The sequence below is a fragment of the Quercus lobata genome, chromosome 9 (assembly GCF_001633185.2).
Source record: "Quercus lobata isolate SW786 chromosome 9, ValleyOak3.0 Primary Assembly, whole genome shotgun sequence".
NCBI lineage: Eukaryota > Viridiplantae > Streptophyta > Magnoliopsida > Fagales > Fagaceae > Quercus > Quercus lobata.
Genome location: NC_044912.1, coordinates 37378733 through 37440426, shown reverse-complemented (window position 1 = coordinate 37440426; position 61694 = coordinate 37378733). Strand labels below are relative to the sequence as shown.

At 35.3% G+C, this 61694-nt stretch overlaps 5 protein-coding genes across 9 annotated transcripts; 3 read left to right on the top strand and 2 right to left on the bottom strand.

Annotated features, from left to right (window-relative positions):
- Window positions 1-2351: 2351 nt before the first annotated feature.
- LOC115962284 lies at window positions 2352-6084 on the bottom strand. The gene is made up of 3 exons (XM_031081191.1): window positions 5549-6084; window positions 4048-4215; window positions 2352-2941 (listed from the first exon to the last, which is right to left on the bottom strand). Exons 1-3 carry the CDS (start codon window positions 5999-6001, stop codon window positions 2735-2737), a joined length of 828 nt encoding a protein of 275 aa, XP_030937051.1. The 5' UTR covers window positions 6002-6084; the 3' UTR covers window positions 2352-2734.
- A 2033-nt stretch (window positions 6085-8117) lies between these two features.
- LOC115959904 (peptidyl-prolyl cis-trans isomerase) lies at window positions 8118-11475 on the top strand. Its single transcript, XM_031078564.1, has 7 exons — window positions 8118-8354; window positions 9035-9256; window positions 9526-9667; window positions 9803-9891; window positions 9985-10039; window positions 10224-10309; window positions 11070-11475. The coding sequence occupies exons 1-7, from the start codon at window positions 8292-8294 to the stop codon at window positions 11223-11225; spliced, it is 813 nt and encodes a 270-aa protein (XP_030934424.1). The 5' UTR covers window positions 8118-8291; the 3' UTR covers window positions 11226-11475.
- On the bottom strand, window positions 11275-14565 carry LOC115959903 (suppressor of disruption of TFIIS). 5 transcript variants are annotated; one of them, XM_031078560.1, is made up of 8 exons: window positions 14340-14565; window positions 13545-13610; window positions 13220-13285; window positions 13018-13115; window positions 12782-12907; window positions 12394-12687; window positions 12207-12272; window positions 11275-11775 (listed from the first exon to the last, which is right to left on the bottom strand). In XM_031078560.1, the coding sequence occupies exons 2-8, from the start codon at window positions 13594-13596 to the stop codon at window positions 11623-11625; spliced, it is 855 nt and encodes a 284-aa protein (XP_030934420.1). In that variant the 5' UTR covers window positions 13597-13610; window positions 14340-14565; the 3' UTR covers window positions 11275-11622. The 5 variants fall into 5 exon arrangements, with proteins under 5 accessions (XP_030934420.1, XP_030934421.1, XP_030934419.1 ...); XM_031078561.1 differs by lacking the exon at window positions 14340-14565 and adding an exon at window positions 14132-14251; XM_031078559.1 differs by lacking the exon at window positions 14340-14565 and adding an exon at window positions 14019-14108 and having other exon boundaries at window positions 13253-13285.
- Window positions 14566-33500: 18935 nt separating this feature from the next.
- LOC115960277 (protein ABC transporter 1, mitochondrial) lies at window positions 33501-43647 on the top strand. Its single transcript, XM_031079074.1, has 8 exons — window positions 33501-34148; window positions 34511-34736; window positions 35218-35370; window positions 35579-35737; window positions 36674-36833; window positions 39372-39481; window positions 41262-41378; window positions 43003-43647. Exons 1-8 carry the CDS (start codon window positions 33622-33624, stop codon window positions 43399-43401), a joined length of 1851 nt encoding a protein of 616 aa, XP_030934934.1. The 5' UTR covers window positions 33501-33621; the 3' UTR covers window positions 43402-43647.
- A 5095-nt stretch (window positions 43648-48742) lies between these two features.
- LOC115961685 lies at window positions 48743-50926 on the top strand. Its single transcript, XM_031080622.1, has 2 exons — window positions 48743-49633; window positions 49853-50926. The coding sequence occupies exons 1-2, from the start codon at window positions 48743-48745 to the stop codon at window positions 50924-50926; spliced, it is 1965 nt and encodes a 654-aa protein (XP_030936482.1).
- Window positions 50927-61694: the final 10768 nt, after the last annotated feature.

Below are 61694 nucleotides of genomic sequence, written 5' to 3'. Positions count from 1 at the left end.
TCTCACCACAAGTCTCTCTCTTGAAAAGTTTCTGAGTTTTGGGTGTTTTGATTTACATTATGTTGTGTTTTGGTGTTAAGAGGTGTTTTTGTAACGGCTGGGCTTGAGGTGGGTTACGGAGATTGACGGAAACATACCACAGGTGGGTTAAGTGATACTTTTCAAACCACGGGTAGGCAAAGTGATTTTCGCCCTAACCACAGGTGGGTTATGTGTAATTATCCCAAAAAAAATGTATCTCAAAGCTTGGGATGACATATGTAGGCCTAAATGTGTAAGGACTAAGGAGGTCTAGGGTTGAGAACAATGCAATGCATGAATGTCGCCTTAACTGCTAAATTTAGTAATTTAGTATGGAACATACTAATAAAAGTAGATAAATTATGGGTAAAAATGTTATCTAGCAAGTACATGTAAGGGAAACAATTATGGCAAGTTCCCAAAGTTAAAAATGGCTCGTGGGTTTGGAACACCATTCTAGCATCAAGGGAATTGTTAGAAGAAAAAAAAGGTACTTGTTGGAAGATTGAAAATGAGATTGCCCTAAGTATATAGATGCTACATGGTACCACAGTTGGATGGATTTAAACCAAAACCAAGGATAATCTCCCCAAATAAATTAGCAATGTTTGTAAGAGATGCTTTGAATGTAATTCAAGTATTCAACCAATCCATAATGCCTTCACCTGTCCACATTGGGCCATAGAAAATAGTTGGGCTAGGACTAAAAAAAGGTTTGAAGTCCTTTATTGATTGGTTTGTAAATCATGCTTATAGGGAAGTTGTTTCTGCTGACATAATATTGTCAAAAATGGGCCTTTTGTGTAAATATTAGGGCACTTTTATGTGATTTTTCATAGAAGTTGTTTCATCTTGTTTGATGATCACCATAAGTACATTGAGTGAATTGATCTTCTTCTTCTTCTTCTTCTTCTTTTTTTTCCTTTTTTTTTTTAATACAAGATATAAATTCTACTTTAACCTAATTTAAGTGTATATGTGTGTGAAGCTTCCTTCTGGAGACTTGAATCCCGACTTTTGCCCCCCCACACCTCACATGCACTTATACTTGTAGAGTGACTACCACACCAAAGGTGCACGGTGATGATTGAATTGATCTTCATTATAGCTGTCTAGTGCTTATTAATAATGAATTTAGATTGAACGCTCTTTTTTTTAGAAGAGATTGGGTGCTCATTTTGAAATATTTATCATGAGTGAGATGTTTTCATTTATGATATTAAATGTCTATTTGTTTCACCTTGGGGCATTTTTTTCTTGTCTATTTTCATGAAAGCTTTTGCTTTTTATTATTTTCTTGAATTTTAGAAAACATATTAAAAAATATCATGATTAGTTAAAACTTTGTAGAATAGTGACAAAAAAAAAACCCCATGATTATGCACAAAGGGTTTTTTTATTAATTAATGGAGGTTTATTCTTTTTTTCTTTTTTTTTTTTTTAATTTCCCCTCCCTCGTTGTTGTACATTGTAACTATCAAATTTTAACAAACAAACCCATCCTTTTCAAAAAAAAAAAAACCCATGATTATGCTCAAAGGGTTTTTTATTACATAATGGAGGTTTATTCTTTTTAGTTTTATAATCTCCAATCAATTGTATCTTAGTACATGAAATGGATGGTAACTATTTATTTACTGTGTGTGTGTGTGTGTTTTTTTATTTTTTTTTATTTTTTATTTTTTATGATGGTTTAATTTCTTTTATCTAAATGCTACTTTAGAAGGCAAATAGACAATGTTTGACTAACCATATCACTAGTCCACAACCGAAAGGAAAATGGTAAGAAACCCATATGATAGATAACTAGTGCGATTATGGGAAATGTCTCTCTTTTCCAATTCCAAATAGTTTCCATTTTTCCCCTCCCCATTCTATTTAACAGTACTCCTAAACAAGCTAAGGGTGGGTCTTGGAACTTTGTTCCCTTTTAAGCATGTAAACTGCTTCTGAAGAGGGTACATAGTCCATAACTGAACTGTGGCCAACTGTTGGGTCCTCCAGCCCAGCTCATGAGATACTTCCCCCCTTGACCTGGCTGTGAGTATTTCTAGTTGATGAGATAAAAGACTTTTGCCTTCTTCCTTCATTTATCTCAACCCTTAGATTAACCGTTCAATTGGACTTAGATTGAGTTCCTGACTCTCTCCCCTTTGAGGTGCAGTACAGTTCCAGTTGCACTTGGTGTGCAGACAACATAATTTTTCTTGGTACCAATTTGGAGAAAAGTTCCCCCAATCCACCATTTTTTTTTTTTTTTTGAGAAGGCTCAATCCACCATGTGATTGTACAAACGAATAGTACTTTTAATCACACAATTTATTTAATAGTCCTGTGACCTTTTAAAGTGTCTCAATGAATCATAAAGAAACACATATAGATAGAATTATAAATTGCCATGCAGTATGTTGAAAGATAGCACTCCAACCTGAAAAAATTTTACCTATGTGCAGGCTTCTCCGACAATGGATGGAGCACACAAAAATGTACTTCTGCTCAGCAAATTTATTATCCTACCCACCAAAATGCTCATTTGTTTTTTGTAACAAGTTACCCCCACACCCCAATGGGCCTCCCCCTGCCACCACCTTATGTATACACATATGCTAACATTATACTTGAGAATGATTACAAGCAACTGACAATTTTTCGAGCTATAAAATACACTTGGAAGAGGACATACTTACATAAAACAAATCAGAGGTCAATAATATTATTGAACACGCAGAGTGTTGTGAACTGTTCTTTGTGCTTCTTCTCGGATGCATGCAAGGTTCATTTTAATCTCCATGCACAGTCTACCCTCAACAAACTGAACTGGCAACCACAGCTTTGGCTTTACATCAACTAAGTAAGAAAGAGTTGTATACATTTTTTGGCCTGCCAAGGAATCACTATCTTCATTTCTTCCTCCATTGGACTGCATAACCCATTGATTGAAACAGTAAGCTCTTTGAATATGATACACATAATTCTATGTGAATTTGTCAATTTTGAACCTACATTAGAGAATAGGGATACAAATTCCATATGTATAACGCCATATTCATCTTACTTTGGCCATATATCATTTAAAACCTAGATCAATACTTAAGTGCTGAAGACCCTATATCAGTCCAGCCCAAACATGAATCAACATATCTTTTTATCTTTAAAAAAAAATCAAATTGATCATGTATAAGCACAATTGACTGGGGATCACGCCTTATGAAGCGGTCACTAGTTTGAATCTCCTTTCCCCCTCCCTTTGAGGCAAAACTTATTAAAAAATAAAAAGGCCTTAGAAACATAAGAGAAATTCATATGTAAATGAAAAATTCCAGGACTTATTATGAAGGAAACTTTGAGCTTGTATTAGTTATGGGTTGAGAGCAGGAATTTAACTCTATGAGATATAATCTTTTGTTGTTCCTGTTTTTGGTGATCATAGCCCCCATACCTATATTTTCTTGATTCAAAATTCTAAGTTAGAATGTATTATTCACCTGCTAAAGGCCAGCTATGATCTTTGACGAAATTCTGGGATATAAAAACAATGAAACCATATATTTTACACTGATAAAAAGATGTCTGCAACCTAGCCAGTGAATTTTGTTGGAGTCGTGTGCAAGTTTCGAAGTTAGGATGCAATCTTTCTTTTCTTCTTTCTTTCTTTCTTTTTAAGTAAGTTTTGGCCCTAAGGTGAGGGAGAAGGAGAGATTCAAACTAGTGGCCTCCAGTTTTCATGAGGCGTGGTCCCCAACATAGATCATAGCTGGCCTTTAGAAACTGTATAATAATTAATACATTCTAGCTTAAACAGTGTCCAATCTTTAACTTCTATAAACATTAGCTTTAAACAGAATGTTGAGATGTTTAGAAACAATTGCAAAACTTAAATAGAGAACAAGTGCCATATAATTAGCAAGCTAAACCATATGAGCAGCTATACATGCATGCATACACATGCTCGAGAACAACTAAAGAGACAAATTAACACAACTGACATAGAAGATGCCCAACAACATTAAATCAACAAAATATTACCTGTTCGATAGACCATTTTCCTTCAAATAGTTGAAAGTCTCCTTCAATCATCTTAAACTCAATATCACGCTTTTGACCAAAAGGAAGGCTTTCAAGTTCTCTTTCATAACAATCAACAATTCCTTTCGCATTAAATTTCAGCCCAAATGCCAAGTTTTGCTGTCCAATCTGTTTTAAAGGTTGTAATTGCACAGTAAGTAGGATCAAAGGCAAAAGGTCAGAACTAAACTTAGTGGAAAACTTGTTTCAAGATGAGGTCTGCAGTCTATGTCACATAACAATATCAATGTGTGGTAAAACAAGAGGCATAGGGTGATTTAGGAAAAAACATCGAGTGCATTGCACTTGAAATAACCCATGCTGACACAAAGAGGTAAACAATGGAAAACTTGTTTCAAGATAAGGTCTTCAGTCTATGTCACATAACAATATCAATGTGTGGTAAAAAATGAGACAGAGGGTGAATTAGGAGAAAATAATGAGTGCATTGCACTCGAAATAACCCATGCGAACACAAGGAGCTAGCACGCCAATTTGTTTAACATTGACTTGAGAATGAGAGCTACAATCAAGGACCTCAATCCTGAAACTCCAAATTTCAAACTCTTGGTTGGATCTAAAATTGCATACAGCCCCAAACATTCTCATTCCTCAGTCATCAACCATATGTGTCATCACTCAATAGTATCATCTTGCATACATTTAAACATTCATTAGATGAACTTATTGAAACAATTACATAATAGGCATCTATGTATTAAACTTCCCCAATATCGGAGCCCGAACAAACTTTCATACTTGCTGACAACCTTATGGCCAATGGTCAAAGTGCTTTATGATGTAGATTGTTCCCCCAAACCTTCATGCGTTCCATTGAAGACTAGTACTTCAAAACCTAACTATATATGTGTAGGTACTGCAAAGATTCAAGAATCAGTGTAGGGACCTGTTGGTAAGGTTTTGTTTCCTAAAATTCAAACGATTAGATGTAATTATTACTTTAAAGATCGAATTGGTATTTATCAACAAAGCTTATTTTGCACTAGGAATATTACAATGAAATTTGTCAACATTAATTTGTAATTATTAGAATTATGATTAAATTCACAATTTCCTGAAACCTTAAGTTTATGGGACAATTGGTAATTTACAATAGAATTAGAGGAATTGATCCATGTCTCTACTCTACTTATCATTTAAAATGTTAAAATTCGTTCCACTCATCAAAGGGGAAGTCTGGGCCCACATGCCAGAGTGAGTGTTAGAATTTATGATGAAATGATCAATTACAAATTTACACCCTTTCCTAAAAGTTTGAAATTTTGGAACGGTTGGTATTTATCATCAAAAAGTGGTGTCCACACTACCAATCAGCAAATTAGAGAAAATTTTTAGTCATAGCCTTTATGGGTGTACATTAAATCTAATAATGCAGTGTATCTTCTACTGTGAAATACTAAAGTTGTGTCTTCTACTAAGAAAAAGAGAATTGAAAAGGGACCTGGAAAAGTCGGGCGAAGTTGTCAGACTTCAGTAGCAATTGACAGACAGCAAGACCAGGAATGAAATCAGCCAATCTCTCATAATCAGTGAGAATGTTCCACACAGTTTGGAGAGGTGCGTCAATGTCAATTCTAGATCGAATTCTGCGACTATTGCTTTCAAGCTTCTCGATCTCAATGCATACACCATCCCCATATTCTAACCCGTTCTCTTCTTCTTCTTCAGCATCAGAATTTTCGTTGCCACCCAAGTCGAGGTTTGAACTTGAACTAGAAGAAGAGCAATACAGATGAGGTAGTAGGAACAATCTAGGGAGACATAGACTTGGGATTGGAGCAGAAGCAGAGTTGGTTGCAAGAATTAGATTAAGATTTCTTGGGTTATGATGATTTAAGAAGAGATGTGGGGAACAGAGTGAAGAGTCTAACGTTGTGGTTGGAAAAGCGCGCATATTCTGGTTCTGTTCTGTCCTCCTTCAGCAGCCACACAACAACATTTGACATATAACAATCACTCCTTGCCCATCCCAAAATTCTAATCCAATTCATTATCAACCAAAGCCTTTTTAACTTCTGGCTCAACCCAACCCAAACAACCCTACCCCAAAATAGATTTCTTTTTGGGGTAAAACTTAGGCATATTAATTAACTAACTAATTATGGGTGTAATAAATTAGTTTCTTTAATTAAATTCAAATACCTAGTTGCATGAAATTTAATTATCCTTGTAAATAATAGTAGTGGTTGTATTTGGTTGGTCAATGCAACTAAGTGCTTAAATTTAATTGGGGAATCTAATGTATTGCACCTAAGGTATTATATCCACTACCACACACCCTTAGGGCGATAATCACTCCATAAGTATAAGTGTTTGTGAGGTGTGGAGGGCAAAGGTTGAGGTTTAAGTTTTCAAGAGAAAGATTCACACGCATATACACTTAGATTAAATTAAAGTAGAAATTCTATCTTGTATATAAATAAATAAAAAGGTGTTATACCCATCTTTCCATTCTTTTATAATGTTTTACCTTGGGCAAAACTTAGATATGGTGCGCATAAAAATAATAATATTAACTTTAAACACACGGTTGCATTTATGAATAAAAATAATAATATTATCTTTTCTAAAGCAATTAAATTCGATATACTAATATGTTTGAATGTATTTAAGGACGCTATTGCAACATGCATGCCTAAGTCTTACCCAAAATTTATGCCAACTAGAATAAAAAATCATTCCCTTGATAATGTCTTTAGAACATTAGCATTGAGGATGTAAAATCTCCCAAATTGCTAAAATAGCCACTGAACATCTAAAAAAGAACTCCATTCGGGGATGTATTCCTAAATTTTTTTACAACCTGTGAATAGTAAGTTCTAAATATTCATGAGTTTGTAAACTAAAATAATATATTTTATTCAATTTTTCTTTCTCTCTCTCTCACTTTGTCTCACTCACTTTATATTTATATTATTATTTTGGTGGGATGGTTTATATTATTTTAATGAGTTGTATGTAAAAATAGAAACTAAGATGTTAGATGAGTTATAAAATGAAATTGTAAAATAAATAAAGTGATATCTAAGAAGGTAAAATAAAGATTTTTTTGCATACTCAAAATGCAAGTACTCTTAGATACCGTACCAAAAACCTAGAACAATTTTTGAAGAGCCAATCCCCCCCCCCCCCCCCAAAAACTTTCCTCGGGAACTGGAAGTCTTAAAGGCATGCTTTATGAAGTTTGTGTTATTTAATATTTAGTTTTTGGATTTAATGAAAGTTCCATTAAGCAAAAAAAAAAAAAAAAAAAAGGAAGTTCACTTGAATAGACTTTACAATGTACAAAAAACTAATAATAACTTCAAGGCCAAAACCATCACCTACAGCCTTTCACTAAACTTTTTATATATTTTTTTTAAAGAAAATGTAGAAATTTTTTTTTAGATAACCAAATTTAGAGTACATTATTTGTCAAGACTCAAAACAACAGTAAAGAGGACAATTCATCAAATCAAACATCATTCATATAATCTTCTTTCAACATGAGCAGCCATAAATCGTGCCACTTGATTGCCTTGTCGATACATCAAGGAGGCCTTTCACTATGCTTGGACCATTTTACAATTACATTTTCCTTTATATAGAGTATGCAAAGTTTAAGTGAGCTTAGAAAAAAAAAAATTCAATGTATAATTAGCCTAAGAATAATTATATTTATTTTTGAATTAAAATTATTTCCCCAGGTAGAGTTTTACTGCAATGAGATCACGAGTTCAGGTCTAAGAATCGACTTCTTCAAAACAAATTAGAGTAACATTGTGTACCATGCCCTCGTAAAAAGAGAAAAATTTGTACATTGGGTACCTAATTATTTCCAATATTTACATGGAGGTGTGGTGTGGGCTGTGGACCTATTGCGAGGAATTTGATGACCCCTTCGGAGGAATCAATGTGGGTTGGGCCGTCATGATGCAAATCCAACCGCGAGCACAAGGTGATCGAGTAACACAAGGCCTCCACCACCAAAACAAAAAGACAAAAAGCCAAGGCCGACCAATCCTAATCTCCAAAGTCCCCAACACAACAACCCATCTTCCACTCTCTAGTCTGTGTCTGTCTATCCTATTATTATTCCTATCCAGATTTGAGATTTCTACTCTACTCTTTTCTGAGAGAACAAAGATAGTCTTTTTGAGGCATTTCTTTCTGTAACTTTTTTACTAAACTATCAGTCAGCCCTTATGGCCTCTACAGTCTCAATGCAACTGGTGCACTGTCATGCCACTCTTCCTTCTCTTTTTCAGGTTCAGAACTCTACTTTTTTTCATCTCCCTATATCTCAATCCCAACTGGGCTTTTAGATTTTCAGTCAAATTTATAGTTTAACTGGTTTATCCAATCAATCTTGCTTTATGTTGCGTAGAATTTTTTTTTTTTTTTTTTTTTTTTTTTTTGCTTTGATACGTATGGTTGTTGAAAATTTTAATTTGAAATTTGTTAAATTTACTATGAAATGCACTTGTAACAAGCAATTGGGTTATTGCCCACTAACAGTTACAATACTATTAACATTACCTCCAAGTACAAATTACTATTTAGGCAAAATTGAGGCACAACTGCTTATTAGGTTCCTCAATTGAATTCAAACACATGATTATATTGATTTTAATTGTCCTTGGGAAAGATGACACTATTTGTGCTGTATTGGTCAATGCAGCCATGTGTTTGAATTTACTTGGGGAATCTGAGGTACCTTAGTTTTGTCTTTGCTATTCTCTTTCATACCATGCTAAAGCTAATTCTTTTGCTCATATCACCTTCCTCAGAGATTCAGACAGTACATAAAAGCACAATTTTGTTAATATTGTTTTTATTGTGACTATTAGGTTGCTTGCAAGAAAATGCAGGTTAATGCTTAATATTCACCCTTCTTTGTTGTTACACTTGCTAGTTTCTAACGTGAGCATTCTTTTCTTTTTATCAGGGTAGTCATGGACCAAATGTGAATAATGTGCATATGCCACATGTTGTATGCGGCTCTACAAGTTTGCACTCAGGCTACTCCCAAGCTCCACGTCTATGCTACCCTGCAACTGCAAGAGCATTGACTTCAAAATCTCACTCTGCCTCTAGTGTTTCTGTCATACAACTTTCAAGAGCACCTTCAATTAAGTACAAAAGAATGGTGTGCTACTCAATGGCAACTGTAAGTGTATGATTTAATCACCGTGCTTTTGGTACTTGTTAATGAGAATCTCCTCATCGTGTCTAAAACATTGGAAGAAAGATTTCTGCCAATAGAAACCAAAAATCTCATGATAGTGATAAAATTACATGTTTGAGAAGAAAATTTGCATTATTGATACTTTCTCATTTTTAACTCCTTATACATTGTTGTTATATGCATAGAATAGTTCCTATAATCCTCATTGCATTCAAAAATTTGGTTATCTTATAAATGTTATGTTATTTTAGGAACTAGAGCTGCAAGCGAAAGTGACAACCAAGGTCTTCTTTGACGTAGACATTGGGGGTGAACCTGTAGGTAGAATTGTAATGGGCCTATTTGGAGACGTTGTTCCAAAAACTGTTGAGAATTTTCGAGCCTTGTGCACAGGCAAGCTTTGTTCACATTAGTCCTAATTCTTTAGAAACATCGTGACTGCTGCCGCTGTTGTTGTTGTTGTTGTTGTTCTGATATAAATTGTATAATGGCGCACTTTGAAGATTAAATTGAAATATCTATATGTAGGAGAGAAAGGCTATGGCTACAAAGGATGTTCCTTTCACCGTATTATTAAAGATTTCATGATCCAGGGAGGGGACTTCACTGAAGGAGATGTGAGTTCTCTGAGTGTGTGTGTGTGTGGGTGTGTACCCGAAAGGTAGGTGCTTTAAAACTAAGCCAAAATTTAAGGTGTTTAATGGCTGCAGGGAACTGGAGGAATCAGCATCTATGGTTCTAAATTTGAAGATGAGAGCTTTGCATGTATGTCTTACTAGCACCTCAATGATAGCATTTTGCTTCAATAATGAGGAGCACTTCAAAATCTTCCTCCTCTATTGTCTTTATCTTGCTTCATAATATAAGGAATTCAGTTAGAGTTCTTGGGAAAGTATTTGAATGACAGTGACTATGGTACTGACTACTGACATTCAGGCATTAATTGCAGTGAAGCATGTAGGGCCTGGAGTTTTGAGCATGGCTAATGCAGGACCTGATACCAATGGGAGCCAATTTTTCATTTGCACAGTCAAGGTGAGATAGCTGCTGTAATCCTTTTCAATCGGTTTGATAGTATTTCTCATTGCATTCTTTTCACTTTTAAAACCAGTCATCATATATCACATGTAGTATTAGAAAATGTTACTTCAGTAATCTTTGAAGAACAAAATTTATCTCTTGAATACCTGGAAATTTTCTTTACCCCTAATTGACATTCTTATGGCAATGCTATTGAGGTGGCATGGCTCTTCACTAAGTTGAGTAATAAATCATTTTCAAATAAGAATATACAGAATTATGAGGTGAATTATGAATATACAGATAACAATATTCTTCAGCAAGATTGAACAGTGACATTTCTCCTCAATACTTCTCTAGCCTTACCTACCTCAAGGCAAGCCTGGACGCATGATCCGTACTGGCCTGCCAAAACACCTCATGGAAGAAGCCAAGAGTCTTTGACTGGATGGCTTCAACTAATAACACATTTAAATAAGAAAGTAGAATGATTGGAAAGTTTCAGGAGTTTTATTTATTAAATTACAACTGTGTCATTTCTGGTTGAAGGGTATTAACTTTTTACTGGTCCCCTAGCCTTTTTTTGTAAACACAAGTTTACCATGGTGACCATGTCTAGTCCATGTACTTGAATGTTTACTTATCTCATACCACCACCTGATCCTTCTGTATCACAGGCAATTAAAGTAGTTATACACAAGTCTCTGTTAGGTTAAGTTGGATCTCCATGACTCTAAACTCTTTATAGATAATGTCCTTAATTTGCTTTATGTAGACTCCTTGGTTGGACAATCGCCATGTTGTGTTTGGAAATGTTATTGATGGACTGGATGTTGTGAGAAAACTGGAATCCCAGGAGACAAGCAGGTCAGATAGTCCTCGCTTGCCATGCAGAATCATCAATTGTGGAGAGCTACCTGTAGGTGCCTGATTTATCTGCTGATGCACGATGTCCTAATTATCACTTTTTGTGACTGTGCAATTGATTTAGCAAAAAATACTATGTGTGAGATATTATTAATGTTAGCTGAGGAAATTTCGGATGATTTTATATAAGCTAGCAGTAGAGGAGCGTGTATTATGAGTAGGGTGGATCCAAATTTCAAATGCAAGGATTTGGCATGTGTTGTGGTCAACTAAATTGTTTCACTTACATGAATTCATAGGCAGTTCACATACCATTCTGTGGTGGCAACTAGGAGAATAAGATTTTTGTATTCATTGTTTCATAGATGTTGTATAATAAGCTAAACTTGACATAGGAATTTATCAGTGTTTTTATTTTACATTGCACGAGAATTAAACATAAATGTGTCGCCGGGGGGAAATTATGCCAGGGCAACAGTTGCAACTGCACTGGACTGAATAACTTGCCCGATCTGCTCTCCTTCACCTTCCCATATTTCAGGTAGTGCTTCCTTTATATTGTGGATGCTACTCAAGGCATGGTCAGCACCAGGAACCAATATTGAGCTCCCCACCTGCCATCAAAAATCTCACTTTCATTAAATTTGACCAAAGTCTATGTTATTTATTCCCTTATGGTCGTAGAGAAAAGCAGTCATTCATGCTAATAATGCATTGTTGATGTGAATCTAATCCAAGGCACCATCTCCCATCCTAACATGATTGATTCAATTGCCCTGCAACACGGTAAAAAATGCTGATAATAATGAAATATGTTGCCATCTGGAACATGAGCATATGAAGAAATCCTCACCTGTGCTGAGTTTGTTTTTATATTTGTACTCTTTCTCTAAGTATTATTTTTGTTTTCTGGGTGGGGGTTAACTTTATTATTGGGTTCCAAGATATGATTTTTAACGTTTTCTAGTTTTGTTTGTTTGGATTATTTAGTTAGGTAAGCTGCAAACTTGCAGTACTTTATACTACAACGCCACTCAAAACTTACTATAACAGTATGAAGTCCGGCTGCTTTTCCACTTGCAATGTTTCGAACACTGTCATCAAAGAAGATCTGAGAAAGGAATAGAAAATTTTTGTTACTCATTTCGGCAATGTTTAAAGCAACAAATAATGGTTTTAAAGTTGAGATAAATTTATCCCAAAAATAAACTGAGATGTGCATTGAATTTTACTGTTTTCTTTGGGTCAATGTTTGCTATCTGAATAGCAGCTTCAATAGCTTCCACAGAGGGTTTGCAGAGGATTCGTGACTTGGAGTTGAAACTTCCACCCTCAGTTAAACCTATACTATAGGATTCTGGCTCTGGGGCATCTCCTGAGAGGACTGAATTATCAACTGGCACATCAATGCACCCAACTGGTTCTTGGGGAGGGTTAAGTGTTTCAAAGCAAATGATGCCTTCAAAACAATCTTCCAAACCCAACCTGCTTAGAACTTGAGATACATGTGCTTTGTCAGTGAAGATCTGAAAAAACCAGTTCAAACAGCTTAGAATTACCAACATATTGCTGTCTTGTTTGTGAACATGAATGTGAAAGAGTAGAACAGTATTGACATACTATTTTACGCTGTGGCATGGAAAGTAGAAGATTCCTTAAAACTGGATCTGGCTTGAGGGCATCGTAGGGTAGTCTTCCATGGACATAAGCATGAAACTCGTCGTCATCGAATTCATAACCAAGAGCCTGAAGGGAAAGACTAAAATTTGTGAACTCCCAAGTATAAACAGAATAGAATAATTCAGGAAATTATTAATATTGACAGATAATTTTCAAGAAATCCATCTTTATTTTACCTTTAGACCGGCCATTGTTGTCCCATATTCCTTATACAATTCCAAGCACATCCTTGGTACTTCACTTTCATCCATGTGCAAATGTTGCAACATGTACTCTACAACAAATTTAAAAAAAAAAAATTTATCAATCTCCCTGTCATTGTAACTGTATTACCACCGTTGACACCATCATCATTATCATAAGTGTCAACAATCATACGCATTATATTCTTGCGACAAGCCAAGTTGATACCGGAGCTCATGGGATACAGAGTATCATCCATATCTGCAGAACATGTTGGGAACCCAAAGATCAATAACATTTACATATATAATTTATCATCTATGCTAACGATGTTTTCTAACATTAAATCATGAAGACTACATTATTTTGTCAAATTTCCAGTCTCTATCTCTAACTGGTTGATCAAACACAAAAATTTGCTCAGTTGGGTTTTTTATAAAATAGGGGACAGTAACATTTCATTATTAAAGCAATGCAATAGAACATTAAACTAAGTAGATTAAGTTGCATTACGACATACCGAAGAGCAAGCAGTCATATTTGGCTCCACTGCACCTCCTAACAGCGTCCATCTTCAAGAATATCTCTGCAAGAAAGTTTTATTTCTTTATGATTGTAGAACACAAGTACTTAAGAGGAGTTTGCTCAGAACAAATCCTACTCTATAAAAGCTGCCTTCCCTTCACATAACAAAGAGGAAATTTTGGAGTCAAAAACCTTAAAGGGTGAGGGGGTAACAGTTCTTTATCAAATCATTCTCTTAAAATTCTTGCAGGGATGAGCATATGGCCATATAAACAATCATATTCACTGTTTTTTACATTTGATATCCTTGATTTTGAGAATCATCAACTAGAACTAGTACGATCAAACCCATTCAAGCAAACAAGTTATAACTATGAAAGAAAGGAGAAGATGGAAGAATTCACAGTAAAAACCATGCAGAGAAAACAAATCAAATTTTTAAAAAAGAATAGAAAAAGAAAAGAAAGACCTGATGAAGCTGTCGAGAAGTGCAACAAATTAAGAGCAAAGGTACTCAGCAAAAAAGAGATTAAGAGCTTAGATAAAAGGTTCAAAGCTTCCATTTTATTTTTGAGTATATACCTTATCCTCTCCCAGATTATATAGGACAAAGATATTAAGCAAATTTCATGGAACATATGATGAAATCAATGCAAACTCATCAAAATTAACCACAACCATGCGGAAATGATCTCAAAACTTGTATTTGTTGAAGAAAACAATGAACAGAAAGCAAAAAAGATATCTTTTTTCTATATAAAGAACATAGTACAACATAATAAACCAATACCTTCAAATAATACAATGACTATAATTGCTCTGTCGCTTGATTCAATAATGACTTACACACGGCATATATATACTACAAATATGTGAGGAAGGTGCTGAGAGAGGTGACACTTGCAAAGTCTGAGGTGGTGAGCACAATTTATCTTTCTTTTAGTATAATTCTAAAGTGTTAAATGTGTTTAGAGTCATGACTCGTGTTGCTTTCGGTTACCAGTCATTTTCAACATTTGTCTATGATCTCATAGTCTCATGTCTCATCACAACCCACCTACTAGAGTTATAGGCTTCATTTCTTAAAATTCCTCTTACAGTATGACCCAATAACAAAAGATGAGTGCTTAGTGCACCATGACCAATAATTATGCGGAGCAGGGCTATTGGGTTTTTTTTTTTTTTTTTCATGGAATTAGGAATAGTCTAGATTGGCCTGCTGGCATCATGGAATCAAAGGATATATGAATGAGATTATGGATTACCTACAGTGGGAAATAAAGATGAGGTTTATTCTTTTCAATTTCCAAAGGTATTCGGAATAAAAGCATATTTCATAGCTATTTTCTTATCTTAGCAACGACATTATCATATGGCAAAAACTTGTTGCACACACCTTTACACACTCGCAAAAAAACAACTGAAATTGTGAGTTGAGTCACGATTTCCAGATGGAAATTAATTTCAGTTGCTTTTTTGCGTGTGATAAGGTGCGTACATTAACATGTAGTGTAATAAACACTACTCTTATCACATTGACACTGATTATTGCACACTAGCTCCTTAGTGTATATTGTTCATACACATCACGTATTTCATGTGTCAAGTGTGGAAATATGCACTTAAAAAATGTGAATAGCGCATTTTTTTTCTTTTTACATTCCTGGATGATACGATTCTCTCCCTTATTGCATTACTCAAGAAGGGTATACACGCAAATATGCTGCCCCGTGGAATGGCCGTGAACAATACCTCGCTAGCTTCAATTACAAGTCATTGTCATCCCACATTGCAAACTGCATATTGGCAAATGTAAATGGAATTTGATGTTAGAGAACGACAAATTCGTTTTGCCGGAACAAGATGCTCTCATGCAATGTACAGGGTCGGAAACAGCGGATATTCGTTTTGCCGGAACAAGACTTTATCAGCATTTTACTTAGTTTTGGACAATACCCTGTAATTTTCATGGAACTTGAATTTCACAAAAGCTTCTTGTGAATTGTGATTCCATTTGCATCCTTAAACGGTTGCCTCCCTTAGCCAGTCATGCCAATGCCCTCTAAACGAATCTTTTTCACTCGTTTTGACCTTTAGAAGCAAACTATTCCATTATTCCAAAGTCTTATTTGTTTTCTTTGCACCCATAAATAAATATAAATAAAAGTGAAAGTTTTTTAACTTCTAAGAAATTATACATAAACTCCCTTTATAGGTTATATCAAACATTTGTGTTTGGTTTTGGTACCATCGAGAAAAGAAGGTTAGTTCCATGTCTTGTGAATACGCATTTGAGTTGCCTGTTTTGGCATGACCTGTGCAGCTGTGCCTCCCTCGGGATAATGCATGGGAGGTGCTACTCTCTCCATTGTAGTTTATTGAACGAAAAATTATAGAACCGTAACCAATCCCAAGCTAATTTTCATAACTATTAAATGTGGCTAATTGTAAGTGATGGAAAAAAAAAATGATAGATTTATATGAAAGTGACATGCAGTTGGTCACAGTTTATCATATGAAATGTTTTTTACTATTTTAGCATAAGAATTTACTTTTTTAATTTTATATACTCACTTTTCAAACCACCCCATATTTGATTATCTATTTTATACTACACGAAAAGTACCAACTAAACAACAAAACTCTTAAGTCTTAACAACTACATCTAAATTTAGCGTGAAAATATTACGATTAATTAAGAATCATGTGTACGCTAAAGAAAATATTAATTTAATAAAAATTAAATTAAAATAGATAATAAAGCTAAAGTAAAGTTTTTTTATTAAAAAAATCATATATAAGTCCAAAATTTAAAGTTTTTCTATTAAAAAATTTATATATAAGTCCAAAATTTAAAGTTTTTCTATTAAAAAATTCATATATAAGTCCAAAATTAATTGAATGGAAGATGGTAGATAATTATATAACTAATATAAAAGGAGTTGCCAAATTGAAAATAACTTCATTAGCATTTAGATATGCTGAAAATTAGAAGTGATACCTTGTGGTAAGGTTATGCATGCCCATATATATATATAGAAAAGTAGTCGAGTCTCCAACCTGCTAGGAAAAGGTTATAGAGTATAAACCATATATTAGGGCATCCGTACCCACCAATATGAATCAATATAAATCATAGCTAACATATGCTAAATTTGCAAGACATTAAAATTTAAGATTCGAAATATAATGGGAAAGTCCTTATAGACTTGCATGTTTTCATGATATTGGCAAAAGATAATATACGAAAAAAAAAGGCCTAATCACTTGATGCATACAAAGAATTTTAAAAAGTAAAATGTTCTCATATAATAGAAGTAGAAGTGTAGAACATATAATTTTTAATTAAATGTGAGATGTACGGATATATTAGCGATAAATATGTAAATCATGAAGAGTTTAATCTAAATAGTTCTATAGTTATTCATGTGAGGTCAACAGCAACAATCATTTAACAAAGTATCAAAATAATCATGTGATGTTGCAACAATTATTTAACAAAGTATTTAGAAATAATCAAGAAATTCATTTTTAGGAATATACTCTAATAAATTAATGTATTTCTATTGATAAGACATTCCTGTAGCATTAATACAATATTTCATCTAACCTGCAACTGCATATTTATCAAAAACTTTGATTAGAATACAATATTTACAAAAGCAAGCAACAAAAAGCTTTTAAACAAACCACAAAGATAGGATGTAATTGTGCAAATTGTCCAAATCAAAACATAATGGTAAGCCAAAAAAAAAGAAAAAAAAAAGAGTAAAACTTCAATCAACCATGTTTTCAAACAGTTTGAATTTTATAATTAAAAACCGCAAGAAGCTTGAGAGAAGAGAAATGCATACGCTATGTCCTGGGAATTCAAGGATTTATATATTGGCGTGAGTTTCTCTTCTCCAAAAAAAAAAAAAATACTCCATAGATGATATATCAGCTTAAAAGAAGTCTAATTAATGTAGGATTTCAAATTATATTGAAATTAAGATATTTAATTAATTTAAAAATAATAAAATAAAGAGAATGTATGTAAATAAAGAATTTGGAAGTGAAGAGGAACCTAAGGCTAGTAAAATACTAATGGAGTAAAAACATAGGTGTGTATAGTGTACTAATTAGAAAACAAAATAAAAAATTATTGAAAATAAATAAATAGAAAGCCGTGTATATAATGGGAGCAATATATAAACTTATTGATAATAAAAAAATGAAAACCCATGTATATAATAATATATAAACTTACTAAATGTAGTGTTCTAATAAGTATTATTATTTTCATATGTGTTCTAATAAGTATTATTGTTTACTCAAAAAAAAAAAATAGGGATGTTTATCCCAAATTGGTTGTGTTTGTCTAGTGTCCACTGTTTATAACTTCAGTCTACAACTACAAAGGTTAGGCCCTTTTGTAGTTGTACTCTGATTATGTAATTTATTATAAACCCGGTTTAAAATATTATTATTATTTTCGTATGTGTTCTAATAAGTATTACTGTTTACTCAAAAAAAATACTATATGTAGTGTTGGTGCCTTGGTGGATGGAAAAAGAAGTGAATTAATTGATAAGAAGAATTTTTATCAAAAAAGATATGACGAATTAAAGTAGTATGTATGGCAAATTGATAAGTACCCAGTTTTTTTTATCAATTAAGATTTTTTATCAACTTCTAAATTATATTAATAAAAGGATTAGATAAAGAATTTGGATTGTGATCAAATTAAGATTTTTATTAACTTAGAAATTATAGGAGAAGAAAAAAAAAATTTTTAAATCTAAAAATTTTAAAAATTTTATGTAATTTGATGAAGCCACTTGCCACAATCACAGCTTCTAAGCCCAACTTTTATTATATACTTGTATTATGCCCGTGCGATCTACAGCTTAATAAAAAATATTTTGATAATATAATTAAATTGAATAATAAATAAAATGAAAAAAAAAAAAAAAGTTACATGGAAGATGTATATTATGTAAGTTCAAGTTTGGTATTTTTTTTTTCAAAAACAATTATTATAAAATATTTTAAAAACTATGGCAAATTGTAAAAATAGTATAACAATTATTAAAAAATCTCTCTCTCTCTCTCTCTCTCTCTCTCTCTCTCTCTCTCTCTCTCTCTCTCTCTCTCTCTCTATGTGTGTGTGTGTAAGATAAAAACAAAAAAAATATCTATTTTTTTAAAATCTAAAAAATAATTGAATTTTGTGTATTTGTCCTTTAATATAATATATCTAATTACATTGATCTTAAAAAACTTTTATAATTTTTTTTAATAATTCCTATTAATTTATGAAGAGGGGATCATCCTAAAATAATTAATTCAAAATTTAAGATTAACAAATAAATTGTACTTGTACACCTAAAAGAAATTTAATTTTTATTTCTTATTTTAATATTTAAATCATTTGTTTTAGTGTTGATTTTATTCAAATGGTTATAAGTTATATCACCCACTTAACTATAAAACCAGCATATGTATCCATATGTAACATTCTAACTTAATAATAAATAAAAATATAATACCCTAACTTAATGTAACATTCTAACTTACAAATAAATAAATATAAGACCCTAACTTAAAGTAATGTTTGTAATTGTATTGTGCTTTAGCCTTTAAGAACACATATATTATTTTTTTCGCATAAAAAAACACAAATATTAATATTACACATGAAAAAATAATGAATTCAATAATTGAAACAGTTGAAAACAAAATTAAGCCAAAATCTCAATTCATTAATGAAAAAATAACCAAATTTCTGAACTTTAAAAAAATGAAAATGGAGTTAAGTAAAGATAGACTTGCATAGGAATTTGGACTAATGGATATAAGAACATTTTTAGATCATTCTTTTTCTCTCGTATCCAATTTCATGTTTAATAGCTAATTTTGCTTTTAATTAAAGAAGATAGATTACATGGAACAAAGCACCAAACAAAAACCATAACAAATTAAATCCACAATAAAATATTGATGTCAACAACAAACAATCATGTGATAAGAAAATAAAAAATACAAATATATTGCTTGCTATATTAACGTCTAAAAAAAAAATAAAAGGTGTAATCAAACATAGAATTTCAACCTATCTATAAAACTTGTTAATAAAAATCATATAATATATAATAAAAAGTAACAAATATACAAAATCTATTCAATTTGATGAAAAAAAAAATACCTGCAAGTTTGTAGGTAGGGTAGAAAGGAGAAGAGAAGAATATAGCAAATAATTATAAGGTAAGTAGTAGAAAGAATAATACACTAAAAAATTGTGTGTATATATAGAGAGAATTTTAGGCTATGAAGAAGATGATATGAACAAAAAGAAGAAGTTTAGGTGAAACTCAAATACTTTTTTTTTTTTATTAACTTTATTATTAGGAAAAAGATGATATAAGATGCAAATTTATCCACACACCAAAAAAAAAAGAAGTTAAAAAAAAAAACAAACAAACAAACAAAAACAAAACGTAGTTTCATAAACAGTATTTAAATTCTACTATCTTTTTTCTTTCATGTATTTTTTATCTCTCTTTTTTATTTAAATTATATCTTTTTTTATATATAGGTAATTCTATCCTATTGATTTTAGGCTTTGTTGATAACATTTTAGATAGACACAAATGTAGTTGTAGTTGTAAATCAAATACTACTTTCTTCTATTACTTGATTTTTAGGAAAAATATGACATAAAATGCATATTTGTCCAAAAAAAAAAAAAGAACTTAAAAAAATTAACAAAAACGAACGTATGTTGATACACAATAGTATTCAATTCTATCTTCTTCTTTCTTTCTTTTTTAATTCTATCTTATTTGCTTTATTTTATGTGTGGGGGCCAGTCAATCAACAGACCCATTAAGGTCAGGATCGTTGGGCCTGTGGCCCATCCGAGGATGCATATCCGTCCGAGGAGGCCAAGTCAGGTCATAAGGGTAATTACCGAGGGGGGGTGGTAGTCAATATCACGAAAGTAGAGTTCCGTATTCGTCCGAGGACGCCATACTCCTCGGCAATATGCGTCCGAGGACGATCAGGACGCGGTCTTGTTACAACTGGACCTCAGAATTATGTCACCACTGAAGATGGGATAACAGACCAAGGGTAAGAAAGAAAAGGCAAACAAATATCTATAACTACAGTTGCCTCCGTATTAATTACTTCTCAACCAACTCTCTGGCCGCATTAATGTAGAGGTGATACTTGAGCAGTAAGGAGACAGCCTTACAGTTGCCCATAGGAAGTTCCAGGAGGTGCTAGATGGGACAGAAAGAAATCCCCCGAACCCAACCTACACGTGTGTGGTGAGGATAGAACACAGAGGGTGGTATATAAACTGAAAGAAGAACATGCAAAAAGGGGATTGGAAGATAAAAGAGAAAAGAAAAGGAAAGACTGAAGAAGAAGAACGTGAAAAACAAAAGAACTGTATCGATTACAAGAGAAAAACCGATTGTTGTGCCAGTTCTGGGCCTTCAATATACATGAGGGTGAAACTTTTCATTCCATAAAAGTTAATCTAGTTCTTAATACCCACGCTCTACAAATTATATTGTTTGGGCCTGTTCACGTGCGAACCCAGTATCATTTTGGGTCGGTACAAATCGAGTCCTTACATTATGTATTTTTAATTTATTGAAATTATGTCCTTTACTTAAGGTAATTATATCCTATTGATTTTAGACTTTGTTGATAATATTTTAGATAGACCAACCAACTAAATTTATTCTCTTTTTGAAATTTTAGAAAACACTTATATAAGAAGTTAAGAACATATATAATGTTGTTTTTATATAAAAATTACTGCAATAAGAAAGTTGCTATTTTTTTTATAATACACAACATGCAAAAAAATAAGAATTAGTTGAATTAGATTAAGAATTTGGATTGTAATCAAATTAACATTTTTATCAACTTAGAAATTATAGGAGAAGAAAAATTGTATATATTTTTTCTTAAAAGATAAAAATATAAGAAAATTTCTGCAATATAGTGAAATCACTTGACGCAACCACGGCGTCTAAGCCTAATTTTTATCAACTTAGAAATTGTAGGAGAAGAAAAATTGTATATATTTTTTCTTAAAATCTAAAAATCTAAAAAAAAAAAATTTGTAATATGATAAAGTCACTTGGCGTAACCATGGCATTTAAGCCCAACTAATTGCGCCAAGCTCAATTTTTATCAACTTAGAAATTATAGAAGAAGAAAAATTGTATATATTTTTTCTTAAAAATCTAAAAATATTTCTGTAATATGGTGAAGTCACTTGATGCAACCACAGCGTTTAAACTCTAAACCCAACTTTTAGTATACAATAATATGATTTTGATTATCTGATTATCTGCTTCAACATTTTGAAGCCTTACGTCATTGCCTATGAGACTTCAGTATTAACTATTAACTATTTTCATGTCAAACATTTGTTAATATAAAAGTCAAAAGCAAATATTGGTCATTTTTTATATAAAAATAGTTAAAACTACTCTCCGATCTCATCGGCTCACCGCATGCGCCATATATGTCGTATGTGCATGGTTAGAGGCGCTTTTATTCTTTCTTTTTTATTTTTTGTCAATTTTATTTTGTCATTATTGTCAATGTAAGATAGTTTTTTAAGAGCATCAAATTAGAATATCATGTAAACGTTATGAAAGATATAAAATTTATATTAGATCATGCTTATAAAACTATTTTTAGAAACAAAAAAAAAAAATTACTCAACCAAAAACTACATCATAAATATGTTTACAATATTTGTAAAAAGAGTACATTCTACATTTTCAACTACTAAGAGCGCGTGAGTTCCAGTTAACTCAATTAGTAAAGTCTCTGATGGTTGTATAAGAGATCTGGGGTTCAATCTCCGCCTACACCAAAAACTGATTGGTGTCTTGGTCTGATGATAATAAGATATCATCAGGAGCGGACGCTATAAGTTGAAATTCTCTAAAAAACCTACTAAGAGCGCATAATTTTCATATTAGAACATCCATATTGGTGGAGTTATAATTTTAGCTATTTGGCACCACAAAAAGTTATTTTATCTATTTTATCTTATCGCTTTACACAACATCTAATATCAGTGGTTTTGTTTTAGCTTTTAACATAATAAAATAATATATTCATTACAATAAAGATAAAAAGAAAGAAAAGAAATCAGTAAAATAATTAAAATAGTGTGAACCTAGGAATATTTTTTTTTTTTTTTTTTTTTAACCTTTGAGCTACCGTGCATAGCCATCTTTGGCTGTGCATTGTAACAAAGAAGCCAAAAATTTTGGTATAGCTCCACCAATGGAGCCTTACTTTTGCATTTGGTGGTGCTAAAAATAGCAAAATAGCTTTTAGCACCACTAATACTAATGCTCTTATACGAGTCCAAATCTTCTGTCCCATTTTTCCTGCTCCACTCTATACTCCACCAATAAAATCTGGGCACGTGTTAACATAATTAATTAAATACTATCATTATTGACTTATTAATATTATCATTATTAATTAATGGTAGTATTTAATTAATTAGGTGAATACGTGGCAAGGTTTTATTGGTGGAATATAGAGTGGAGCAGGAAAAGTGGGATAGAAGATTTGGACTGACAGTTTGATGATTGGTGTAGCTTCATATCCCATTATTCCTAGAAATATCTACAAATTAATTAGTTAAAAAAAGAAAACAATAATATAAAAAGAAAAGTGTTACGTTCACAATATTTTCATAATAAATCATAATTGGTTAAGTTTTTAATAGTTTTAATTTGAATCCATTACTAAAATTACTTTTTTACCATCAATAACAGTCAATAACAACCTTCCATTTAAGATTTGTTGTGAAAGTACTATAAAAATATTATAGATATAACATTTCTACAGAAGTCTTTCTTGTTTGCAATGTGAACTACTTAGAGGCACAATGTTGATCTAATTTCCATGTTAAATATATATAAAACAGTAATAGTTGCATGTAAAAATTTATATGTTTTTCATGTTTGTTTGTTTTGAATATTAAAACTTTTAGAACATTAGTATTGGTGTAGGCATTTTTCTAAAATGCTAAATTTACCATCAAAATTTAGTAAAAGTGGGCTGCATCAGTGGAGGCAAAGCCAAATTTTTTGGCTTTTGAGCTAAGATGGTAAAAGAAATTTTAATATTTTATTAAAATATATATTATTTTATTGTGTTGGTGGTGGTGGTGGTGGTTGTTATTTATTGTAGTAGATATATTATTTTATTATATTGTTTATATTATTTTATTGTATTGACTACTAAAATAAAACCACTGATATTGGGTACTTTGTAAAATGAGGTGGTAATTAAATAGATAAAGTAACTTTTTGCAGTATCAAATTACTAAATTTTTGGCACCACCAATGCTGATGGTCTTAGTGGATAAAGATGAAAAATCCACTATAGGAAGTTTTAGGGGATCACATTGCAAAAGAGTATTGCGCTTTTTTGCTGCTGTGGTAAGCTGATTTAAAAAATTGAGGAATACCGTGCAATGGAGAGGGTTATTTTTTGCTGTGAAAACAATATTGAAGGCAACCAAGAGTTTTGACATTTTATGTCTTTTTTTTTTAGAAGGTTGACATTTTATGTCTTAATTGCTGGAAAAGAATAGTCAGGTAACGAATAAGTCACCATGAGCAGTGCTGATGGAATTGGCAAAAAACACAAATGGACCATTATAAGTAAACTGTGATGATGCCTCTTCTCTTGCCTTAGCTAAATGGGCACTATGTAATGGTTAATCTAGCTGTATTAATTTTAACTTTACTCAATTATTTTTTTATTTAATGTAAATTTTAACAAATCCATTATTGGATAACATTTTTTTTATTCTCTATACTTACAAAAATTTTGAAAAATCAAATACCGATAGCTATATCATTAATTAAATGTTTAAATTTTAAGTTTTAAGTTTTTGTAGTCTAAAATTATGCATAAAAAATAAGTTTATAGACCAAATAGTAAATAACATTTGATTGGCACAAAATTTGACGTACATGTTAAGAACATTAAAAACATGCAATTCGAGGGTTAGATTTTCAAAATGTGTCATCATGCTAAATTTTTTAATTGAAGTTGTAGCCGTTTGCTACAACCAAGTTTGTAAACAAAATTTGTTCTTAATTTTAATCTCCTCTATGACAGGGGGACATCCATATCTTGAAAGAAGATAGCAATATTAAATCAATGAGTGATGTAAAAACTATACAATTAATGCAATATATAGGAGCAACAACTTTACACTAACTATAGTTGTGGATTCCAATTAGTTCAATTGGTAAAGTCTTTCATATTGTCAAATAAAAAATTTGGAGTTCAAACCTTACCTACGCTAAAAACTAATTGGTGTTTTAACTTAATAATAAAAACAATTATCATGAAATAGATGCAATATATTTAAATTCTATTGTATCTATATATATACATACATATATATATATATATATATATATAAACCAACTAGAGTAAAGTTAGGTTCGTAGTTTGGTCTACTTGTAATGTAGATTACTTGTTTTACAAATGCATGCGTCTACAAGCATCCATCTCAAAGTTAAGGTGACAAATTTAAGAATTATCGATTCTCCTAAAACTTAAACTATTAGGAAGTGGTAAATTTAATCGTTTAATAGTAATTCTAACACCCTTTCTCATAATAAGTGAGGCCCAACACATAGATTTTTTAACATATTAAATGAGAGGTAGAGTAGAGATAGATATGGAACTCAGGATCTCCTGGTATAATACTATGATAAATTACCATTTGTCCCAAAATTTTAAATTATTATGAAATAGTAAATTTAATTATTTAATAATAATTCTAACAAAATTGACTATTAATAATATCAAGTTGACTATTAATAGAGATAAGATTGAATCTAAAAAGTCTATGAAGAAAATATCGAGGAAGAAAGTGAAATTCAAACCCATATGTTAAGAAACATTTACATTGAATTAATAAATATCATTATTGTAAATTTAAAATTTATAATAAATAAACAAATAAAAACCAATAATGTGATATAAAATAGTCAATTTGATATTGCTATCTAGAATGATAGAGCTCTATCAATGGAAGTGATTCAATGATAGAGCTCTAAAATGATATACACGATGTACATTACACCAGCCAGGGTATGGGAGGGTGCTAACGTGGTTAGATCTAGACCCTACACGTGGGCTAGCTGTGAGAGAAGGAGGGGAAATATTGGCTGAAGAAGAGAATCTTTGACTCATGCCTACGACGTGACCACCTTGAGGAAGAGTGAGATTTGTATCTGACATGGACACCTAGCACTTGCACAAAAGGAAGATAGCGACCCTCTATGGTCAGAAGCTATAAAACACCCTTTATTGGCTGCTTTTGTGCTGGACCACTGTCGAGGACACGTGCATCACTCCTAACTCCCCTGATGTCCATTTCCTTGTCTATGGCTTGCTCCCCACGTTGTAGCAGAGCTGTCTTCCATCCCACTACCCTAACATTGGCGTGTTTTCTCTCTCCTCCAACCTCAACATAGTACAATAGTTGTATTGAGATTCAAATGGAGGAATCACATTTTGACACATGCCCCTATGTACCTAACAACATTCATCGTACTATAATAGGAACATGTTGTTGGAAAATTATGGCAAGAACCTAGAGAAACCAAGAGAAAAGGCAGAAAGTTTGGGTAGGAAAGTGAGGTAAAGAGAAAAGACTTTCTTTGAGAAAGAATATCACCATTGTACAAAGACCTTCATTTTTACATAATAGAGAGCTCTAAAGAGTGAGGGACATTCTCCCCTTACTCACCCATGGTTTTTCATTTCTTCTGAAGGGTTTTCCATGTACTTCCATATGCCTTCTTTACTTTCCATGTTATGCTTTCCATTTCTCTCGACGTTGAAGTGTTAAAGTTTTCATTTTTATTGTTCTTAAACTTTTTCACTTAAATATATTGTTAGATGCATCACCCATCCTCTCACATAGATTTGATAATCTAACTTGCACGTACACACGATAAATCAATTTGAACCTATGACATACACTTCATAACAATTATTTTTTATCATCAAGCTAAAATATCAATTGATTTTTTATATATGTTATGATTAAAGGAAATGTTAACCAATGCCCTTAAGAACTATTTTTAGAAACATTTTATTGGGAGAATGATAAAACAATAGTTATTGTTGACAGTTTTTTATATTTCTTATGAAAATGGTGTCAAAATTTTCATATTATAATTTATTAACGGCATCCGTCCATTAACATGACCCTAAGATTAAATCAAGGTCCTTTGTTCAAGGGACAAATTACTTTGCTAATCAAGAATACTGAAAACCACCCTTTAGAACCTCACCAATAAGTGGCAGCTATTTAGAATAGTACAAATGATTACCAACTCGGACCGATAAATAATAAAAATTCCCACAAAATAGTAAATAATAAAAAGTATTCTACATAATTAAAAATAAAAATAAAAAAGCACTCAAATCAAGAGGGGGGAAAATAATGAAAGAATCCTATAAGAGCATTCTCATTGGGGATTGTAAATGGGAAATGTAGGGGAAATTTAGCATCAAGGCACAAAAAGAGCCCAGCAGTCGGACTTGTATCCTAAAATAATTTACAATAGTGCTACAGTACCGTCACAAATTGTGACGATACTGTAGCACAATTGTAAAAATAAAATATTCTTTTTTATTCAGTTTCTTTCTCTCTGACTCACTTGTCTCCCTCTCTCTTTACTCATCCTCTCTCTTCTCTATTTTCTCTCTGTCTCCCTCTTCTCTATCTGTTGGCGTGGGGGGTTGGCTGTTATAAGTGATGGATTTCTAGATCAGCGTAGCGGAGACTGGTGTGGAGATCGACATTAGAGACCGGCGTTTGGCTTTTTTTGGCTTTTCTGGCCCCACTCTCTATTCCAATAGTCACATTCCAATCAGTTTCTTTGAATTGACGTGGTGGCAAGGCTGGTGGCGAGGCTGAGATCGGCGTGGTGGCTGGAGGTCAACGCGGTGGAGATCGGCCTAGAGACTGGCGTTTGGTGGGTTTGGTGGTGTTGACATGTTGGCCGGTTTCTGGATTTGGTGATTTTGTCCTTTGATTCTCATCGTGGGTGTGACTGGTGTTTGGATTGGTTAATTGGGTTGCTATGGGTTTGCTAGGTTTTTATGGGTTTGCTGGGTTTTTAGTGGGTACTTGGTGGGTTTTATTTTGTTTTATTTATTTATTTATTTTTATGGGTTTGCTGGGTTTTTAGTGGGTACTTGGTGGGTTTTATTTTGTTTTCCGATGGGATTTTGTTGGGCAGAGGGTTGTGGTGGCGTGGTGGGCATGGTGGTGGTGTGGTCGTGATTCTTTGTTTAGTTGTGGCCAGTGCTAGAGGCTGAGGGAGAAAGAGAGGAAAAGGAAGAGAAAAAGAGAAATAGTAAAAAAATGAATAAAAAAGAATATTTAAATAAAATGGGAAAAAAATATAGTTTTGGGATGTTGGGTTTATTGTAAAATGGTATGGTATAATTGATAAAGTAGATTTTTGGAATTGTAAAATAGGATAGGATGGCATTTGCCATTGTGAATGCTCTAAGGCATACAAAAGAATCAAGCAAAAGAATCCACTGTCCAAAACCAATTAAATTAGGCACAGAATATTTAGTAGCCATGTAAATCTAGCGCAAAACTTGAAATTTTTTCTCAAAGACTCATAGTGCATGCCTGAACCTGAAATGGAAACATTTATAAGCATTAAAAAAAATTAAAATAAAACCCTTTAACCAGAACCAATTAAATTATCCTATCAAAAAAAAAGAAAAAGAAAAGAAGAAGAAGATCCAATTAAATTAGGCACAAAATATTTAGTAGCCATGTAAATCAAGCACAAAACTTGGAAAATTCTCTCATAGTGCATGCCTGAACCTGAAATGGAAACATTTATAAGCATTAAAAAAAATAGAAATAAAACTCTCTATAAACTAGGCTTGATTTGGGGCTAAAATAGTCAAGTACCACTATTTGGCAAAATATGTAGGGATTTACCATTGTTTGTGAAATAATTAGGAATTTACCACTTTTTTAAAACTCGAATTCCATGAAAAATAGCCACCAATTTTTTATGTAAAATAGCATGGCAAACTTGAAGGCTATTTTGCCAAATGGTGGTATTTGGCCATTTTGGCCTTGATTTGGAGCATATATACTACCTTATATACATTCATATATGATTATGGGGTACAAAAATTTAAAAAAAACACCTGTGCCACGTGTCATATCCATGGCCGAGGAGGCCACACGCTCGGACAGTAAGGCCACATCAGTGGCACATTGCCAGAGGAGGTCTTACTGCTGAGGGAAAGTTTTTGAGAGGGGTTGGCCCTGACATGATTGAAGGGGTGGTGGCTGCCCCTACATTTAATGTATCCCACCAAACCCCCAGCTGCATTTATGTGAAAAAGACCCCTAAACAGTACTGTCTTAGCCGCCGCAACTCACAGGGGACTTGCGAAGGTGTCTGATGGGACGAGCACTCACAGGGTCAAGATTGCCTGAAGGGAGCTATATAATGTGAGAGACCCTCCAAAGGATGAGGAGAGACAAAAGTTTGTAGTAAAAACACTGTAGTATTAAGAAAAGTGACTGTAATCAAAGCTGAGAGAAATATATTCAAGAACTACTCTCCTCGGACATTGCTAAGGAAGAATTTTTGTGTGTCACGTTTGTCTATTTATTGTTTTTCTTTGTTCTCTTACCATCCTTAGCCCATTAAGGGCGTCGTCCACTTCATTGAAGCCTAGCTTTTTCAACCCATTCTCTACAAATTTATTGTACTGGGCTCTTTGGGCCTTAGTTCATTCATCTTTTGGACCTAAGAGCTAAAGCCTGCCCCTACAATGATATACCTATTAAGGGAAAAAAAAATGTGTGTGTACGTGTTTTTTTTTTTTTTTTGAATTTTTTCTTAGTCAACAAATAGCTGTGGCGGTGGCGGTGGTGTAGCCAAAGGTCTCATCTATATATATATAACTGAAGCCTCTGAAACTCACACAAATTTCCACATCAGCAAATTATTAAAAATATATATAAACCAAAATAAAATAAAATGTAATAATAGTTTTCTAAAACCCGATGCTCTGCCCTTTCCTTTTCACGATGCTCTGCCTCCTGATGCTCTACCTTTCCCAACACAAACCAAAACAGTACATATGAGCACAAACCCAAACCCAAACCAAAATAATTCCCCATCTCCCTCTTTGTCATCTTCCTCCTCATCCCATAAATTTCTTCAAACACAATACACACCCAACACAAACCAAACCCATAAATCACCAAAACCGAAATAATCTCATCTCTCTCTTCATCATCTTCCTCTTCATTTCATAAATTTCTTATTTGTAAGGGGGGGGGGGGGGGAAAAAAGAAGAAGAAGACGACGCAGCAGAGGCTATGCCAAGTTGAAGCAGCCAGTTGCCAACACAAGTCACCGGTCATGGTGTCATGCCTTCATCTTCTACTGCTGTTTCTTCTTCTTTTTTTCTTCTTTTCCTCCTTCTTCTCTTTCTTTTGTTCGTCTCCAGTCATTGTTGTAGTTTCTCTCTTTTAGGGTCTATTTGATTGGGAGGATAGAAAAGTGAGAGGATAGAAAATAGAGAAAGGATGGAAAAGTGGGAAGTTTTTAGTTTTCCTTATTTGTATTTGGTTGAGAGGATGGAAAAGTGGAGGGACGGAAAAATTTTTGAGTTAGTTGAAAATAAATTTTGTATAAATTTACCATCATGTCTCTCTTAAATAAAACAAAAAGTAATACATTATACTTTAAAAAAAAAAAAATTTGTGTATAGATGAAAGTGGATATTTCAAAAAATAGTATAAGAAATCATCCAAAAGTGTTTTCTTAAAAAAATAATAAAAAAAATTTAAAAAAAAAAAAAAGAGAAGGAAAAGAGGAAGAACCCACCACCTGACAAAATCAAAGAAAGAAAAAAAAAAACAAAAAAACAAAAAGCCCAACGTTACAAAGGAAAAGTAAAAAAAAAGAAAAGTCAGAAACGTAAAAAACAAGTGTGGGCAATTTTGTCCAAATATTTTTTCCACTTTTCACTCCAATTTTCTCTCAAATTTGGAGAGATTGTATTTTGAAGGGGTAGGAGAGAAAACTTGTGGGCCCCACCACTTTTCTCTCCCCCTCCCCATCTCAACCAAACAATGAAAAATGTCATTTTCCACCCTATTTTCATCTCCTTATTTTCCATTCTCCCTGTTTTCACCCTAACCAAACATACCCTTAGTTTTTGTGCTCTTTTTTATGTTTCCAAAGCCTCCACGTGACTTGCATCAGGAAAGTAGAAAGCTTTTAATTTTTTAATAAAGATGGGCAAAATGTTTTAGCCATTAGTTTTTTTTTAGCTTTGAGCCCAACGTAATGTGAGATGTGTAGTGATGATATTAATTGATTGACATGCAACAAATATCTTAAGTACTTTTAATTCTTATATTATTATAATATAATTATCTATGTTTACTTATTTATATAAATAAATAAGTAATTTTTGGTTAATTAATATTTTCCATTTAGTAATTAAATGTTTAGTATTGACTATAGGATAGGGAATTTTGAGATTGTAATCCTAACGTGCACCTGCGGCATTAAAAAAATGTTTTTTGAATAAAAAAATGTTTATTTCGATCAAAGGTGTCAACATTTTTTAAAAATCAAATACACATACCAAACACATTTTTATATTTTTTGAACACTGAAACATGTTATTTAAACCATGATACCAAACACATTTTTTGTTTTATAAACACTAAAAATACGTTTTTCAACAACATTTTTTAAACCACGATTTTCATATCTTTTTAAACAATAGCTTTTGAACTCCATGACCAAACGGGCCCTAGTTCTTTTTTTTTTTTTTTTTTTTTTTTTGTGTTTTTGACTCCCATAATGGTTAATTTGATACATTAAATATATAATTTGATATATAATACCAACTAAATTAATGTTAATTTCATATAGAAAATTGAATATCATAGTTGAACTATAAATTTTAATAAAAATATATTATAATTAAAAAAGATACTTTATTCTGGACGTATGATGATGCATAATTAAGTAAAGTTGTAATATAATTTTTAATTTTATATATTGTTTGAGAGAGAGAGATAGAGAGATTTGGTGTGTGACTTTGTAGGATTTTGGTTTACAAAATTTAATGTATCATGTAAACTCATTTATGGTGATGTCATTAAATGGAAGATGTTTAGAAAAATAACATCATACCTATTATACAAAAAACATTATTATAAAATGCCATACAATGTCGATTTGTTTAAGCATTTTCCATTAACCTTCACACTCAACGTGATTATAGTTTGAATTGAAATTTATTGTGAACATATAGGATTTAATTTGAAACCACCTATAAATTATAAGCTTAAAGGTGTAAATTACTAAAAGGAACTAGAAAATGTTTAATCCTTTGTTTTTATTTATTTATGGGTAATCTCCCTTGTTTGACCTAAAACATTTAAAAAAAATTATACTTATAAAAAAAACATTTTTCAAAAACTATTTTTCTTGTATTAGGTGAGATTTTGGTTAGGCTGGTAAATGAGTCGAATTTTTTCAAGTATTGAATGTTCAAGCTCAGCTTGACAACAAATGTAAAATGTTCAAACTTGGCTTGAGTTTGAGCTTTTTTTTTTTTTTTTGGTAGAAAAGGAATTTCATTAAAACTAAGAAAATAACACAGAAGAAGATCAACGTCTTATAGAATACAATCCATTCAAATCATGACTAAAGCTACTCTCTAGCTCCACAGGGGGGTTATCATAGACCAGAAAATCATCAGTCTGCGTGGCACCTATCCTAGCAAGCCCATCAGCGCATTTGTTTGATTCACGGTAACAGTGCTTGAACTGAATGTGGTTGAACCTGGTAGCCAAGAACTTACAATCATCCATGAGGGGAGACGAAGGAAGGTCTACATGCTGATTGGTAGATAGCGCATCCACAATGACCTTAGCATCAAGTTCCACTTCCACATCAAGATGGTTCTTCAATAGACAGGTGAAGCCCATCCCTTAAAGCCCACAACTCTGCCACATAGCTAGTAATACTCCCAATTTTCCTAGAAAACCCAAGCACCCAGTTCCCTTGATCATCCCAGTTTGAGCTTGACTTGGCTTGACTTGATCCATTAGTCAAAATGAGCTCAAGCTCAAACTCAAGGTTCAAATCAAGCTTTTGAGTTCAAGATCCAATAGAAGTACATTATCAAGCTCATATTAAGTAATCAAGTCATTTAGGTTTAGGAGTAGTTTTTAGGTACTCCCGGAGCACGGTAGTAAATGGTGTTCATTCCTTTCACATTCATAGTGTGGTCCACTATAAATATGAGAGAAGGAAACACCATTTCTCTATACTCCAAGAGTACCTAAGTATTTTCCTTGGTTTAAATATGTGGTCCTAACTCCTAATTAATTAAAGACTTAGTAAGAAATGAGTTTATTTTTCAAGATCATATCGAATTTATTACCGAACTTTTTATTTTTTATAAGATTTATTTCCAAGCTCTATAAAACAACTTAAGCTCATCTTGTTTTTTAACAAGCTTTATTGTTTATGAGCCTGTTCATGAACAATTTTTTTTTTCTTTTGCTTGGATTTGGTTTGTTTATTAAACAAACCTAAACAAATTAAGGTTTAAACTTGGTTTGTTTATAGACCAACAAAAATGAGTGAGGTTTTTATTTAGTCATTTACAACCCTAATCTTGGTTGATTCTAAAAATAAAAATTTTAAAAAAAGTGGGAGTTTGGTTTGGGCGGCTGAAAAGCAGTCAAAGCAAAAATAAACAAAATAATTTTATACGTTGATATTTATTTTATTTTTTATTTTGCTTATATATGTAAAATGAACAAAAAAAAAAAAGGGAAAAAAGAAATTGAAACCAAACCCCAAAAAAAAAATCAAATCAAAAAGAGAAAAATGAAAATAAAAAATCGAAAAGACATGATGGGGTACTAGAATAAAGTAGAATAGATTTAGAAACAAAGGTTGTTACTTATGGGTTTTTTGAAGGATGCCAGTAGAATTGTGAACGGAGTGTCGTTAATCGCCAAGGAATTTGCTAAGGATTCTCAAGCTTTCGAAGCCGCCAAGAATGGCGATCTCCAAAATCTAATCAAGAAAGCCGTTGTATCCGCCACTGACCTATCTGGTCTCACCAAGGGCAGGGTCCGCCACCTCCCTAACCCTACCTCCTCCTCCTCCTCCTCCTCCAAACTCGATTCTGTTGTTTACTTCGACACCACCTCTGACAATTCTTCCTCAGACCCAACACAGCATCAACAAAAACAAGAAGGAGTACCGTCGGTTATTGACAGTGATGGTATTAGTATTACTAATGATAATAATAATGATAATGGCAATGTAAGGGAAGCTTCTGTAGCGGAGGATTTGGATGTCAGAGATGGGTTGGTCAAAGAATGTGAGCCTCACAAGGAAGATGCCAAAATGGAAGTGGTGCCATTCAAGAGGAGGAAACCCAGGGAAAGGAGAGTTCCTACCACCCCATTTTCCAGAGCTCTTGGGTCAGTGCTCTTTTTCTTTTTAATGCTTTTTTATTTGTATTCTACGATTCTATGGCTTTTTGTATATTCAGAGTAGAGCGAGAAAGAGTTACTTGGAATGGAAAACCAAAAAGAACATTTGGAGAAGTGATAGAAACTAGAAAATGACATGTTAAGTAGAAAAGTAATAGAGACTATGACTTTGGATATAATAGAATGGCGCGCGAGGTAGACCTGACTAATCTATTGAGGACCCATAGTGAACTTCAAGATTTGGAACTAAAGCTTGGTTGTTGTATGATTTTTGCAAATTCCTGACTTAACCAAAAAAAAAAATCAAAATCAAAATCTGAAACTTTGATGTTTAACTGATGAAAAAAAAGGTTTGCTGGTCTTGGAGCTGGTCTTGCCTGGGGAACGGTTCAGGAATCAGCGAAGAGGCTTGTTTATGGGACACCACCTTCGCAAGACAAGAAGAGTGCACTGTCTCCATTCCTGTCTGAGAAAAATGCAGAGCGTCTGGCCCTTGCGCTTTGCAGAATGCGTGGAGCTGCACTTAAAATTGGCCAGATGTTGAGTATACAGGATGAATCCCTTGTCCCTGCTCCGGTATTCTAATTCTTGTCTCTCTCTTTTCGATGTATGTATTGGACAAATTAAATGACTGTGTCTTAATGTGTGCGTAGAATATTAACGAAGAAAAAGGAATTACTTCATCCATTGTAAGCTAAAATGATGGCTTTAGAATTGGTTGTGCTATAATAAGATTTAATTTTTGAAGATTACTGTTACATGAATAAATGCTAGGTTCCTATGCAAACGATGGGATGTCAGTTGTTTTAATTTTACTAGGATATAGGTCTGGTATCAAACCTATCCCATCTAGACTAGGCTATGGAGGCTTCTGCTAAAAAATGGTGACTATGATCATTGTCAAACCAATTACATTCATACTGGGGAGCTTTATTTGTACTGATTATGTTTTATTTTGTTGCCCACAAAGCTTAGAGTTTGTACTTTTTTAAAAAATAAAATACAAAATAAGTGTTTTGCTATGTTTTCTTTTTTCGCATCTTTCAATTCCATGTAGATCTTGGCTGCTCTGGATATTGTCCGACAAGGTGCAGATGTGATGCCAAGGAGCCAGCTTAATCAAGTTTTGGATGCAGAGTTAGGTCCTGACTGGTCATCAAAATTGATTAGTTTTGATTATGAACCAATCGCTGCTGCAAGCATAGGCCAGGTGATGAGAGACATAGTACATTTATCAGTACTATTTTTTCACTGAATGCTACCCTTCAATAACCATCCCATGTATAGTGTCATCCAACCACCTTTGAAACAGGAAAAGGAACAAAGATGGTGGATGATGGGTATCAACAGTTCTCATCTAATTCTATACTGTTCAGAATGTTTCTGCTCTTGGCCTCACAGTTTTATAACAATTGTAGGTGCATGGGGCTGTCACAAAGGATGGTATGCAAGTGGCAATGAAAATTCAGTACCCTGGTGTTGCGAATAGCATTGACAGTGACATAGAGAACGTGAGACTTCTTTTAGATTATACAAATCTAATTCCAAAAGGACTTTATCTTGACAGAGCTATGAAGGTTTGTAATCTATCTGCACTTATATGTATATGAATGTCTTTATTGTTTTATTCCAAGTGCGGTTCAGCCTTCAACACCATATTCATGAGCATGCAAACTTCTGAGAGGCTCAAACAACTTAGTATTCTTCATAAAGCCCAGTTATCTTGTCTTTTCCTGCTGACCCCTTGAGTCTTTAAAGTCACCAACAAAGTTCATGGCATATTATGATTATATTTATCTACCTACAAAATCTTAGCACTCTGCTACACCAGCTCTCAGTACAGTATACACTCTTTTGTTCCATACCATTCCCTCTCTTTTGCCACATGAGTTCGACACTTAGGGTATATTTGGTACACTGAATGAGGATTACGACAGGAATTGTAATCTTTATTACTAGTAATAAAGTGTATTGTAATGTAATAACTAAACTTATTCATTAGTTTGGTTGTAAGTTATAACATTATAATGAAACTTAACATTTATTTTAGGAAATATCTTACTCATACAATCATATCTCCTTAAAAATTGTTTTTTTAAAATTTAAGAGAGATATGTGTTATTTTTTATGAATTTTTATTTTTATAATTGGTAGATGTATATAGAAAGTTTGTTTATTTGGAAATATATTAAGTTTTGAAATTATTGCACTTACTAAGGAATAACTAATACAACCTTTAAAGAGGAATAGTTATTCCTCATTTTGAAGAATGACTATTCATAAGGAATGACTATTCCTTGTAATAAAAATATAACTAAACTAAAGAATACCTAAACCATAGGAATAACTATTACATTACAATACCTATCACAGTCTACTAAACATGCCCTTAGTCCTCTACTGAATGACATAGGATGGAGGTTGGTTCGTGGGGATGCTGGATGAAGCTAATAAAAATGAAGAATTATGTGTTGAACAGTTAAAAATCCATGCTTATGTTGGAATTTTTGTAGGTGGCTAAGGAAGAATTATCACGTGAATGTGACTATGAATTGGAGGCGGCAAATCAAAAACGGTTCCGTAATCTGCTGTCAGGCACAGAGGGGTTTTATGTTCCTTTGGTTGTGGACAATCTTTCAAGGAAGAAAGTCTTAACTACGGAGCTTGTTTCTGGTAATTATGTCATGTCCTTTATTTTATTTTCTTGCTTCAATTATGAGGTGTGTGCATTCTCAACTCAAAGCTTTATCAATGCTTCTCAATGGTCCAAACTCCAAGATGTATAAGAGCAAAAAAATTTAGCTTGAACCACTTAAAAATCCACTTATGGATTAAAATTCATAAACATGATTTATGACTCCACAAAGTATTTATTTACTTTCTATTCAAAGTTGTGCGTCACTTTTGGCCTATTATCTTGATTGGGAGTGTTTATAAACTGTTAGCAGCAAAGGTGTTGGCTAACAGTCTGAGTTGGTGCTAGATAGTTTAATTTCAGGATCTCAAAATGCATTTGTGGGAGGGAGGCAGATTCTGGACTCTATCCTCATCACCAGCGAATGTTTAGATAGTTGTATCAAAAGAGGACTACCAGACATTATTTGCAAACTAGATAATGAAAATGCCTAAGATCATGCCATTTGATAGAGAGAATGAGCTTTGGTGATAGGTGTAGACTTTGGATTTATTTTTATGCGACTACATACCTTTTTCAATACTGTTAAATGACTCGCCAACAGTGTTTTTCAACTGCTTCAGGGGTCTATGGCAAAGTAATACTTTGCCTTTTATTTTGGTTATGGAGGTACTAACTAGAATGTTGAGATCTAAGGATGGGAGATTCATCTCTGAGTTTGAGGTTGGAATTGATACTAACAACAAACTTATGGTTTCTCATTTACCATTTGCAAATGATACTAGTTTGCTTTGTGATGCAAACATGGAGTAGATCCTTTATGTTAGAATGGTTCTAATTCGTTTTGAAGTTGTGATAGGATTGAAAGTCAGTATGAGCAAACACGAAATCGTTCTAGTATGGGAGGTGGGTCACATCAATGAAATGGTTAAATCCTTGTGTGTAAAGTTAATGGCATACCAATGAATCACCTTGGTGTGCCTTTGGGTTTGTCCTTGAAGGCAAGAACTGCGTGGAACCGCATCTTGGAGAAAAGGAAGTGTAATTTTGGGGTGGAAGTGGTTGAAATTGCCAAAAAGGGGGAGGTTGACATTACTAAAAAGTATTCCTTCCAATTCGACATGATTCCCACGTTTGTAGCTAATAGATTAGAGAATTTATAGAGGGAATTTTCTTTGGAATGGAGGCAGTGATGGATTTAAATTTCATCTTCTGAACTGGATTACTGTGTGCTCTCCTATTGGTAATGTAGCATTAATGGTATGCCAATTGGGCACGTTTAATCGTGCCTTGTTAGGTAAGTGGATTTGGTGGTAGGGGCTGAAGATACTCATTTGTGGAGATGGTGATTTTGATGAAATATGGGGAAGCATGGCGTAAATGGTCAATGAAGATGATACAAAGTGCTTGCGGATGCAGCTTATGGAGGGGAATAAGAGCGGGTTGGGATAGAGTTATGAAGTTTATGAAATTTGATGTAGGGAATGGAAAAAGAGTGAAGTTTTGGCATGATTAATGGTGTACTAATTATTCTTTAAAAGAAATATTTTTGAATTGTACATAATTTCATCAAACATGTATACTTCAGTTCATTCTAACTTAAGAGATCAAAATGAGGAGATGACAAGTTCCTGGGACATTGTATTCATTTGTGACTTTAAAGATCGGAAGTTGGAATCAGAAGATTGGTTCTTTGACATTTTGTATTCCAGTCTCCCAAATAGCGAGGAACTGGACAGTATGAGTTGGAATTTGATGAGTAACCGACAGTTTGATGCTAGGTCATGTTATGTCACTTATGTGGCTTTGATAGGTTTTGGTGATGGGCTTTTCCCTTGGAAAAGCATTTGGTGTGTTAAGGCCCCAAAAAGAGTTAGCATCTCTATGTGGACCGTAGCATGGGGAAGATATCAACTTGTGACAATCTCATGAAAAAAGGAATTCTATGACAGAATGGTGTTGCATGTGTAGGAGTAGTGGTGAATTTGTGGATCATCTGTTGCTGCATATGTGACAGCATATGAATTATGGAATTTTACTTTCTCTATTTTTGGCCTTGTGGGTCCATTGGTTAATGCCAAAAACTGTGTTTGAGCTCCTAAGTTGATGGAGGAATTGGTTTGGTAAATACTCCTCTAGTGTTTGGAATTTCACCCCCTTATGTTTAATGTGGACAGTATGGGAGAGAGGAACCGGCATACCTTTGAAGATGTAGGACTTTGGTTGTTCATTTAAAATTGTCTTTTGTAAGAAATTTGTACAAGGGCTCATATAATGTGGGACTTTATTGATTTTATTGACTCTTTTTCCTTTTAACTGTAATTTACATTTTTTTTTTTCAATTCTTTACTACTATCCCCTTAAGAAGGGGTAATCATCAATAAAATTTGTTAATTATCAAAAAAATCATACTCTTATGTTGCTGACAAATGTGTTTTATGATTTGTGGAGTTCAAATACATGAGATTGATGTTCACTTGTTACAGAAATTCTAATTGATAAAAAAAAGTAAAGAAATGAATCTTTTTATCATTGGTTGAGTTTGAATACATGAGATTGATTTTCCATTGTTTCAGGAATTCCGATTGATAAAGTGGCATTACTAGACCAGAAAACTCGTAATTATATTGGGGAAAAGTTGCTGGAGCTTACTTTGATGGAGTTGTTTGTGTTCCGTTTCATGCAGGCATGTTCCTTTCTAGGTTTCTGATAAAGTTTTCTTTAGTTTTTGTCTTTGTTGTTCTTCCCCTCCCCCTCCCTCTTATATTCTGTATGTGTTTCTGTAACTTAGTTCCATATGCATCTATTTTACTTCACTTTCAGGAGTGGCTTTGGCATTTGCTATCAATTACCGAGATTGTTCATAGCTATGCTGGCTAATGTTAATCTGAAAATGAGACTCCATTCATATAGTTTGGAGTTCTTGGATTGTATAATGTAATATAATTAAGTGCGAGGCCAAGACTAGGAGGAAAACCTAGTTACATTGCCTCCCCCCCCCCCCCTTCTCTTAATTAGGGCCCTAGGATTTATAATTTCCTTATGTATATTGAACCTTTTGAGGCAATCAGAAATTCTGGGGGTCAACTCTGATTGGTCTATAAAAGCAGAAGGCTGTGTTGTTGTCAGTGATGTCGAAATGGCCTGATCAGTTACAGGTTTGAAATCACTGTTCCAATGGAAAGCACTGGTGGACACAGAAGACATAGAGTGAAGTATTTGGAAGCTTTTGCCTCACGAAAAATGGGGAAGACCTGTCTTTTGGGAAGTCAACAATATATCCCTAAATTGGTTTGAATATATAAGGACAATTTGGTCGAATTAAATGCTGGTGCCTAGTTAATTTTAATCAAGGGGTGGGAACTTCAACTGGCCTGATTAAATAAGAAAAAAAAATGTAAATTTGATTGATTTGGATTATTAGGTTTTGGAGCCCTAGTCAAACCAATGGGTGCTACTTATGTTGCTATGATGGAGAATCTATGGACCATCTTTACTCCATAGTATGTTCGCTCATGCTTTATGGAGTGAAGTTTTTTAGGTGTTTGGGATCCAATGAGTGATATCGAAGACGGTTAGTTCTCTTCTTTTTGCATGGAGGAATTGGTTTGGGAAGCACCATTCCACTACCTGGAATATGGTTCCAGCATGTCTGATGTGGTTAGTTTGGCAGGAACGTAATACTCGTTCCTTTGAAGATAAGGAGAGACCTTTACTCCTTTAGATCTCTTAAAATCTCTTTTATTTGTTACTTTGTTTCAGTGGGCTTGGATTTGGGGGTTTACGCAATGTCTTTCCATTCCTGAGTTTTTAAGCATTCTGTTAGCTTTAGCTCTTGAGTTTCATGTTCAGAGTGTTCATCATCATTAGCACGATGTTCATTTCATTCAATATAAAGTCTTATCACCTATCAACAAAGAAAAGAAAAAAAGCCCTAGTCAAACCAGACTTGTAAAGAACAAGAATGGGTCCTGGTGACTAGACACTTACAGCTAAGGGAGGTTTCCACCGGAGAGAATGGAATTCTAGGACGTTTATAAGAGTGGAGACTTAAGTGCTTCAATTGTGACCATTATTTTTAACATCCTTATTTGAATGGCCGAGGGATATTGGGAATCTTCCTTGTTCTTTGATTTTTAGCTCTTTGTAAATTTAGATGGTAATTCCTTTGTTGGGCTCTTGTTTGCTTCCCGTTTTCTAGGGTTCTGTCTTTGTTGTCTTTGAATGAAAATTTACTATTTGTATAAAAAAAATTTAAAAGGAAATTTTCTGTAATTCAATCCTTAATAATATCAACATGAAGGCATCTGTTTTCCTTGACTTGCATGGTTTCGTACGGCTAGTATGGTTGTTACTTCATTGTTTCTTTGCTATACTTCATTAACACTTTTTAAAAACTGCTGATTTTGGCCCCTAATTTGTGGTCTCTTTTTGTCTTTGCCTATGTTGTGGTTGATCTAGTGCAGACCGATCCTAATTGGAGTAATTTCTTGTATGATGAGGCGACAAAATTAATCAATCTCATTGACTTTGGAGCAGCTCGAGATTACCCTAAATGTTTTGTTGATGACTACTTAGGAATGGTGAGTTCTCTCTATTCTACACTTGGCTTACTTTTTGTTCTCAAATCTTTATCTGTGCTCATCTTCTCTTGCATGTCCCTTTACTGAGGTTCAAACTTTTGATTATTGGTTTCTCTTTCCTCAAAAAATTAATGTGATTAACATTTATAACATTTTCCTTAATAATTTATCTAGAAACATTCCATAGTATAGTGAGAGGGAGAAACATTAATATGTTGTGTGTGTAGTCATTGCTGATGCAGACTTTGTTTGTTTGGTCTTGGGTTTGGGGTTTTACGCAATGTACATCTATTTTTATTTCTTACACTGTTAGAATTTCTAATTTATATGATTATAACCGCTTTAAGTACTCTGTGTTCATCATCTTGAACATATAGTACTTCTCTTTTTCAATAAAATTTTAGATTACTTATCAAAAAAAAGAAAAAGAGAGGGAGAAACAGTAATAAGTATACAGGCGCACTTCTCTGCAAAGGAATCCATTGAAGTTAATAGGGCACTAAGGGTCTCTTTGGATACCGCTTATTGCTGAAAACTAAAAATTGAAAACACTGTAACAAAATAATTTTTAAATGTGTAAATAGTGCCATAGGACCTAGTTTTAAAGAAAAAGTTGCTGAATGAAGGTACTTGTGAGTCCCATGAACAATGCACGGACCCACCAAAAAAAAAAAAAAAACGCTTTCGTTGGGAAATGCACAAAACGCGCTTCCCAAACGAAGGCTAAGCATTCTCCTTTATCCCTTAATAGCAATGATTCCAGATTTTTTTTTGTTGGTTGCACATGTATAATTTTCTTTTGTGAATCTTTAGCAGCCCCAATCAATTAGGATTAGGACTTTGTTGAACTGACTCTGTGTATATGCGTGTGTATGCGCGTGTGTGTATGCGCATGTGTTTGTGTGAAGGCATGTGCATTTAAAATTGTTTTACGTGGTCTTCAATAATTCATTTTATCTATCTAAAAGTGGAATTGTCATAAATAATCACAATGTCTTAATAGCTAGTACGTAATTAGTCCGTGTCCTAATGGATAGGACATGAATGTTGTTTTTAAAAATCTGTCTCTCACCCTCCATGACAAATCCCTTTTCTAGAGCCTTAGGGAACTACAGAGGGTTCCACCTTGGTTGTATTAGGATAAAGTAAAAATTAGCAAGATAGGTTCATGCTGGCAAGTAGGGGCACTAGAGGAGCAAGTAGGGGCACTAGAGGGCTCCTCTAGTCCTCTAGTGCCCCTACTTGGCAGGAAATCATGGCACCCACCCTCATGTGAGAGGGGGGCAGATACTGTCTGGCAATCCCAATACTATCTCGTACATGGCTCTGAGAAATTTGGTGATATTTCATAGTGAGCCAAGTCAGATTGGCAGCCATTCTTACACTAACATCATACCTTGATTGACTGCAATAGAATCCATAAAGTTAATGCTAGATAGTTGGATTAACAATGCTGCTTCTAACTTCGATTCAATTATGGTGGTCTGCCTTAAGGATGTGATAAAATGATATCTCAAAACTTACGTTGGAAGCAAGGTGAGTTTTGCCAACTTATGTTTAGATACCATATCTTTTGTGTTCCTAGCTCCATTTTCCTGAATTCTTCATGTTTGTGTTTGATCAGGTAATTGCATGTGCCAACAGTGATGCAGATGCAGTCATCGAGATGTCAAAAAGACTTGGGTTTCTCACAGGAATGGAGTCGGACATAATGTTAGATGCCCATGTTCAAGCCGGTTTTATTGTGGGATTGCCTTTCGCAAAACCTGGTGGGTATGACTTCCGTTCCACCAATATTACCCAGGGTGTCTCAAACCTTGGGGCGACAATGCTTAAGCACAGGCTGACGCCACCACCCGATGAAGTGTACAGTCTTCATCGGAAACTTTCAGGCGCTTTCTTGGCTTGTGTCAAGCTTGGGGCTGTTGTACCATGTAGGGAAGTATTGCTTAAAATTTATGAGCAATATCAATTTGGTGAAGAAGATGGTGAGATCTTGTCAAGTGGCCAAAGTTCTTCATAGGCTTATGAACATTTTTTCTTCCCTTTATATTGTATTATTCATTTATATGTAATAATTCTTGGATGGACTTATGCTTTGTGAGCATCCCAAAAGAACGTTTTTGTTACTCCAAAAAATGGAGGAGAGAGGTTGTAGAAGTTCACCCATAGCGATAAATTTTTGCTAGAATAAGAGCAAGACAGGTCATTTTTAAAGTTACCATAATTCTTTTCAATTATGTGGCTATTTGGCAAAGATTATTTTTACCAACTTATTTTACTATTCAACTTATTTTTAGTACTATTCATACGTTTCACTGTATTATTTTAGCTAATTTTTACCTTTATTTACAGTATTTTTAGCAAAAAGTTCTCAGTTTCAACAAAATAAGCAAATTCTAAATAGTCAATGTATGAGGAAATTACTTGAAGTACAAAATTTAGGTACAGTACTTTAGGTGTTATTCTTTAGGTTCCTCTCTTAAGATTCAGTCATATAACTACTTAATTAAAAAATACACTTCCATCCCAAGAGAAAATATTCAGATAACAAAATTTTAAAATGAGAATCTAAGAAATAATATCTAAGTTTTGCTCTTGTTAAAAGTATACCAACGTGTACTACTTGCACGTGGATAATTTTATCATAATAATAATATATGGCTTTGTGAAATTGTGACTGATAGGTTCACCTTTAACACACACACAAAGAGAGATACTTGTGAATCTACGCCTCTCTCTAAGAGTGGGTTTGGATAGCAATGCGTTTGCGTTGTTGTCTGCATTTCCTTGGGTGGGTTTGTGCACTGTTCAGGAAATCTACAAGTACCTATTTCAGCAAATATAACTTCTAACTTGGGTCCTATGATACTATTCATACATTTAAAAATTATTTTGTTATAGTATTTTTAGTTTTCAATTTTCAGCAATAAACGGTATCCAAACATACATTAAACTGAGTCAATTTGACCATTATATTTATTAGTCACTGTACCGATTAAAGTGCACTAATTTCACGTGGATGAGATATGGGTTTGTGAATTGAGACAGCTAGCTTCACCTTTATACACGCAAAGAGAGAAAGATTCTCCAATAAATGGTTTATTTTTTGGGTTGCCTAAAAATAGAGAAAGAAGAAACGTAATGGGCCTAATGGCGAATGGATTTTTTTTTTTGGGTAACTCGCTCAGAAAAAGTTGTGAAGACTGATCACTAAGAGTAAGCAAAAAAAGAATATTCAGTAATAAATATGAAAGCGGTGTTATAACAAATATAACTCATTACTTTTAACGTGTGAAAAATCTTGGTTCTTTAACATATTTCTTTGAATTAATTGATAGAGCTTGCTCAGTGAATAGAGAATCGGTATGGCATATAAGTGCATGACAAAATTGTTGGAAAAAAATAGTTTTGCATCTCATACGAAACAAGCTGTGAAAGCAACACAAAAATTTACTTCATTTATGAGAGATAACATATATCCTTGAATTCTAAAATAAAGAAGAGAAAGCGTAGCTTGGTGTAGTGAAATTCAAGAACAAGACTTGAGAAGACCTTCGATCTTCATCCCAATTCCACATGATGCTCAAGATGTGTGGTCTCTCAATCAATTCTTACGTATGTTCTTGTTCAATACGTACGTTTTAATTGCTTAGGTGGTTACTTTATTTAATAACTCTTATTAAATAAACAAATGATTATCTAATTGGGTTAGTCTTTTGGACCAGTCCAATTGGGTTTTAATATGTGGTTTGGGATGAAACTAAAGGGACAAATAAGGCTCCAGCTCTAATAGGCTTCGGGCTTATTTGTCAACTCTTGACAAGCCCAAAATTACCATTAATTATATAACAAGTATCGCTATAGAAATAAAATTGCACTTTAAGTTTTATTAATAAATTATATCTCAAGACTCTAATATGGTATCATTTGACCTCTCCATGAAATATCCATAGTGAACAAAGTCATAATAAATTGTCACTTTGTATATAACTATTTTATTCCTTGAGTCACCGATTTAATCTTTTAGTCATTTATATTTATGAAATCTAATTTCATTAAATATAAATTTTATTAACTCTTTACTAAAGTAGCCAGCCTTGAATAACCAATTCTCATTAAACTTATCTCAATGGGATATTTCACGTCTCTATGGAAAGAAATTATGGATTCCATTTTGAAAATATGTGTTCCCTCAACACTACATGCGGTTACCCAACATACTGAGGTTTTGACCGTTAAATTAAATCTCACTATTGATATATCAAAATAACTTATATTTCATGATCGGGTTCACAATCCTCTTAGGATTGAGAGTTTATGAAAATAGAAATTATGAGATTTATTATTCATATGACAGTTCTTAATTAAATAATTAATCTTACAGCAATCCAATTCAATGTGTCTTACACACTTAAGACGCATCAATACATCAAGTAAAAGTCTTCACTTCCATGATCAAGACAAACCATTTTAGTTAATGTGTTATAGTCTTTGCAAATGAAATGTTCAGTTTCATCACCAACTACGAACAACATTTTTTAGTTTACAAGGAACTTGTAATTTATATCTTCTGTAACAAAATCACATACAATGCATCTCAAGAACTATGATAATGTCTAATTAGTTCATATACAAATAGTCTCATATAATTAAACAATTTAATTATAAAATGCCAATAAATTGGATTTTAGGGCACAAACCCTAACAAAAATCCCTAGTGACCATCACCGGAGTGGTGTCTCTAGTGACCCTACCATCACCGAAAAACGGATCTGTGGCTCTAGCTATCAAAATAATGGCTTCATTATCAGACCTCCAGCATCAGTTGACGGAAGACTTGGAATAGTAGCTCTAGCCATCGAACCTCTTGTGCCAGTCATCAAAACGACGGCTTCGGCCACTGGATCTTGGCATAGGCTGCCCAGCCCATCAAATTGGTTACCTAGCCACCAAATGGGGTAAGGGAAGCCACTGTTTATTTTTGTAAAATGTTTTACAATTTTTTATAAAGGATTTTACAGTTAACGAAATATATTTTACAAATTTGACCACATTTTTCCTGCAAACAAACACTTGAAAATAAGAAAATATTTTACTTCAAAACAAACGAAAACTAAAACTTAACAATTAATTAAACATATAGGGATAAGGATTAAGTTACACTTCATATAACTTTTCATACACCGCCTTATAACTTTAAATAATACTAAATGAAGGGTTATGCTTAATGGGTATGGCTTTTGTCCAGTGTTCTGTGACACTGGATTTGCTGCGATCATGACACACGTCTATTTTCAAACATGTGTTATGATTGCAGCGAGTCAAATGCACTGGAGGCACTAGACAGAAGCCACGCCCATATTTAATTATAAGCCTAACAAGTTTTTTGCAGGATGAGGCAATGCGTGACAGATTAGGTGTAAAAATTGTATCTAGGTAGTTTTGCTTGGCTCTCTGTCTATCTCAAGTTGTATTCTTATTATAAATGGTGTGCTGCTAAGTGAGTGTAGGGTGGTATAATTACTTCTCTATACTTGTAGGCAGTTGGGTTTGCAACTTGATGTTGCCGCTTGCTTGAGTTTAGGGGTGGCAAATGGGCGGGTTTGGGTGGGTTTGGGGTGCTCATAATTGGGTTGGGTATATAAAACCCATTTACCCATTAAAACTCATTTAACTAATTGCTTCTAACCCAAATCCAACCCAACCCAATTATTATGGGTAAACCCCAACTCACCTAATTACCCAATTATTAAAATTACCAAAATGCCACTAAAGTGAAAATGACAAAAGTATTTTAAAATCTTCAAAAATGATCAAAATACCCCTAAAACCCAAAAATTACCAAAATACCCCCAAAACCCAAAAAACGACTAAAATACCTCCGAAACCTAAAAATGACCAAAATATCCCAGAAACCCAAAAAATGACCAAAATACCCCTGAAACCTAAAAAATTATTAAAACACCCCTAAAACCTAAAAATTATCAAAATACCCTTGAAACACAAAAAATTACCAAAATACTCATGAAATCTAAAAAATGACCAAAATATCCCCGAAACCCAAAAAATGACCAAAATACTCCCAAAACCCAAAAAATTACCAAAATACACCCGAAACCCAAAAAATGACCAACATACCCCCGAAACCTAAAAATTACCAAAATACCCCTGAAACCTAAAAAAAGACCAAAATACACCCGAAATGCAAAAAATGACCAAAATACCATTGAAACCCAAAAAATGACCAAAATACCCCCTGAAACCCAAAAAAAGACCAAAATACCCCAAAAGCCCAAAAAATGACCAAAATACCCCAAAAACCTAAAAAATGACCAAAATACCCCCAAAACCTAAAAATTACCAAAATAAGAACCTAAAAAATGACCAAAATACCCCTGAAACCTAAAAATTACCAAAATAATCACAAAACCTACAAAATGACCAAATACCCCTAGGAATCCAAAAACTAGCCAAAATATCCCTAAAACCTAAAAATTACCAAAATACTCCCAAAACCTATAAAATGACCAAAATACGCCCGAAACCAAAAAATTACCAAAATACCCCCTAAAACATAAAAAATGATCAAAATACCCCTGAAACCCAAAAAATGACCAAAATACCCTCGAAACTTAAAAATGACCAAAATACCCCCTGATAGAGAAGCGGAAAATAATTCCATCTCCAGCTCGTCCAAAGGGCTCGTCCAGATCCTACAACGCAGGTCGATCCCAGAGTTTATCCAGAAGAAGAAGAAGAAGCGTCTATGAATAATAGCACCACTCCATAAACTGTCCTCCATGATAGACATGATCGTCCATTAGGTTCGTCCATGAACAATCATTAGATATCCTTGGACGAACCAAACCGTCCTACGCTAGACGGACGGAAGCTCAACACTTAGACTTTCAACAACTAAATCCACAACTATCTCAACAAACCCTTCGAATAAGTTAACTTCGATTAGCGGTTACAATTTTATATCCGTTGAGGTAGTTAACTCCGGAGTTGTTGGTTTCCACAAATCCTGGGACGGTTATTGGACAAGTAACCGTCCCAGGCCTCCTATATAAGGGACCGGTCTGAACCCGACAGAGGTAAGATTTTCACTCAGACAATTTTCCAAAATACTTGGACCTTCCTTCTCTACAAAACTAACTTTTCCATCGGAGGGGGTTCGACCGGTCTTCTCTGGTCTCCTCTTTGATTGCGTTTCCTTCCTTGCAGGCCATCAACCGTTTCGATAGCCCACCGAAGCCAGGCCATCCACCTTACTGATTCGGAGCGATATCAGTTGGCGCCGTCTGTGGGGAATAGCGAAGGTTGTTTTGCGACTTTCTTTTCCGCGACAAAGGGTTAGGATGGTCAGGACCAGGTCGAGGGCTACTAGCCCTGGCCGTCAGGGAAGCAGAGGCGCTTCAAGTGATCCCCAGCGTGATCGCCAATCTGCACCAGTCATGCAGACGTCATCCGTTCAGAATATGCAATCCATGGCGGCTGCAATGGCGGAATTGACTCGCCAAAACCAGGAGTTAAGGATGGAGATCAGTCAGAGAAGACAGACACGTGAGGAACACGCAGGACAGACACAAGGCCATGGTGACAGAGAGAATACTGAGGTTGGAAGCCAGTTTAGAGGCACCACTTCACGGGTAGTGCCACACTTGAAAGAGGAGATGGACCAAATGAAGAAAGTCATGGAGGAGATGAAGGAGAACATGAGGAGAACTAATCCTATAGAAGATTTGGTCCACAGAACAGATTCTCCTTTTACGGCTTCCATCAATGGCCACCCCTTACCATCAAAGTTCAAACTGCCTTCCCTGGACTCGTATGATGGGACGCGTGACCCCTTTGATCACATTGCAACATTCAAGACGACAATGCACCTCCAAGGGGTCCCTGATGAAATCATGTGTCGAGCCTTCCCTACTACCCTTAAAGGCCCGGCACGAGTTTGGTTCAGTAAAATCCCCCCAAGTTCCGTAAGTTCTTTCGAAGAGTTAAGCAAATTGTTTGTTAACAATTTCATCGGGGGACAGAGGCACAAGCGCTCTTCGTCCAGCTTACTGACCATAGAACAAGGGGAGAACGAAAGCCTGCGGTCATTCATCACTCGCTTCAACAGAGAAGCCCTTAGCGTGGACGAGGTGGACGACAAGCTTCTACTGGCAGCCTTCCACAATGGGATTAATTCGGATTTATTTATCCACAAGCTATACGAGAAGGAGCCTCAAACCATGGCCGAGCTCGTCCATTCGGCTCAGAACTTCATGAATGCAGAAGATGCAATCATAGCCAAGAAGAGGAAAAGAGCTGAGAGGATGGAAGCGCACCCAGCTCGACACTCAGAACAAGCCCCTCGTCCAAAGAAGGGACGGACGGAAGATAGGAAGGAACGAGATGGCAGGAAGACAGGTCCCATGGGAAGAAGCCAGAACTATACGCCCCTGAACGCTCCACTTAATCAGGTGCTCATGCAAATCAAAGACGATCCTTCTTTAAAATGGCCAGAGAAGATGAAAGGGGATCCCAACAAGCGCAATAAGAACAAATATTGTCGCTTTCACAGGGACCATGGGCATGACACGGATGAATGTTATGACCTAAAACAGCAAATTGAGAACCTTATCAGGCAAGGAAAGTTGAAGCACTTCGTTGGAAGGGATCGTACAGATGAGAAGCTGAAAGGCAAAATGGAGGAATCATCCCGGCCCCCACTTGGAGAGATAAGGATTATCGTTGGAGGGAACCCGATGGGGCAATCTTCCAAGTCGAAGAAGACGTATCTCAAAGCGGTACAAAATGTCCAGCTCTCTGGACGACCACCAAGGACGAGATTAATGGACGAGCCAACCATTTCCTTCACCGATGAAGATGCTGAGAGGATCCATCACCCGCACGACGATGCGATCGTCATTACACTGCTCATTGCAGATTATACAACCAGAAGAGTGTTAGTTGACAATGGAAGTTCAGCAGACATATTGTACTACCCCGCCTTCCAACAGATGAGGCTTGGACGAGATCAACTTCGTCCAGTATGCTCGCCGCTGATAGGATTTGGAGGAATGAAGGTGCAGCCCGTGGGTACCATTACATTACCAGTGGTGGTAGGGTCATACCCGCAACAGATAACCAAGGAAGTCAATTTCCTCGTGGTAGACTGTACTTCTTCATACAATGCCATCATTGGAAGACCCACTCTTAATAGTTGGAAGGCGATAACCTCGACCTACCATCTATCAGTCAAATTCCCTACGGAGTACGGGATAGGACAAGCACAAGGAGATCAGTTGGCAGCTAGAGAATGCTACTTAGCCATGATGGCTTTGGACGAACAGATGCAGACAATGAGCATCGAGGAGAGAAGAGTTATTGCAGAGCCCACGGAAGTGTTGGAAGATGTTCTTTTGCAAGAAGATGATCCTGAGAAATTTACCAGAATTGGAACAGGTATGAAGGAGAAGGCAAGAGAAGACCTCATCCAGTTCCTGAGAAAAAGTATCGACGTTTTTGCATGGAGTCATGACGACATGCCATGAATCGACCCAAGTGTGATCACTCATCGATTGAATGTATACCCCTTTTTTAAGCCTATCCGTCAGAAGAAGAGGGTATTCGCTCCCGAGAGGGACAAGGCAATCAAGGAAGAGGTTCAAAAACTAACCACGGCAAAGTTCATTAAGGAAGTCTATTACCCGGACTGGTTAGCCAATGTGGTGATGGTGAAGAAAGCTAATGGAAAGTGGAGAATGTGTGTAGACTTCACTGACTTGAACAAAGCATGTCCCAAGGATAGTTATCCTCTGCCACGCATTGATCAATTGGTGGACTCTACTGCTGGCCATCAGTTGCTGAGCTTCATGGATGCCTTCTCAGGATATAATCAGATCAAGATGGATGAAGCCGATCAGGAAAAAACTTCCTTCATTACCAGCCAAGGCTTGTTTTGCTACAAAGTGATGCCCTTCGGCTTGAAGAACGCAGGGGCAACTTATCAAAGGTTAGTGAATCATATGTTTCGTCCACAAATAGGACGGAATGTGGAGGTTTATGTCGACGACATGCTTGTGAAGAGCATAGACGAGGGAAGCCATCTAGACGACCTACAGGAAACCTTTGAAACACTTCGGCGATATAAGATGAAGTTGAACCCAAGCAAGTGTGCATTCGGAGTATCGTCGGGAAAGTTTCTGGGGTTCATGGTCTCGCAAAGAGGAATTGAGGCAAATCCGGACAAGATCCAGGCTATATTGAACATGGAGCCACCGAAGAATATCAAAGAAGTCCAATCCCTCACAGGACGAGTTGCCGCCTTGAACAGGTTTGTTTCGAAAGCCACAGATAAGTGTTTACCTTTCTTTAAAGTCCTCAGGAAGGCATTTGAGTGGACGGACGAATGCCAAAGGGCCTTCCAAGACCTGAAGGACTATCTCACAACTGCCCCATTATTAAGTCCATCCGTGCAAGGAGAAGAACTGTACTTATACTTAGCGGTGTCCCCACACGCCGTAAGTTCAGCTTTAATCAGAGAAGAGGGGAAAATACAGAAACCGGTGTACTACACTAGCCGGGCACTCAGAGGAGCAGAGGGAAGATATCCGCTCATGGAGAAATTGGCTTTTGCGCTGATAACGGCTTCTAGGAAGTTGAGACATTACTTCCAAGTTCATGTCATCAATGTCATGACGGACCATCCGCTTAAGAAGGCAATGAACAAGTTGGAAGCCGCAGGACGACTGATTCAGTGGGCAGTTGAACTTAGCGAATTCGACATTCGGTACCAACCGAGAAATGCAATAAAGGCTCAAGCCTTAGCAGATTTCATCGCAGAGTTCACTCCAAGTTACGAAGACCTGGGGGAAGGAGAGTACAACAAATGGGTCATCCATGTAGATGGATCATCTACATTATATGCTGGAGGAATAGGAGTTGTTTTGCAGTCGCCGGAAGGGGACAAATTGAAATACAAGGCCCGTCTGCAATACCAGGCTACTAACAATGAAGTGGAGTATGAAGCCCTTTTAAAGGGGTTGGAACTGGCCAAATCTGTAGAAGCAGACACAATACTTGTCATGGGAGATTCTCAACTGGTCATAGGCCAAGTCAATGGAACATATGAAGCCAAGGAAGACAGAATGAAGAAGTATCTAAGGAAGGTAGTACGCCTTGTGAAGAAATTCAAAAAAGCAGATTTTGTTCAAATCCCAAGGGAAGGGAATGTGGAGGCAGATACTCTGGCGAAGGAAGCATCTGCGAATGAGGCGTTGGACGATATAGATGGTGTACACTACATGCCAAGTATAGACCTTCCAGAAGTGATGCAGATAGAGGGAGAAGGAAATTGGATGACCCCAATAGTGTCCTACTTAAAGGACGGAAGGCTTCCAGAAGAGAAGGACGAAGCAAGGAAGCTCAAAGTCAAGTCAGCCAGGTATGTGCTTATGGACGAGGTGTTATACAAGAGAGGTTTTTCCCAGCCTCTCTTAAGATGTTTGGCTCCAGACGAAGCAAATTACATGTTGAGGGAGGTTCACGAAGGAGCATGCGGGAACCATTCGGGAGCCAGATCACTCGTCCATAAAGTCATCCGTAGCGGATTCTATTGGCCAACCATCCAAGCTGATGCTAAAGCATATGTCAAAGTATGTGATCAATGTCAACGCTTCAGCAATATTCCCAGAAAACCAGCAGAATATCTCACGCCAATGATGGCCCCTTGGCCTTTTCGCGCAATGGGGACTAGACATTTTGGGGCCCTTTCCGACTGGAACTCGGCAAATGAAGTTTCTGGTGGTGGGAATAGATTACTTCACAAAATGGGTGGAAGCCGAACCCTTAGCCAAAATTACGCAGCAGAATGTCAAGAACTTCGTCTGGAAAAACATTGTATGCAGATTCGGAGTACCTAGAGTACTAGTGTCTGACAATGGACGACAGTTTGACAACACACCTTTCAGGGAATTTTGTGAACAGCTTGGAATGAAGAACCATTACTCCTCACCTTCCCACCCACAGGCCAATGGCCAGGCAGAAGTAGCGAACCGATCCTTGTTGAAGATCATCAAGACTCGGCTCGAAGGGGCAAAGGGAATATGGCCGGATGAATTACCAGGTGTTTTATGGGCTTATAGAACGACAGCGAGAACTCCAACAGGAGAAACTCCTTTTAAACTAGCCTACGGAAGCGAGGCAGTTATACCGGCAAAAGTACACATGACGAGCCACAGGGTGAGGAAGTATCAAACTGAAGAAAACGAGGAACAGCTCCGTCTTAACCTTGACCTTATGGACGAGGTCAGGATGGATGCAGAACAGAGGACAGCAAGGTACAAAAATCTCATGGCAAGACAATATGACGCTATGGTGAAGCCTAGGCGTTTCAACGTCGGGGATCTCGTCTTGAAGAGAGTTACCTTGGCAACAAGAAACCCGGCCTACGGGAAACTTGGCCCAAATTGGGAAGGACCTTATAGGGTTATCAACTGCAAAAGGCAAGGATCCTACTATTTGGAAGCTTTGGATGGGCGGAGGCTGGAACACCCTTGGAATGTTAAGCACCTCAGGAAGTACCATCAATAAGTGCTGACTCTTCACCAGTGTCCTTGGACGAGATATCCGGACGAGCAGAAGTGTTTACTACTATTAAGTGTTTTTAAGTATTTTAATAATCCCCTAGAAAGTACATTAGTGTTTTCACTTTTGTGCTATTCATGGATGAGTTGGTTTGTATTTCTAATTCAATAAGGCACTAGCTCATGAGCATGTGCCATGCCTGTGGACGAATGATTACATAAGTTTGGGTTTTCAAATATATATATTGTTTTAAAGTATATTATTGGAATCCTTATATGATCATTTAGATTGATCCGCAAAAAAGAAAGCGAGCATGGACGAATGAAATCCTTGGACGAAAGGACATATCGTCCATGAGCTTTCCTCCAAAGGAAAGATGAAAAGGTACATCCGTCCAAAGCAAGAGACGAGATGAAACCTAAGCTGAAAATGAAGCTAAGGTCCATCCGTCCGTAACACAGGACGAGATGAAACCTAACCCAAAATTGAAACTAAGGTTCATCCGTCCAGAACATAGGACGAGATGAAACCTAACCTAAAAATTGAAGCGAAGTTTCATCCGTCCAGAACATAGGACGAGATGAAAAATAAGCTGAAAATAAAGCGAAGTTTCATCCGTCCAGAACAAAGGACGAGATGAAAAGGGAATACTCGTCTAGACCTCAAGACGAGATGAATTCCCAAAAGTGTTCGTCCAAGACGCGGACGAGCGAAGACTTCAAAACTAGCTTAACAATCCATTACATTGGACGAGAAATCGCTAAAAAGTCTAATCATCAAGGACGACAAAATGATCGTCCATAATTTTGGAATAATGAAAAATCTAGCCAAAAGGAACTAATTTACTTTCTTGGTGATGTAATAAAATTCACCCCCATGCCCAAGACGAGGTGAAGTGAATTCCTAGATGGACGAACCACACATTGATGAAAATAAAAATTTCATACATAAAGCTGGAAACATATATATTCAAACACAATGGAAGTAAAAATAGAAGTATTCATTTCTTTCATGAAATTCTGAGGGTGGACGACCAACGTCCAAAAACCCCTTTAGTTTTGAATATGAAAATGTATATAAAACTCGTCCATAATCCTGGACGAGATGATTGTACTTGCATAAACTTTAAAAAAGAAAAAGAAGTAAAAAGCCCAAAACAACAGGCACTTCTATGAAAAGGAAAATAAAAGTAAATTTTCTAAGGAAATAGATTTCACTTGGGCAAGCTCGTCTTGGGATCGTCCTGAATGACTTCAGTGTTAGCATCGTCCATGATGTTGACGTCCTCGGAACTCGTCTGCAACGCGGAACTCTCTGTAGCAAGAGGGAGCTTGAACGAGTTGAAGTCCAAATCAGGATACGCCTCCTTGGCATCAGCACGGAAGTCTTCATACCCAGCTGCATAATGACTGTCTAGACGATTCTTGTACTCGTCAGACTTCTTAAAGGCAGCAATTGCTTCCTCACGTGCCTTCTCCAAGGACGAGGTAAGCTCTGAAACTTGTCCCTCGAGATGGACAATGCGGGTATCCTTCTCTAAGTTGTCAGCTTTGAGCTCCTCTACTTCGTTCTTCAACTTCGTCTCGCTTCCCAGCAGACGATTAAAATCCTCTGTCAACCTAATGACCTCCCCCTTCTTAAGCAAAACCTCATGGCCCAGCTCCTTAGCCTTATCCTTGGCTGTCTTGGCCTCTGTAGCAAGCTCCTTGACCTGGCAGGTCGCTGTATAAAACTTTGACATAGCCTGCATTTCGACGAAAAGGAGTTAGACATTTCATTCAAAATTAAATGTCTACACACAAGGACGAGGAAGAAATTTACCTTGAAAAGGTCATGGATGCCAGAACGCTCAAACTCCTTCACTGACATGTTGTAACATTCGTTAACCTCATGATCAGTGACGATCCCTTTGAACGTCCTCCATGCATAACCCTCGTCCAGAACCAAATTAGAGGGACGATCAGAGGATTCAGACGAGCCAGACTTGTGAGAAGTTTTGGGAGCAGGGGGAGGATCAGACGGAACAGGATGAACCGTTTGGACGGGCTCCACGTCCACCACAGGCTCGTCCAAGTTCACTGTTGATGGCACGAACTTGGGAACCTTTGGGAGAGAAGTCCTTGGCTTTTGTTTTTTGTGGCCACGACGACTGGGGAGGTCGTCCAGATCCACAGTACTCGAGATTGATTTAGACTTCTTCTTCCCAGCCTGGACGGAAGCCACTTTAGCAGTAGGGGCAGCAACATCCTCGTCCCCGCTAGCCACTGTTTTCTCCTTGTTTTCCCTCATCGTGCTTATTCCTATGATGAGGAAATTTAATATATAAAAAAAGAAAAAGGGAAAGGAGAGCTGAAACAGTGGACGATCACTTACTTCGACGAGTGAGCTCCTCGTGACTTAAATTCTTAGCAGTAGGAGTTGGACCGAGTCCCCAAGTTGCTAGACGAGAAAAAGTAACCAAGTCGTGGAAAGTCCTTCCTGGAAAAGTGCGAACCACTTCTATCTGATCCAAGAGAAGCTTATCCAAACGTGGACGAATGACAGCTGCATCACCAAGATAAAAGGTTAGACGAGTGACAGATAAAATTTTTTGAAGGACAAACAAGATAAAATGGAAAGAAAAACATACCCTCAGGACGAAGACGACCTAGAGGGCTGGTAAAAGGAGGGAAGAGGGGAATACCCATATCAGCTGGGTCCCCAGCCCAATTTCCAGAAATAATAAAAAATTCTTTTTTCCAAAGCCGGTCAGACGAACTACGGCCCGTTATTAGACTGTAATATGAACCTCTGGAGGAGAACTGGTAGAACCCAACAGATTTTTTGATCTCTGAGGGCTTATAACAGTAAAGGAACTCGTCCACTGTAATTGGACGGTTCCCTTCCAATGGCTCACGCCATAATATTTGCATGGCAACTATCGTCCTCCAACCGTTGGGGTTGAGCTGGTTTGGCCCAATACCCAACCTTTGGAAGAGGTCTCTGCAGAAAGAGTTTAAGGGAAACCTAAGGCCAGCTAATAGGTAAGAAGCGTATACCCCTAAGCCAGAGGAAGGGGAACAACACCATTCTCCAGGCTGGGGTAGACGAGGGTTAAGCTCTTTAGGGATTTGGTATCTATCTACAAGAGTTTTTAACTTAGCACCGTCTAAGGTGGATGCTACCTCTGGGGCACAACTATAGATTACATCTTCGTCCTCTTCCTCGTCTTGAGGAGGACTTGATGGCTGTCTGGACGAGCTAGCCCCAGATCCAGAAGCCGCCCTACGTCGTTGTTCCTGAAATTCCTCTAAGGGAATGCCAGGAACCCCAGACGAGTAATGCTCGTCTGAGGAGTCACTACAGGACGAACTATCTACACTACCGTCACTCTCAGAAGAACCGTCCTGGTAGTCGTCTATCTCTCTCTCTAGACTAGAAGATGAAGGCATGGTTGAAATGTAGAGGACTTAAAATGAGAGCCTAAAAAGAAAAAAAGAAAGAGGAAATACCTGATGAAACTAGGACGAGAGCTAGACGAGAATCTTGGACGAGTTGGCAGAAGAGAGAATGAGGAAAAAAGTGAGGGGCATGAAAGAGAATGCGCTATTTATAGGCCCCAGCAACAGGGTCAACGAAGCGACACTCACCACTCAGAGATTGACACGTGGCGATCCCTTTGGGAAACGAGATCGACGCGACTGGCCAACCAACGGTTTCGTGACACGTGGCGTACGAAAAAGCGAAATTTTGTTGAAATCACGACAATGTCCTGGACGACCCTTTGAACAAAGGGGCAACTGATAGAGAAGCGGAAAATAATTCCATCTCCAGCTCGTCCAAAAGGCTCGTCCAGAGCCTACAACGCAGGTCGATCCCAGAGTTTATCCAGAAGAAGAAGAAGAAGCGTCCATGAATAATAGCACCACTCCATAAACTGTCCTCCATGAAAGACATGATCGTCCATTAGGTTCGTCCATGAACAATCATTAGATATCCTTGGACGAACCAAACCGTCCTACGCTAGACGGACGGAAGCTCAACACTTAGACTTTCAACTAAATCCACCACTATCTCAACAAACCCTTCGAATAAGTTAACTTCCATTAGCGGTTACAATTTTATATCCGTTGAGGTAGTTAACTCCGGAGTTGTTGGTTTCCACAAATCCTGGGACGGTTATTGGACAAGTAACCGTCCCAGGCCTCCTATATAAGGGACCGGTCTGAACCCGACAGAGGTAAGATTTTCACTCAGACAATTTTCCAAAATACTTGGACCTTCCTTTTCTACAAAACTAACTTTTCCATCGGAGGGGGTTCGACCGGTCTTCTCCGGTCTCCTCTTTGATTGCGTTTCCTTCCTTGCAGGCCATCAACCGTTTCGATAGCCCACCGAAGCCAGGCCATCCACCTTACTGATTCGGAGCGATATCACCCCCAAAACCCAAAAAAAGACCAAAATACCGCCGAACCTAAAAAATTACCAAAATAATCTCGTAGCCTAAAAATTAACCAAAATAACGCCAAAACCTAAAAATGACCAAAATACCTCCGAAACCTTAAAAATGGCCAAAATAACCCCGAAGCCTAAAAATTGACCAAAATAACCTAGAAACCAAAAAATGATCAAAATATCCTCGAATCCTAAAAAATGATCGAAATACCCTCGAAACCCAATAATAACTGAAATACCCTCTGAAACCTAAAAAATGACCAAAGTACCCTTGAAACCTAAATATGACCAAAATAACCCTTAAACCTTAAAATGACCAAAAATATCCTCGAAACCTAAAAAATGACCAAAATACCCCGAAACCTATAAAATGACAAAAATGCCCCTTAAACCTATAAGTCGATAAAAATACACCCTAAACCTAAAAAATTACCCAAATCCCTCCTAAAACTAAAAAATGACCAAAATACTCCCTAAAAATAAAAAAATGACCAAAATAACCCCCTAAACCTAAAAATGACTAAGATAACTCGGAAACCTAAAGAATGATTGAAATATCCCCAAAACCTAAAAAGTTATTAAACGACCTCCAAAACCTAGAAAATTACAAAAAAATGGCCCCAAAATCTAAAAGTTAACGAAACACCCCTAAAACCTAAAAAATTAGGGACATTCCCTCTAAACCTTCAAAATGACTGAAATACTCTTAGAACCTTTAATTTAACGAAAATACCCTCGAAACATCCAAAATACCCCAAACCCCTATTTTGGTAATTTTAGAGGCTTCAGGTGTATTTTGTTCATCTTATAGGAATAGTGGTATGTTGGTCATTTTAGATATTTTGAGGGGTATTTTGGTCGTTTTAGGGGTTTCAAGGTAATTTTGGTAATTTTAGAGGTTTTAGGTTGTTTGTGGCCATTTTAGAGGTTTTGGGTTTATTTGGGTCATTTCAAAGGTTTAGGGGTATTTTTGTCACTTTATTGGTTTGAGGGTATTTTAGTCATTTTTTAGGTTTCATAGGTATTCTGGTAATTTTTTAGGTTTAGGGGGTATTTTGGTCATTTTAGGTTTCTAGATTATTTTGATCAATTTTTAGGCTTCATGGTTATTTTGGCCATTTTTTAGGTTTCGAGAATATTTTTGTCATTTTTTAGGTTTTGGGGGTATTTTGGTCATTTTTTAGGTTTTGGGGTTATTTTGCCCATTTTTTAGGTTTTAAAGGGCTTTTGCTAATTTTTAGGGGGTATTTTGGTAATTTTTAGGTTTTAGGGTATTTTCGAGTTTTTTTTTTTTAGAAATCATAGTATTTTCATAATTGGGTCATTTTGGGTACCCAATTAAAACCCAATAATTAATTTAATGTTAATTGGGTTTAATTGGGTTAATACCCATTTAACCCAATTAATAATAATGGGGTGGGTTTGGGTCTCATTTAAGTGGGTGGGTTTGGGTGGACAAATGGGTTTGGGTTGATTTTGTCACCCCTACTTGAGTTACGTATACAAGTTGGGGCCATAGCTGTCCTAGTGATAGTTTGGGTTTGCGGTTCGTATTAATTGCTAGAGCTGTTGGTTCTTAACTTAGTTGAACATCTTTGTTTCTCGATTAACAATAGATTCTTATTCATGAAAAAGAAAAAATATTTTGAAAAATTGCACCATTAAAATGCATGTTTTTTTTTACGTTGTTAATACGCATATCATATTTGGTATGAAACAAAGATAATTTACTTTCTAATATAACTTATATTTTATGCATAATTTTAAAATATAAAAACAAAAAATTTAATTATTTTATAGATAAGATATTATTGATCACAAATCCTCAAGAAATTTGGCAAGTATAGAAGGTAGAAAAAAAACATGTAATATAATATTAAATTTATCAAAATTCGCACCTACAAAAAGAATATTAAATGGAGTTCAAATGTAAATTCAACCCAGCTCTAATAGATCAGAAGTTTGAAAAGACCATTCTATTCCCTGTATTTGCAAAGTTAGGTAGAATCTATTTAGCTGTAGTATTTTAACATGAGGTCTCAAGGGTGCAATCGATTGAAAATAGTTTTGGGGAAGGAAGATTCCAAGATCAGAACTGGTCGGAGAAGAAGGGACGAAGCACAGGTACTTATTGAAATCAATAATATAGAGAATAGATAATAAAAATAAAAAATCATTGTATACAATTCACACAAAATTCGGACAATGTAGTTAACATAAAACTGGCAAGAACAATTGAAAATATTTCACAAAGTCACCCAAAAAATATACCACCATTGGCCAGTTTAGCATACGATTTGAGCACAGGATATACTAGCGTGAGATCTTGTACGTTCAATGCAGTAGTACACTGGGTAATCACATATAATATTGTGGAAACACTATTCTTTAAAACAAAATCTATAATTTTGACAAGATATAATAAACATCAACTTGAGATAGATTTAATGAGAGGTATTTATTTATTTATTTTGGTTGAGAAACAGATTTAATGAGAGTTGATGATTATCAGAGTATCAGTCTTGATCATTTTAGTAAGAAGTTAATAATTTATATTCCATGAAATTAGATTTCAAAATAATATAAGAATAATCAGAAGATCATTTTAGCGGCATTCAACGATCTCTCAGCTACTCAACCGTTAGGTTGGCAAGTTGATGACCCATCGGCCATCACACCTCTTCAGCCCATTTCCCCATCAGCTTTCATTCTCTTGCCCACGCTTGTGCCGATCTCTAAACCCTCATGCCAACCTCTAGAGTTCCCCCACTGGAACTCATTGATCAATTTTGTTATTTGAAACTTTGATTAGGATTATTAGATATATATATAGTTAATACTTAATAGTTAATACAGCTTATGGGTCTAGTCGTTTATTTATTTAGTTAATACAATAATTAAATAAACATTTTCCTTCCACTATTTTTATTTTCATTCCAAAGGTTCCTAAAATTTGTTATACTCCAGCGAAACATTCGAGTTTTCCTAAAAATACATTCTATGCCATAAGCCCACGCAGTATGCGAGAAAGTAAAAAAATTAGTAGCATTGTTCGATTCTCTCAATAAGAATTTTTAAAAAAATTTTGAATTACTCACATATTTTATTTGTTTTTTTCTTAAAGAAAAATTCAAGAATCACATATTGTAACATCACAGTATGGTTCGATTCTCCCAATAAAGAGAATATTAATTCAAAATTTCCCTCTCACTTTAAAATAAAATAAATTTGAATATATATGACCTATTTAATGATAATTACTTTTATCATTACACCAAAATATTACTTGGTTTTGTGGTA

What these genes read in the sequence shown, in the direction of transcription:
- LOC115962284 (XM_031081191.1), bottom strand. Translation starts at nt 6,001, where the DNA reads ATGCGCGCTTTTCCAACCACAACGTTAGACTCTTCACTCTGTTCCCCA. An exon ending in ACTTCGCCCGACTTTTCCAG is followed by an intron (nt 4,216 to 5,548) that starts GTCCCTTTTCAA and finishes CCTTTAAAACAG; the next exon opens with ATTGGACAGCAAAACTTGGC. An exon ending in GAAAATGGTCTATCGAACAG is followed by an intron (nt 2,942 to 4,047) that starts GTAATATTTTGT and finishes TGGGTTATGCAG; the next exon opens with TCCAATGGAGGAAGAAATGA.
- LOC115959904 (XM_031078564.1), top strand. Translation starts at nt 8,292, where the DNA reads ATGGCCTCTACAGTCTCAATGCAACTGGTGCACTGTCATGCCACTCTT. An exon ending in GGGACTTCACTGAAGGAGAT is followed by an intron (nt 9,892 to 9,984) that starts GTGAGTTCTCTG and finishes TAATGGCTGCAG; the next exon opens with GGAACTGGAGGAATCAGCAT. An exon ending in TGAAGATGAGAGCTTTGCAT is followed by an intron (nt 10,040 to 10,223) that starts GTATGTCTTACT and finishes CATTAATTGCAG; the next exon opens with TGAAGCATGTAGGGCCTGGA.
- LOC115959903 (XM_031078560.1), bottom strand. Translation starts at nt 13,596, where the DNA reads ATGGACGCTGTTAGGAGGTGCAGTGGAGCCAAATATGACTGCTTGCTC. An exon ending in TTGTCGCAAGAATATAATGC is followed by an intron (nt 13,116 to 13,219) that starts GTATGATTGTTG and finishes AATTTGTTGTAG; the next exon opens with AGTACATGTTGCAACATTTG. An exon ending in ACATTGACCCAAAGAAAACA is followed by an intron (nt 12,273 to 12,393) that starts GTAAAATTCAAT and finishes TTCCTTTCTCAG; the next exon opens with ATCTTCTTTGATGACAGTGT.
- LOC115960277 (XM_031079074.1), top strand. Translation starts at nt 33,622, where the DNA reads ATGGGTTTTTTGAAGGATGCCAGTAGAATTGTGAACGGAGTGTCGTTA. An exon ending in CCATTTTCCAGAGCTCTTGG is followed by an intron (nt 34,149 to 34,510) that starts GTCAGTGCTCTT and finishes ATGAAAAAAAAG; the next exon opens with GTTTGCTGGTCTTGGAGCTG. An exon ending in TTGTGTTCCGTTTCATGCAG is followed by an intron (nt 39,482 to 41,261) that starts GCATGTTCCTTT and finishes GATCTAGTGCAG; the next exon opens with ACCGATCCTAATTGGAGTAA.
- LOC115961685 (XM_031080622.1), top strand. Translation starts at nt 48,743, where the DNA reads ATGGTCAGGACCAGGTCGAGGGCTACTAGCCCTGGCCGTCAGGGAAGC. An exon ending in CTCAAACCATGGCCGAGCTC is followed by an intron (nt 49,634 to 49,852) that starts GTCCATTCGGCT and finishes CCACTTAATCAG; the next exon opens with GTGCTCATGCAAATCAAAGA.